General features: G+C 48.7%; 3 protein-coding genes across 5 annotated transcripts in view; 2 read left to right on the top strand and 1 right to left on the bottom strand.

The window, feature by feature from the left end:
* Window positions 1–1621: 1621 nt before the first annotated feature.
* Window positions 1622–27263, bottom strand: LOC144730994 (lysophospholipase D GDPD1-like). 2 transcript variants are annotated; one of them, XM_078611936.1, is made up of 10 exons: window positions 26666–27263; window positions 22533–22575; window positions 20081–20216; window positions 15688–15733; window positions 9979–10100; window positions 8899–8988; window positions 8586–8719; window positions 6237–6296; window positions 5860–5911; window positions 1622–5265 (listed from the first exon to the last, which is right to left on the bottom strand). In XM_078611936.1, the coding sequence occupies exons 1-10, from the start codon at window positions 26799–26801 to the stop codon at window positions 5134–5136; spliced, it is 951 nt and encodes a 316-aa protein (XP_078468062.1). In that variant the 5' UTR covers window positions 26802–27263; the 3' UTR covers window positions 1622–5133. The 2 variants fall into 2 exon arrangements, with proteins under 2 accessions (XP_078468062.1, XP_078468063.1); XM_078611937.1 differs by lacking the exon at window positions 26666–27263 and adding an exon at window positions 22905–23736.
* A 13342-nt stretch (window positions 27264–40605) lies between these two features.
* LOC144730992 (C5a anaphylatoxin chemotactic receptor 1-like) lies at window positions 40606–52098 on the top strand. The gene is made up of 2 exons (XM_078611935.1): window positions 40606–40933; window positions 46824–52098. The coding sequence occupies exon 2, from the start codon at window positions 46833–46835 to the stop codon at window positions 47958–47960; it is 1128 nt and encodes a 375-aa protein (XP_078468061.1). The 5' UTR covers window positions 40606–40933; window positions 46824–46832; the 3' UTR covers window positions 47961–52098.
* Window positions 52099–58955: 6857 nt separating this feature from the next.
* The window catches only part of LOC144730991 (vacuole membrane protein 1-like), a 21728-nt gene continuing 18938 nt past the window's right edge, over window positions 58956–61745 (top strand). Inside the window, exons 1-2 of one of the 2 annotated variants that reach the window (XM_078611933.1) lie at window positions 59059–59142; window positions 60900–60957. The gene's annotated coding sequence lies outside the window, so the exon portion shown is untranslated. Of the gene's footprint in view, window positions 59143–60899; window positions 60958–61745 lie in introns of both variants that reach the window. The other variant, XM_078611932.1, reaches the window with a different exon arrangement.

Genomic DNA, 61745 nt, shown 5'->3' with positions numbered 1-61745 from the left:
GTTTACACACCACACCAGGTACTCATTTGAGGCTGAGTTGACCTAGGGGAGGCCCAAGACCAGTTAAAATAATCGTCACTGGTGTTGGCTGTATAGAACTTGGGTCCTCGGGTTTGTAGCGCAGTGCGCTAACCGCTACACTACCGCTCCCCACACACACACAGACACACACAAAGCACACATTTCAGTGGAGGAATTCTGTGACCATCACCGAATCGATGACTCTTCGTATAACTCCGAATCACGCGTGTGCCCATTTTAAAATCTAGATCTGCCTTGAACTGCCTTGGGTCCAAGTTGGCTGTGCTTCGTCCGCACCTCCGATTAGCGCTGCTGGCTACGTACGGTGCGAAAGAAGTTCAACGTGCCGTCCCGTTTTTTAATTTGTGCGCGATGCCGACAGCTTCGGGGAGCGGCGCGGCGAGTACCGCGCCGTCGAGAACGCATTGGGGTTCCACTGTGTGATTCGGCTGGTCACAGTCTCTGCACGGTGTGGGGCAGGGGGGGTGGTGGGGGTCATCTCTAATGTCCCACGTGTGGACAGAGGTGCGTGCAGCAGCAGCAGCGGCGGCGGCGAATAGTCGCTTTTTCTGTCGCGGTTTATGGAGGAGCCACTACCACCACCGTTTTCTTGGCAGGACAAATCCATGCGGAGCAGTGGGTGGGTGTGCCCTCGATGAGGCTTGAAATTCGGAACGTCGGCACGACTCCACGGTGTGACTTACGCGGCGTGGGGAGGAAACTCCATCGAGTATTGAATTGATTAACAACGCGGCAAATCATTGTCACCGTTTACATATGGACGCTTCCCTGGTGCAGTACTCATTTCTTTAGAAATGCTTTTTGGTGTTGAGTTTGTTGTCCTTACCTGGCACCTCCGATTGGCACGGTTGGCCACGTACGGTGCGAAATAAGTTCGACAGACATACACATACTGTACATACATATAACGGAGTAATAAGACTAATGATGCAGACGTGTGACAAGGCGTTGGAACGAGTCCCTTTATTCTCACGCCAACAGCCTGAGCTGTACAAAAGGACATTCACCAAGTGTAATAAAGGTCGTTGAGGCGACTTCTGGAATCCGTCTTTTATTCAACTTGTATTACAACTTTCCTTCACGCTGCTGACAGGCAGCGTGAGAGGGATAGATAGACGCACCGCCACGTGGCAACCCGGAGCCCCGCTCCCGCGTGGCCCCCTTCCTCTGTTCGTTCCTGTTCTGACCACGTGTCGTTCGTCTCCACCCCTATTTCATACCCGGGTCACGTGGTACGTTTCCACCAGTCCTGGTTAGCCTCCATGGAATATTCTAGGCTCCCTCGTAAGCTCCCGGGACCACGCCCCTGACTCATCTCCCCATTGGCTGTGGCCAAAGCCAGCAGAACCAATCCTTACAGCTGTCACCTTACCATTACATCAGGGCCACGCCCCTAGGCTTCCCCCCATTGGCTATAGACCAGGACCGGCAGAGCCAATCATCATGACGAGTTGTGATACGTCAGTGAGCCGGATATATCCTCACATTACACAAGTATAGAAGCCCCAACGATTGCTTTGTGTTAAACGAGTGGGAAGAAGCCCGTCACATTCTCAACGATGATAATTCAGCGATGGACTCAATTTCACCAAGTATTTATTATCATGAAAAGCGTAAATACAGCTTGTTAAGATTTCCAAACACCAAAACAGACACACATTTACAAGGCATCATTGTTCTACATAAGGGACACGTACTCGTGCTAAAATGTAAATTGACAAACATGTTCTAATAATAATAATTTCCTTTGAGGGCTCTTGCCCTCCGCATTTAGAATCAACGTGCGCTTAGAGTATTTGGCTGCTATAAAATAATGTCCACGTGATAAGCCACTTCGTTAAGCTATTCGTGTGTGGCCAGGTCGCTTCTGAAAAAAACCCAGCTATAGAGCTCAGTGAGCCTTATCTGGTAAAATAAAAATTTTTGTTCAGTTTTATTTGTGGGTATCTTTGCTCCTGCACATATCTGCCTGCTGGAGGATGTTGAAATGCGGATGCCATAAGGCACGATGCTATTTTAATTAGTTGATCAGAAAGAAAAAACACAGCAGCACCGGGTCCAATAAACTCAATAATCGCATCAAAAGGTCACACATTTTTATGGAATTCTGACCCTGTTCACACAAACTACACATCATAAACCTTCAGACGACTCATCGTTGAATTAACACTGGTGGGGGAGGGTCTAAGATTAATTACCTGGACAAACATACGAAAACACATATTAGCCACGTATATATAATAGACAAAGCACACCTTGTAAAACGCACAGCTCTGATATAAGCAACACACATGACACTGGTGGGGGGGGGGGGCAAAGGGAAACTTCTGATACAAGACCATGACGCCAGATATAAGCACACATGGCCTAGCTCAGAAGGGGTGTGCTTATATCCAGGTTCTGCTGTACAGTATTGAGAGGCGATGTAGTTTCCTGTTACACGGTAAATACATTACTGTGGTACTGAGCACGTCACGAAACTTATATATTTTTTAAAGTGAATAGAGTAAAAACTGACGCCACACTCGATTGAGCCATCAAGGAGGTGCTCATCTCTCGTTCACAGCTCCGAGCCAGTGGTGCCAATTCCACATTCCTATGGCGGGGACGAGTATAAATCCATAGGATGATCACTGTTGAACTCCCCCCCCCCACCCACCGCCACAGAGTGGTACGGAATTGTAATCGACCGCGGCGTTACGTTGGGCCGAGTCAACCTGCCAGCACGAACTGGACGTGCGACCTTCTGACTTGAGTCACCTGGCCGGGTTAACGAGTTCGGAGGTCACTGCCGAGACAGAAGCAACTGGGGAAAAGAAGGAATCACGGATGACAATAAGGCGGAGGGGGGGGGAGTTATTTGTCCAGCAGTGGGAAGTTACAGGCATAGAGCAGCAGTAGAGCACATGGCCTCTTGGTTCTGTACAAAATAAATTTTCCAAAATAATAAACACACCACTCTCGTGTACTGACACCACCCTCTCTCGTATACTAATAACACCTCTCGTGTACTTTTTAAAATTAAAGTATTAATATATTAACCCTACAACACGGCGACACATTCCAAAGACAATGAGAGCACTACGTTGTTCATTTTTTAATTAAAGCACAAACGTAAAACACAAACGCGCGTTTGTAAACTATCTTGAAGTTATCATAAGTATGGTTAACAACCGCCCGAACGAAGGTTAAGGGACATGTTGCATCTCCAAAACGTTTACATGTTTGTGCGCAATAAAATACCAACATTTCGTTACTATGCGACCTGTGCAAGCTATGAGTGAGCGCGCGCGCACGCGTATATTCGTAATGACATCTCTATTGTGCAAAATAGTTCACTGAAAGGAATTCCGAGCAAATCTACGCGATGTGAAATGTACTGTTATTTTGTTCTTGTTGTTCAAGCAAACAGGCAAGCGACGTAAATCCTTCAGCTGATTAGAAAAAAAATGTCGCCCAAAATCCTTCCAGGGGTAAATTAAAAAAACATTAAAAACATGTTCTGTAAAAAAAAAGTCAGTTTTCATTTTCGCTCAAAAACCTCGCAGCGGGTAAACGCGTTGCATCAAATCGCGGGCGAGCAGACACTCAACTGCCCCCACTCAAGTATGTCATGAAACACGGCAGATACAATTCGAGACGTCTGTACTTCATCACATCCAAATACATTATTTTTACAAGTGGCATTATACCCGTCCCACACGCACCACACATTTCACGACCGCCATTTCATTCCGTGAAGCAGAATTGCAACATTGGGGCCGTTGAATAGCCCGAATAAAATTCGTTAAAAAATACTTGCGTTGGTTGTTTTTGTGTTGTGTGGTTTTCTCCCCGCCCCCCCCTTCCCGTAACGCGACAGTTTTGATACAAACGAGGAATTATGTCTGCATTAACCACAATGGTTAATGTAGACATGATTCCTTGTAAAAGGTTTCAGTTTGGTGTTTTAACATTTTAAGACCTGTTTTGTTGCCAGAAAATAGGGGAAAACCTCTTCTTATATTTTGGTACTGGCAAAGGAGGTCCTATGACAATACAAACAAGACGGTAAAAACGAGGCAGGAAAGGTCAATCGGAAGCAACAACCGACTCATAACAACTCATCAGGTTTTGATTAAGGACTCGTTAAATGCACAGCGCCACCCACGGTTGCAAAAAAAAGGCGGTTCGGACCCACGGCCGAGACAAACGCAGCGCTACCGAGCTGGATGCACGAATAAATAACGAGCGTGACGCAACACACGGTGCTAACGTCACGACGGACGGCCGTGACGGGAGAGCGGCATGGGCCACCGGAACACCAGCGGTCACGGACGCTCGGGCACCTGGGCTTAGTTTCACCTGGGTCTTGCCGGTCGTGCTCTGCAGGCTCTAAGATGTGTTCTCCGGGTTGTTTCGCGTTTTGTTCGGCGCACCGTGCGCTGTCCAACGTTCCGTTCCGCGTGGACATCGTGCCGAACGACGCGCAGATCGATCCGGAAAACGCATCGGAGGGATATCAGCTGGGTGTGTTTGGGTCGGCGAGCCGGCAGGTATTTCTGCATCCCAGCACGCCACATCCAATAACACCTCTTGCTATGGCTGTGGTTACTATGAGTCACGTTACCACCACCTCCACCGGTCTACCAGCGACACAGAAAATATCGAGCGAGAAATTAAGCCTCTGCGTGAGACTGTGGGCCTCCTCAGGGAGTACATGGGGGGGTCTCTATGTGTGTGTTTATGGGTCTCAATGGGTCTGTGTGTCTCTACGCAAGCCTACAATATCCGGAAAAAATATATTTCTGCACCCGGCACACCACATTGAACATTACGACGACTCACTACGGCCGTGGATCCTGGCAGTCACGTGCCACCCACTCCTATCTTAACCAAGCAACCGAGAACATTGTTCAGTGAACAGGAACAACAACAAGAACATGAATTAAGCCCGACTATGTAAGAACCGCCCCCCACCTCCCTGCCACCTACTCCCTCCCCCTATTGACACCGGTCAACCTGTGGAGCTGGGAGTCCAACCGGGTGTTGCGGGTGGGGGGGGGGGCAGGGAGGGCACGAGGCTGCACACCCCCCCCCGCCCCCACTTAATCACTTGCAGTACTCGGGATGCTGCTCCAGGAAGTGCTTGAGTTTGGTGGGGAAGTCCGTCATGACCCCCGTGGCGCCCAGGCGGAATGCTCGCTCAATGTCCTCGTCGTCGTTGAGGACCCAGAGGTACACCTGGCGGGGCGGTAGCGGGAGTTACGTACGCGCGAAATGTACCTACGTTGAACTTCTTTCGCGCCGTACGTAGCCAACCATGCTAATCGGAGGGGCGGGGGTAAGGACAACACACTAAACTAGCCGGGAGAGCCTCACATAGTCTCATGATTCTTTTTCAGGAGGCTGCTACCAGGCTTTTGCAGCAGGGTTGGGCAACGATGCTGTGTATAATCCCATTCGAGTGATTTCTGGGCGACTTTTGCAACCTGGAACCATGACGCCGGCATGCAACGGCCTACTCTTGCGAATTACGTCACGGGATCTTTAACGCCCACTGCGAAGCAGGCAGCGCACTATTACCCAAGGGAGGCCGCTGGATTCGAACCACGAACCTCTTCAACGACAAGCGGCGAACGGCGTTTGTAATCCAGAGGAGGGGCTGTCAATGATTATTTACCCTTATTTAACTTCGTGCGTATCGTTTGTTGTTGGGTAATACGGGCAACAAACGTGGGAGGAGGGCTTTGCAGCACAGCTGGCAACACCTCCGCAGCAGTGAAAGCGATTTGCCCGTTGGGTTGTGGGCTTCCCGCAAGCGATCGCTGGCCTCACCTGTATGCCCCTGCGCTCCAGGTGTTTGAACAAAATCTTGCTCATCAGTATCCTGCAACGGAAAAGCAAGCACACGAGCGAGCGAGCGGTTAGAGAGGAGTTGCCAACAGGCCTCTCGTGCGCGCCGCCAAACAACCCCTTAATGTCTCCCGCCAACACGATCGCATCTCCCTGTGCGCCTTCCGTGGCCGAGCGAACGCGTAACACGGGAATATTTTCACGTGCCGCCCATCGGTCGGTTGGGCTGGTCGGGACGACGTTGTTTAGCGTTTGTCGGCGATCGCTGGAGACGTGGCGGTTGGTGCCGATGGGCCGGGGGGTGCTGGTCGTGCGGCGTGAAGGTTGCGGGCGAGCGTGTGCCGGGTGACGATACTTACCGGTCCGCGAGCCTCAGCACCCAGCAGTGGAGTTTGGACGTCGACTTTTCGTCGGCAATTCTGCGGCACAGCAACAGGGGGCGGGGGACGGCACGCTCATCGTCATCAAAGCGCGGTCGATAATTACGTGGGCAGATTACATACAGCATACATTTTATCAACAAAACGGTATTGCCCCGTTATTCTCCAGTTTTCTCCTCCACATTTAGAATCAACAACGCGCGTTTAGAGAATTCGGCTGCTGTAAATTTCCACGTGGCAAGCCAACTTCGTTGAGCTATCACTTGCGGCCCAGGTCGCTTCTGAAAAAGAGCTATGAAGGAAGCTCAGTGGGGGCCCTTACCTGGTAAAATAAAAAAAACAGTGGTTTAGGTTAGTTAAACACCAGCTCGAGGAGAGCAGCTCTCTCCAGAGCTCCAGCTGAGTGGAGGCTCGAGGTCAGCCGCGGCGTGGGCACGAGGTCGCGGGGGCGACACCGGCATCACAAAGCTTCAGTTTGAACTCCGTACGTTGCGCCCACCCCGTTCCTCACATCGTTGCCTCCCAGTCCACAGCGCGCCCGCACACTCACCATGCCCCCCCCCTCCCTCCATCCCCCGCGACTATGTAATGCCTCGTCACAGCCATCTCTTAGACACACTTAAGCGTTTGCGCTTTCGCTACGTTGTCCCCACCTGAAGAAGGCATGCTTGTGTTGCGCCCGAAACGTCGTGATTTAATTTAGTTGTTTTCATTTATTTTATTTTTTACCTACGTGACTTTACCGAAAAAAATCAAAGAGTACCTTTGACTTTATTCGCGATATAGTGAATCAAAATTTTAATCTTTTATTTGTCCTGGAAGAATCCGATGAGCTCTGGAGCTCTTTGTCACAGATGTCCAGTAGGGCAATGGGGTCAGCGAGTTGCATTAACAAACAAGACAAAAAGACGATGTGAGTGCCATATAGAGGAGAGGTAAAGAGTGTCGCAATACATAATTATACATTTCTGCCGATTTGTCAACACCAAATGCATGCTTGGGGCAAGGCAGCAAAATAACAACAACAGTCCTAGACCACACCAAGACAACAACAACAACAACAACACAGACCCAGACCACACCAAGGCAACAATAACAAGTCCCAGACCACACCAAAACAATAACAACCACACAGTCCTATACCACACCAAGACAACAACAACAACAACACAGACCATACCAAGACAACAATAACAGCAACAACAACACAGTCCCAGTCCACACCAAGACAACAACAACAACAACTACCACCATTTCCCATGGGAGCGGCAGCTCGTGACGCAACGTCGGGCGAGCTGCAGCGACAGCGACGCTTGCGTAACGCTCCACGACGCCGCGCCACGCACGCGGTGGCAACTTGCGCTTACCGACACAATTATATAAACGCAACGTGGAGTTGCATCACCCCCCGCAAACGTGACCGCATCCCCAGATGCCATTTGCCGTTGGGAGGGTGGCGGCGTAAAGCGGCGATTTGAGGAACGGGGTAATTTACTGGGCATCGGTGAAAAAGAGCTTTGTGGCTCTTAGGATTCCTCCAGTCTAAATAAAGATTCTGAAACTGATCTGTTTCACGGGAGAGAAACAGGCAGTCAATCAGAAAAATAGGAAAATACGGCACAGGCAGATCCCCACGTACTTGCAGAGTAACGTTACCTCGACTCACACGGAGGCAACATGCACAATACAACGCGGATTACGTAACCCCTCCGTAAGGCAGCAATCTGAAGACGCTGCGCAGAAACCGTGGGCGTATTTATTAACAGAGGTATATGGAAGGAGAGGGATCTCTTCGTGAGTCTAAGAGTCTCTGTACGAGCCTGTGGGTGTCTATGCGAGTCCTGTGGCTCAATACAAACTAGATTTACATAGAAAGCGATTGCATTCCAAGACAAATACCAAGGCTTGATTGACAGTGCCAGAGGCTTTGTTTTAAGTCGGTGAATAGAGGGAGGCGTAATGTAGGCGCGGTGTCTGAGACAAATAAACAAACAACACTGGATCACTCTGAGCTCAAAGGGGATTCCATTTGCCTTATTCTCTACGTGACTTTTCATCATCGACATCACCGGGCCATCGTCTATCCCACTGCTGCGATGCTCGTGAGCTGAATGATCTCCCCTTCTCTGTATCCACGGTGGACGAGCTATGTCGCCGATTCGGAAGTCAGATTTTTTAAGTGCGGAACAACATGGCACATTGATCAACCCCCGCTCGAGACCTCGCCGACCCCCGCTCGCGACCTCGCCGACCCCCGCTCGCGACCTCGCCGACCCCCGCTCGCGACCTCGCCGACCCCCGCTCACGACGCGCAATTTCCCGTCGCACCTGAGCACCATGGAGGGCATGGGGATCTCCAGGAAGCCCTCGGACAGCGGCACAAAGGGCAGCAGCCCCGTGTAGAAGAGCAGCAGCAGCACGACCACGCGCTTCATGCTGAAGAGGATGCCCACGTCCGGGTTCTGCGACAGCGACAACCACAACGACACGATAAACTCTCACTGGAGGCGCCCAATCTCGTGGGATCTCGGAAGCTTAGCAGGGCAAGCCTGCTGGGATGAAACCGGCGAACATAACCGCGCACGGGACACAACGGGCAGCACGGCCGCCGGGGGTCGCAGGGTCAGAGGGCAGGGCGCACCGCTTTGTGGCACTTCCTGATGACGACGTCGCTCGCGTTGCCCCACACGGTGAGGGACTCGCGACTATGCGTCCTGATCAGCTCCGACACCTGCCAAGAAATGAAACCGTCGTGTTAAGTTTAAACGTGTATTATTATTATTCTACATTTTGGGGGTTTTTTTTGTCTATGACCATAGTGACAGGTGTTATGGGGGGCTAGAGATGACAGGGCTATGCGGTTGAACAGCAGACAGCAATGAAGAAGAATTCGCCATTGTTTTGTACTTCTACGTTCCCCGAAACTATGCTTCCGCGCATTCAATGAACCGCACTGAGAAATGGTCAAAAAGCCACACTAGGGCCATACATTTTATACGCCCTGCAAAAAGCGTTTGTTGCATATCATTGTACTACCATTCTAATGAATCCATGCCTCCAGTTTCCTGGCTGGACGCTGGCCGAGTTCCTCTCCACCACCCCAACAATAAGGCGCGACCTCGCCGTTGCCACCGAAAATAGCTGGGCAACTGGCTACACGGAATCTTCTGTGTAACAAATACAATAATGTATCCATTTATATTCTTGGTTCTTTCGGTAAAGTCATGTAGAAGGGAAATAATAAAATAATAAAAATATAAAACAACAAAAAATTATCACGACGTTTCGACTGCAACACAAGCAATCATCATCAGGAGGTTGAACTGGCGACCTCTGGATTGCAGGTCCAGTGGACGAACCAAATGCACCTTGGCGCGCATCCTCGCGAAACATAAACCTTTGCTTATGAAGCCATCGACTGTTCATGAGCAAACGGGGCTTCATTTCAGCCGGGTCTGTCTGGGCTGGCGACCGGGAAAATATTCCCACACCTGGAACACTCACAACATCCAGTACACCTCTTGCCATGGCTGTGGCTACGAGTTGCCCGTCTCCTCCTGCCGCCGCAAGATCGAACCGGCGACCTCTGGGTTGCAAGGGCAGTCGGTGTGCTGACCACGAGACAGCCGCGGAAAGCATCCTCCACCCCCTCGCCCCGTCCGTGTGATTGCGAGCGGCTTGAGCGACGGCCGGAGTGGTGGAGGGGGATTTCTCTGCCCACCTTGTCTATGAGTTTGTCGTCATCCACTTTGATGTCCACGTTGATGACGGTGTCGGGGAAGGCCTCGAACACCTCCCGAAGGCGCGGGATGCGCGTGTCTCCTGTCCCCACGCAGCAGCACTCTGTCGGGCACAGAGCGAGAACACACACACGCGCGCACACATGCGTACGCACACACACACACCAGGCGCACACACGCGAGATTAAATTAATGAACCGCAATGAAGATGCCGACCAAGGTAGTCGAGTAAGATTATTGGAGACGATTCAGTGCGCACGACCTGCCACAACAGATAGCTTAGAATCGCGGTCACGGAGAAAAGCGTGGAAAAATGCACACTTGGAATTATACGAATAATAATGTACTTATTTTATGATGATGATGATAAGAGAGAGATGCAATGATTGACGTCATATGATTTGCATTAGAAGGAATTACACTTAGAGACAAAAAGAGGAACGCGTGGATTACGTATGAATGTGGAACTTCTTTCGCGCAGCATGTAGCCAACCGCGCTAATCAGAGGGAAGCTGTTGTGCACCGGGGGCTGGGTGGATCGTTGCATCGCAAGGTCGCGAGAGACCGCGGTGGGTCGGGCTGGCCATGGCTTACAATGATGACGAGAGTCAGGGAGTTGACCAGAGGGTGGGTGAGGGGGGGGAGACATTATCCCTCACCAGCCCTGATGAACCCGAGGTGGAATAGTGAACAAAGCGTTTGGGTAGAGGAGTGACATCGGGTGTGCTGAGCAGAAGGTCGACGGGGGGGGGGGAGGGGGGGGGGAGGAGGGTCGGTGTGAAACGTGGTGATTAGAGGGGGGCGTGTGTACGTGTGTCGAACACCGTACGTAGCCAACCGTGCTCATCAGAGGTACAAAAGTGGACGGGGATGTGACTGGCGTGATGAGTGGGAGGGCGATGGGGGCGATTGGAGAGCTCCGCGAAGGGGTAACGACCGAGCCCTGCAGCGTTTTGACGAATTCCCGCAACACGACCTCCAGGGTTCCCTCGAGATATTAATTTTGTCCTTCGTGTCGTTTGCACGGCGGCTTCATTGGCACCGCGCGTCCCACGAGCACCGGAATCAAACCGCGATCAAACAGGGCAGAGTTAAATCGAAACTGGGGAGATGTTTCAGGTCCCCTAGGTGTCTTCCTTCGGTGGGTAAACAAGGCGGCTAACCAAGGGCAGTTCAATCTGAGGTGCCCCCCCCGAACCGCCTTGAATGCATTGTTTAAAATCCGAGATGGCAAAATTAGGAGGGGGTGAAAAATACTTCACAATGTATAATTATAATTTCCAGTCACTTTATCTACCCACTGCTGGATGAAGGCCTCCTCCTCTCACCACCCCGCAAAGTCATCCGTCCACCCAAGCTCCTGCGCACGAAAACGACTGACCCCCCCCACTCCATCCCCCATCCCCCCATTCCATCCCCCACCCCCCCTCCCCACCAGCACCCCCCATCGCTCCATCTCCTCGGCGGAAAACCTCACGGACGCGTCCCTTCGCTACAAATTCAGCACGTCTTGTGAAAGTCGTCTCGTTGGTTTTCTCCCGATTGCGCTAAAATCATCGGAGCTACTCCTGCCGCTCTCTGCTGAAGCGTCCCCCGCGCATGACAGACGCGCTATTGCGTGTCGGTCAGGGTGAGCACGCCCGCTACAATGACAGCACAACAGCACGACAGCACGACAGCCGACATCTGCAATGCCGGCACTTTACTCGTAATGTCCCTTGACGAGCTCAAGTGCGAGGAGCCAGACGGGTCGTTGCATCATCGCGAGACCATGGTGACGATCTGGTGAAGGACTTCATCCAGCAGTGAATGGATCGTTATTGACGGTGATGAAGGCGGTGATGATGGCGATACACTAAGAAGTAGGTGGGTTGTGGTGATGCATTTGGTTAGCGCAGTGCGCTATGAACCCGGAAACCTGATTTTGATTCCTGGCCACGGCTAAATATCAGTGGCGAATGACACCCGTATCTGAATCAGTCTGGCTGCTCTCCACCGAGTTTCACCATCCCATGGTGATCAGCATGGTGAAGTATTATCAAACAACTACCCCAACATGGCATTGACAATGGGCAGTGCAGAACATGTTTTTTTACGATAGTAATTCAATACAAAACTACTGAAACAGCAGCCGTCAGCATGATTCACACGCGTTGACGGTTCTCCGCCGCTGGCCCCACAGTCTGGAACTCGCTGCCTCCCCCCCAACCCCCAGTGATCCATGCTGTCGACTGCCTGCCCCCTGTTCAAGTCCAGGCCCAAGACCTTTTCCAATTAACCGCTGCCTACAGCTGCCTGCCACACTCTCTCTCTCTCTGTCTATACCAGGGAGTCGGCAACCAAAATAACAAGAGGAGACATTTTTTTTGTGTTCGAATTCAGTAAAAAAAAAAACTCGGTACAGATTCCAGGAGCCGCCAATACACGTGAATACGAGACGGTGGGCCTTAAACACGTTCCTTCGGAGTGGGCAGGTAGGAACTTGGATGGACAGCGCATTCGTGCACGACAGACAAATATGCATGACAGACAGACAAATAATCCCTGGTGGGCAGTGTGGAACCTGTTGTTTCCTACCTGTATAAAGAGCCCTTAAAGAGCAGCATGCGGCTCCGCAGCTGCAGGTTGCCGACCTTCTGGCCTACACCATAAATGAACCCCCACCGTTATCCGTGCACCGTCTCGAGACGCGGTCGCGCGCTATATTTATAAAAGACTATAAATATATGTAAATCCAAACAGCGTTGCACCGTCGCGCGCTAGCGAACAGCGCAGGAGCCGGCCGCGCTCTTTCCAAGGTCGCGCAGTATAAACGGCTGCACGAGCCGAAAATAACCCGGCGGCCTGTGCGTTCTCGCAAGTCCAATAACGACGACGACGATCTCAATCTCCGCGTAGGGTCATCGTGGCTGTGCCGCACCACTGAGCTGTGTGGCTCTTTTTCAGAAGCGACCTGGCCACAAATAAAAGCTCAACGAAGTGGCTCATCATCGTGTGGACATTTAACGCAGCAAGCCAAAAACTCGAAACGCACGCCGATTCTAAACGCGGAGGGGGAAAAAGCGGAGGACCAGGAGAAAAATCCACGCGACTATGGGGAGACACCGCGGGATCAAAGCCTGCGTACCAGGCGAGGGAAATAACATCTCGTCACCGTGGACCATTGGCAGGGGGGTTGCTATCGTGGTGCTGCCCTTCGGTTCGCTTCACGCGGTGGCAGCATCCTCCCGAGCTCACGCGGAGCGAAACGTCGGACGTCACGCAGGGCAACACGAGAGACAACAACGGCGATTCGAACGAATCGCGTGCGTTTAATTTCCTCCGCCGTTAAACTCTGCGTGGCACCGAGAGGCAGTGTCCGTTTCCGGAAAGATTAATGAAACACGCACAAGCGCAAGTGCGTAATTGTGGATTACCGTTTTTAAATAGCTCTGTGCCAATCGACCGCTGAAGGAAGGCATCTCCCTTACTGGTGCCGGTCCTGGGGATTGTTTACCACACTCCGTCCACGGTTATCAGTTTGGGATGGCGGTGAAGGAGGGGAAGTCCAGGACCGGTTTCGATATCACTCTCAACCGATGTTAGCCATGGCTGGGAATCGAACTCAGGTTGTTAGGTTCATAGCACGGTTCGCTAACCATTGCACTTACCCTAGGACCCCCCCCCCATCCCTCACTTAACACACCAATACACAAAAGACAAAGGTGCCCTGTATAGCCAACCCAGACTGTTGGGGGTGAGCACTGTTAGCGAGCACCTATTAACTCAGCTCGCCGGGGTTTGTAGCGTAGAACTCGGGCGGCCGCGTCCAAAGCGTGGTGCGCCAACCGCTGGGCCACCGCTCCACGCCAACGTGAGCGTTGTCACCGTTTAAATGAACCAACTCCCCCACAGCCCCGCCCCCCCATGGTGGCAAGATGTTAACTCCCTTGCCTGGTATACAGGAGGTTATGGCTTCGATCCTGACCCTGACTGCTGTATATTTGGAGTTTGCATGTTCTCCGGGTCTCCCGGTTTTGCCCTCCACATTTAGAATCAACATCGCGCGTTTAGAGTATGTGGCTACCGCAATAAAAATTTCCACGCGATGAGCCACTTCGTCGAGCTATCATTTGCGATGGCCAGGTCGCTTCTGAAAAAGCGCTGTACAGCTCAGTGGGCCTGACCTGGTAAAAACTACTTTTTTTATTCATATTTTACCGTTTAGCTTAATGAGCTCGGCGATTTGACCGCGCCGCTCTCCCACCAGAGTCTGGTTACCGAGCGCGGCCGGCACGCAGCGCTTAAACAGAAAAAGGAGACACTGCGTTTTCAATAATTCATCCTGCGCAGCTAGGATGAGGTGGGCCACAGTTTGCTGCCGCTGTTGTTGTTGTTGTAAGAGTTCACCACTCCCCCCTGCCCCGCCGCCCCAGCCCGAACCTCGCCGACAAACGCCCGGTTTGAGAACATGCCGCTGCCGACCGGAGGGGGGGGGTGGTGGGGTTGGGTGCCGAAATCTCCGCAGTACAGCCACGCGTTTCAGCCAGCGTCTCCTCGGGGAGCGGGGCTGGCTGGGGGTGGGGGGGCGGGGGATGGGGGCGCGCGGGGGGGGGCAGGTGAAACCGCTGGGTAAAAAAAAAGAATTGTTTCTTGGAATTTTGCCTCACTTGATACAGTAAATTTAGCTGTGACGGTCCCACCTGATGACGGAGACTTGTGTTGCCTCCGAAACGTCGTGATTTATAATTTTATTTATATTATTTTAATATTATTTTATTTGTATTATTTATGTTTTACCTACGTGACTTTACCAAAAAAACCTAAGAGCATAAAAAAAAAGATGCCGCTCGCATCCGTTTACGCAACAGGGCGCAAAAACCACGACGGGGTCGGGCAATATGGTGAGTCTCTCCCCCCTCCCGTCACCCCCGCCGCCTTCAACTTATTAAAATCTCATCAAACGAGAGACGACGATGCAAGCGATGTGAAACAAATGCAAAAACGGACAATGGAGTGAGATCGCAAGAATAAGGAGCGATTCATTTCATTGTTTTCACGTTGATTAGTTTCACACTTCAATTAGACTTAGAATGTCTGGGGCGCCCCTTCAGCTGCGTAATGGCCCCTAGGCTTTTGCTTGGAACAAGTAACCGCCACTGAGCCACTGCGCTTCTCGCGAGCGGCTGTGGCTACTAGGCTCGTTTCTTTTTAAATCCTTTATATTAAGTTCGCTTGCTTGCTTAGGACCGTGCAAATCTTTCAGTCGTTTTTTAACCCACTTCCCGTGATCCAATCGAGCTGACATTTTCCACACAGACTCGTTGTGCGTGACAATTAATGTTCGTGAATGTTTTCCAAAATTTTACACTTTTTAGGACAAAAATATTATATTTAGTTACCAATTGCTTAATGGTGCAATGCAATCATCTCACCCATAGGTGGCAGCCATCTCAAGCCAGAGGACGAGAGGACTAGCCGCCACGCATATAAAGGATTTATAGTGAAAAACTTTGTTTTTACGGGTTATACTTGTTTCTGTGTTTATTTTGATGTCCTTCACCCGCATCTCCGATTAGCACGGTTGGCTACGTACAGTGCGAAAGAATTTCAACATACATACACGTGCCTCATTGCTCGAGTCGAGCAGCAACCCCAGAAAAACATTTATGAATTAAGCCCAGTCTGCAGCCAAGATGCCGGCTTCTTACTTGGTTGGAAGGTGACATCAAGGCTGGAGTGGTAGCAAGGCAGGTCCTAAACATACGGAGAGGCGAGAAGAGACACGGGGAGATGAGCGGGGGCAAAACATGCATATGCGAACCAGTGTGAACAACACGCATTCACGCAAACACGCGTGTGCACGCAAACATGCGTGTGCACGCAAACACGCGTGTGCGTACAATCACAGTCATTCGCGACCGCACACAATCCTAAAATAACAATCCTAAAATTGCGCCCCTTTGACGGTCCATTCCAAAAAAGTTGGCTATGCCGTCCAAATTGAGCAATTACACAACGCCGCGCGAGAGACCGTTTATATAAGTGCGTCACGTAAAACGCAGGTCTCAATTTACGGCTTCATTTATTTAGAGTGACTGCAACGTGGGCATGGCCTAATCAACCGCGAGTCCCGTGCAAGAGATCATCACAGCCTCCCCATGGACCTTGCTGCTCCCTAGCATCCTCCCCCGTGCCTAGCACAGTGGGATCAGGGTTCAACCTCAGACTCATCTTCGTTTCACTCCCCTGCGCCTCGGTAATTCTCGCCAAGTCTGGAGCAATAAAGGTTAAGGGCGCAGCCCTGCAATTGCTTGCTCACGTCACTGCTGGCAGAAGGGCCTCCACGACAGACGGAAGTCTACCCCCTCCACGAGAGGGAAAAATCTCCCGAGAGGGTTCTTCCACGCGCGCCAAGTGTCTTGGAAGGGCTGGGAATACCCACACTCTACCCCACTACCTGCGATTGACTAACTGTAGTACATCCATTCATGCCGCTGAGTAGACATGGCAAGGAGGGGGGGGGGGATTTCTCTATCTCACTATTGTCCAGTTTGCCAACCCACGTAGTGCCAATAATAATGAGTTGTAAGAGTGGGCAGCACAGCCACGGACATTGTTGTACTATGCTATGCTCACGTCTATGCTATGCTCACGTCTATGCTCCCCATCTTCACCGACTCGCACTGTCCAGCACGCTGAAGTATGTTCGGATAACCTCCACGACTGGGGCTGGCTCAGTGAGATCCTCGTCAAGCAGTGATGCGATTTGCTTTTCTTTTTTAAATGAGCTGTACACGTATGTATGTGTGTGTAGTGACATAGAATCGGCCACGTAGCAGCACAGCGCTGGCTGCTGGCAGGGAAGGGGATATGCAGCTTACAGCAGCCCTGACTGACAGCAGGTCACGTGATAGACCAGAAGGAGATCTAGAGGGGGAAAGGTCATGGAAGGGGCACATCGAGAACCCGCTGGTAGGTTCCAGAAGGGGGCGTGGCCGGGGGCGGAGCCAGGCCGCGCTGACAGTATAAGAGGGGCTCCGGGAGGGGAGCTCGGGGCTGTCGTGTGGAGTGGGATCAGCGTCGTGCTGCTGCCGGAGTCTTCACCGTCGTCTCCGTCTTCACCATCTCGGCGTCGCCAGTCAGAGGCAGTCTACCAGCTGTCCTGACTGGGAACCGTAGTTACCAAGTGTGAACTGTTAAGGCCGTTTTAATAAACAGAGTGCCTCCTACTCTGAGTGTCTCTGAGCCAGTCACTACATATATATTTTGAACTTCTTTCGTACCGTACGTGGCCAACCGTGCTCATCGGAGACACGGAGAGGGGAAGGACCGCAATCTAAACACAAAAAGCAGTTCTAAAGAAACGAGTTTTCATTCTAGAACGGCGGCGACTTGAGAAAGCTTTCATCCAGCAGCAGATGGACCATGGCTTACGATAATGAACGATTTGTTAAGGTCAGTAATTCGAGTTTTTATAACCATCGAATTGGCGATATAAACCATTTTACGAGATCCACCTCGGCCTCCCACCCGCTCTACCCCCCCTCCCCGCCTCTCCCTCCTCATCACCTCCAAGCGCCCACACAGGTATGCGTCTGAAAAACCACCCAATCTAGATTTTAAAAGTGCATAAAATACATATCAATCCACCGCACGGACGAAGGCCTCCCCCCACGCCTTTCAGTCACGGGAGACTTCTCGGCCATACTTCACCAAGCCGGCCAATCCGGATCGGCTAACGAGTGTTGAGGGGTGGGGCACAGGTTCGGATATCATGCGCCGCCGCTGCTGTCCAGGGTTAGGTACATTTTATTGCGGCCCCGGGTAAAGTTCATTGGGAAACAAATACTCATGTTCGATGGGGGAACTGGTTAAAGAAACCTGGTTACAGCACACACAAAACTAACAAACCATAAATCAAAACAAGTCAAGTTCCGAATGGCAGGGTCCGTGCATCAACAATGTACAACCAGAACAAACTATTTACGAGGCTAAAATAAACCATTGCATATACAACAACCGAACACATGTAGAACACTTAAAGTCTGCAAAACAGAGCGGTCAATGACACGCACATTGGAAAGGAAATCTGAGGTCTGTTAGCCGTGGCTGGATTCGTAGCGCGGTAAGCTAACCGCAGCACCACCGCTCCAGCAACGGATGGGGACTGAGTTTTCACCACCACTAATTTCCCAACTTGTGACACACAGAAAAACCACACGGTGAAGAAAGAAATGTCCATTCCTGTTGACTTGCAACAGATAACGGATCCTTGCTTTTCATCATCATCACGACGCGGAACAAATCCCTCGGAAAATGACCGGACAGAATCACTTCCTACCTCTCTTGAACCGTGCGGCGGAACTTCTGCGTGCCGACACTCGCCCCCAATTCTGTTGCCCCGACAGAACCGCATCCCCCCCTTCGTATCCCCTTGAGCTGCTGTGCTACGCGCCGAATTTCATTATGAGCCAACCACCCCGAATGCACCTGCTCCCATCAGAATTTCGGATGCCAAGCAGCTCCGAGCAGCTCTGCGAGGCAGCTTGTGCGGAAATTCCTCGCGTTGTCATATGACGCGTTTTCGCAACAACACGGTTTCTTCTACCCGGGAACACTTTCCGCGCAACGTGGAACGCGCCGTTCTAACGCGGCTTTCTGAGCGGTCGACGACGAACTACTTTCTTGAGCTGCGTGACTGAGTGGTACAGCTGCAGGCTGATTTTATAGTGCAAATGTGGTTCAATATTTATAAAAAAAGATGTATTTATGCCCTGTAATATATGCATATATACAGTACCGTATTTTCCCGCATATAACCCGCAGACGCAAATACCCCGCAAAAATAGCGTTTTGTGTAAAACAAATTTCAGATAGCCCGCACCTCCATATACCCGCAGGGTCTTGTTTTGTTTGTAAAAAGTGGTATACCCCGCGGGTTATATGCGGGAAAATACGGTAATTCCTCGCTTGACATGGCACATTTCAGGAACGCATCATCTGCCGCGCTGAACGAGGGATTCTTGTACTGTACTCCCGTGCCCCCCATGTCTATGCTCCTTGCCTTCACCAAATGACGATTACCAGCCCCCCCACGACCCCGCATGATGACGATGGGACAGTACACGTTTGGTGGCGTACACGTCGCTGCTGGTGTCGTCGTAGACGCGACCGTGTGTTTGGTTCGAAGTCAAACCTTCACTCGCTTACAAAGCAATGGGTCAGCAATAGGTCAGCAATTCCGTAGCCTCAGCGTTAGGTCACGGGCAGGGCACCAGGACCACGGGCCGACCGTCCGGCCACCCACTTGCTCCGAACAAAGACGGTCACTGTATCGCGTGCTTCCAGATGCGCTTCTGTGGCCGTCTGGAACACTCTTCCTTACAATATTAGGAAGCCACTGGAACTTTGCATTTTATCACCGAAATTGAAACCTAATTTCTTTAGAACTACTTTTGTATTTAGTTTGTTGTCCTTCCCCCGCACCTCCGATTAGCACAATTGGCTACGTACGGTGAGAAAGAAGTTCAACATACACCAACTTTTGGCTGGCCATCGAACAAAGACGATCACCGTATCGCACGCTTTCAGATGCGCTTCTGAGGCCGTCTGGAACGCTCTTCCTTCCGATATTAGGAAATCACTGGAGCTTTGCATTTTTTTATCGAAATTGAAAACGAATTTCCTTAGAACTGCTTTTCGTATTTAAGTTTGTTGTCCTTCCCCCGCACCTCCGATTAGCACGGTTGGCTACGTACGGTGCTAAAGAATCTCAAGATACACAAATACATCTACGCTGCGAACACAGGGTGGCCCTGAATTACGGGACACCCCAAATGTTTGCTTTGTTTCGGAGAGCAAGACCAGATCGGGTACAAAGACAGCAGAACAACAATGTTTGATGTTTTCAAAAGACGTTGCAGAAACAACGAGGTTTGTCAAGTCGCGCTCTGACAGGGGGGGCCCCCCCTTCCCTTTATCTGCCCTGATCCCACCCTCACCCCCTCCCCCCACCTTCACCAAAGAACACGACGAAGCAACGCGCAGATGAAAAACGCAACAAAAATCTTGTAAGGTCTATGAAATGTAGGCGGTGCTCACGGCGTAACGGAGGTCGGAGATTTTGGCGTCCAAACCGCAGAGACGCTTGAGGCGCTGGTCGTGGACGACCACCACCTCGTCGTCCCGGGTCAGGTGGCAGTCGAGCTCCAGCATGTCCGTGCCCAGCGCCACCGCGCTAAAGCACACAGGGCACACGCAAGCAAAGACAAAGATCCCCCGTATAGCATTAACAGACTGTTGGGTCAAGTGCTGTTTGCGAGTAAGCGCCTATGAAGGCCGGCACGGTACGCACAGCCGCACACACGTGGCACACATTCGCGCGCACACAAACAAAACCGTACACGTGTATTACGCACGTGACATGCAGGTGGCACGCAATCGCGTGTCACATGCATGGATTAATTAACACGCACACAATTGCGCACGGACATACACACAAACGCATATGTGGCACGCAATCGCACATTTGCTACCGCAAAAAAGCATACACACGGCGTATACAAAGTTGCATACACAATCGCATACTCAGAAAAGCACACTCACAATTGCACATAAGTGGCATGCGATCACTCACACGGCATGAAATTGCACTCGGGCAGACACGTGGCACGCGTGTGAATTTCTCAATTGGCGCAATTGCACACGCTCGCGCACACACAACATGAACGCACATGCAGCGAGCGCCTATGAAGGCCAGCACAGCACATGAGGGGGTGGGTGGCCAACACCATGCCCGGCCGCCTTTGTCTCCCTAGTGGCAATGTTTACACATTGCACCGGGTACTCATTTGAGGCCGAGTCGACCTAGGGGAGGCCCAAGACCGGTTCAGATAATCGTCACTGGTGTTGGCCGTGAGCGGGAATCGAACTCGGGTGCCAGGTTTGTAGCGCAGCACGCTAAACGCTAAACTACCGCTCCTCACAAGCAGCGCGCAACAACCACACACACACAGGACGCAAGCGCACACACAGTAAGCACACAGCACGCAACATGCACACGGCATGAATGCAGCAGACAGCGCGCGCAAATAACTTGTGCAGCACACGCAGAAAGAAAACAGACGTCACAGATATGTGTGGCACATGAGCACAACTCCAGATGAGAAATCTAAGATGCAATCTCAAGACCCAAAGTCAATTATAGAGCCCAGACAGTTGTGCAGGCTCTGCGTGTATTATTAGGGCAATAGGTTCACAGGAAGCAAGAGTTGGCAGCATGCCACATACATCCACACTACAGCTGTAAGCATATTTGGGTTTTCACCCATCAAACAAAATTAGTCACGTGACCACCACCCCCACGTTAATTGGGGATTTTATGTTTCAATTAAATCTTGAGCAGAGGGCTGGCTTTCTCCGAGAACAGAGACGCTCTGTACGCCAGCTCTCCCCTTTTGCCTAATCTTGTCCTACCCGGTAACCTAACCTCCAATGCAATGACTAACACGGAGGGACCGAGGGTTTCGCCGTAGCGCCCGTGCCTCGTGCAACTGTCGAGATTTCCTGGGATTGAATGAAGAGACTGCCGCTTAATCACCGTGGCCAGATCACACCCATGTCCCACCAGTGTAACCCATGCCCCACCAGAGCCACCCACAGCGCCACCCACGTCCCACCAGTAACACCTACACAAGAGTCGGTCCGGTGCCATGTTGGCATGTCATAAAGATGGAAACTGTTGCTAAGGTGCATAATTAACCTCACTGCAGGCTAAAAAAAACATTTAATGCAAACCAGTTGATATAGAAAGCTGTACACACCCAATTAATTGCCATAAACCAGATTGCATGACACCTCATCAGCAGTAGAGCCAGGTGACGCGCATTCCAAAGTCTAGTACCACCACTAATCTCGCTACAGATGCCCTGTGAGGTCGTACAGACTTAGTTACTGCAATAATAATAATACATCTCGGTGCTTTACCGCTTCGTTCGGTGTGAGTTGGAAGAGGTTTTGGGTGGGTGGGGGAGGTGGGGGAGGGGTATAAGACCATTTCAGACATTACTCGCCACCGGTGTTAGCCGTGGCGTCGCCGGGTTCAGAGGTTGCGAGGCCAGACATTGCGTGGAGGGTAGTGAGATGGGAAGAGATAGAAAGGAGAGTGCATGGAGAGGTAATGGAGTACATAGAGGGGAGTAGAGTGAAATGAGAGGGAAGAGGAGTTGACTTTGGGATTAGTAGCGAAAACATTGTTTTAACGAGAGATTTTGAAGACCAATAAAAGTGTTGTGGCTGCGTGTGTGGGGAGCGGTGGTGGAGCGGTCAGCGCGCAGCACTACGAACCCACCGACCCAAGATCGATTCCCGCTCATGGCCAACACCAGTGACGATCATCTGAATCGGTCCTGGGCCTCCGCTAGGTCGACTTATTCTCAAAGATCTTCGGCATAGCCTGAACAGGCTGTACGGGGGCTCTTTGTCTTCATCTGTGTATAATGACGCTGCGTCTTAGCCTCCCTGAGCAAAATAGTTGAGGAGAAGAAATACTCACTGCTTGAACGCTGTCATGGTGTTTTCTAAATTCTCTCCGGCTCCTAAAGGAGAAGAAAACAAACGTAATTTCAATAACATTTTCCAAATAAACACAGCACACACCAAAATAGCACCGTCACCATTAATAACAAGATTCTGCGCTTTATTTTAAACGTGTAAAAACCGTCATAATGTACAGCAACTTTATCGATCCACTGCTGCTAGACATTGTCCTCCCTGCGTCTTTCCATCATCAGCATCAGCATTGGTCAATCCACTTGTGGATAAGGACCTCCCAAACAAGCAAGGCACCGTCTCTCGCAGTCCTGCGCCGTGCAATCTGCACAGCAGCCGATTTCATGACTCCATCTCTGTAAAGGGACATCCTCACCTGAGGCGCCACTCCCTCCCCTTGGCTGTCACTCTGTTGGCCTCTTCCATCAAGGGGGTTGCTTGACCATACTTCACCAATACTGTACTGGCAAGTGCCAGTTCGAAAAGGGAATTGAGTTCAGGAAAATCCCCATTGTTCACTCTTCTGTATTAAAAGCATTCAAACTATTTTATTTTTATTTTACCAGGTAAGGCCCAGAGTTATATAGCTCTTTTTTTTAATGGATCTGGCCACCAATGATAGCTCAACGAAGTGGCTTATCATGTGGAAAGTGATCGCAGCCAAATACTCTAAACGCATGTTGATTCGAAATAAATGTGGTGGGAAAAACCGGAGGACCCGGAGAAAAATCCACGCGATCACGAGGAGGACATGCAAACTCCAAATATACAGCAGGCATCAGGGATCGAACCCCCAACCTCATGCAAACCAGGCGAAGTAGTTAACGTCTTACCACCACAAAATGTGGACGTAAACGTAAATCTGCGTCAACATTCGGCATAAACCATTCATATTTTTTTTTACAAAAATGTGTTTTTTTACACATCGGCTGTGTCACATGTTTCTGTATCACACGTATTTGATGCATTTCACCATCTCATCCGACCACATTTGGATCTCAAATTCAGAAGCGGATACTCATACCTGTGCGAATTAATATTCCACTTTGGGAAAGAACATTGTTCTTGTTGTTTTTTATAACGAATCGTGCTTTTGTGGAGTTTGCGAGACACACTGTGTGTAGCAAATCCTATTAATCCCATAAATCTCCGCAGGACTGCGAGATACGCCACCAGATTTGGGGAGTCCTATATCCAGCAGTGGATAGACCATGGCCAATTATATACGACCCGTTCATATTGTAGGCCGACGTCAATGATGGTGACGAAGATGATTATACAAAATGTTAATTATCTCTCTCGGGTCGTGTGACGTTTGTCCGACGTTCCATTCCACGTGCCGTGCTGGTGGCGGGAAGAGGGAGTTGGGGGGGGGATAAAAATTTGCATTCTATCAATTCCCGAGGAGGAAGCTCCCAGCAGCACGTGGAGCGAAACTTCGGACATCGTGCTGAACAACAACAACGCGCAGAAGCATGACCCGAAAATACAGCGGAGAGGATACAACAACAAAATAATGATGATGATGGCGGCGGTGCTGAAATCCAACACGAGACTTTCGGCACGAAGGCCAAACTCGCAACGATCTCTCTCCAGCACTCGCGGGGAACATTCACGCAGCGTGTGCACGAAGCTCCGATTTCAACCGACGTTTGCACGTCAGCCGCACGCGGTGATAAGAGGGGGACCGCTGAAAGGTCACGTTGCCCTTCGTGACTCCATTAAGGTGCGAGAGGAATTATCCCAAAAGACAAATATCCCCACGTACAACCGTAACAGACTTCTTGGGGAAAGTGCTGTGAGCGATCGATTACACTCATATCGCTTTACACACACACACACGCGCGCGCGCACACGAAGTGTCGTTTAGCTGGTGCTGTGTCTTCCAGTTACCACAGAGATCAACCCCCTCTCAACTCGATACAACTTTTGGAGGCAAAATTTCCCCACCATCAAAGAAGTCCTGTTCGGAGCAGTGGGAATCAATCTACTCTCGCTCTCGTTAATATTACTCACGGGGAAACACTACAGAACAAGAGGTAAATTAACAGTGTGAAACCATAAGAAACAACACGTTGGTCATAATCCAGATTCCACCAAAGACAAAATAATCCAGCCGTCGGAGCGTGACTTGTTCGGCAACGTATACAAAATTATTTGTCCAGAAAGTCTCGTCAGATCGTGTGTGTTCTGTTAGATCATCTGGGGGTCCACTTCCACCGTAGCAAGATGTTAACTACCTCCCCTGGTATGCAGGAGATCGTGGGTTCGATCTCGACGCCTGTATATTTGGAGTTTGCGTGTTCTTCCCGTGGGCGCGTGGATTTTTCTTCTCCGGGTTCCCCGGGTTTTTCCCTCCACACTCATAAACATGGGCTTAGACTCCTTAGAGTATTTGGCTGCTGTAAACTTTCACGTGATAAGCCACTTCGTTGAGCTATCGTTTGTGGCCAGGTCGGATCTGAAAAATAGCTCTTTAGCTCGGTGGGCCTTACCTGGTGAAATAAAGAATAGTTTCGTTTTAAATTTATTCAAATTCCACAATTTATGAGGCGGATGCAGTGGAACGTATTCCAATAGTGGGAGGAGACACGATTAGGTGGCTTATCATGTGGATATTTATAGCTGCCAAATAATCTAAATGCGCGTTGATTCTAAATGTGGAGGGAAAAACCGAAGGACCCGGAGAAGAAAAATCCACGCGACCACGGGGGGAGAGAATGAGACACCGAAAACTCCAAATATACAGCAGCAGGGGTCAGGGGTTGGGCATTGAACCCACGACCTCCTGCACACCAGGCGATGTAGTTGACATCTCTTAGCCACCGTGGCGCTAGGAGGCGAAGGTGACATTTCAACGATCATGTTCCATCACAGTCTGCGCCGTATAAGTGTATACACTTTGGTTGGAATCGGAGCGTCGCAAGCCGGCAATGTTTGTTCCTCGACAGATATATTCCGAAGCGATTTTCTTCAATGGAAAAAAGAAAAATTAACCCGTAAAATCAAAGTTTTTCACTATAAATCCTTTATATGCGTGGCATCGGGGCGGCTAGAGTCCTCTCGTCCTCTGGCTTGAGATGGCTGCCACCTATGGGTCAGATGATTGTCTGCCACCATTAAGCAATTGGTAATTAAATATTTAAAAAAAAAATCCCTAAACAGTGTAACTTTTGGGAATTTTTTTCACGAAAATTCATTGTCACGCACAACGAGTCTGTGTGCAAAATGTCAGCTCGATTGGATCACGGGAAGTGGGTTAAAAAACGACCGAAAGATTTGCACGGTCGTAAGCAAGCAAGCACGCAAGCACGCAAGCAAGCAAGTGAACTTAATATAAAGGATTTAAAAAGAGACTCCGCAATGATTCTGAAACCGCACGGCAAATCCGCGTCCCGCTGGACACACACAAAACGGCAATTGCAGACAGTATTAGCATCTCACCACTCCCGTGGGAGATGAGAGACGTGAGCGAGAGATAGCGTGAGGAAGCATATCACCGCCTCTGTGGGAGAAGAGTGAGATGATGGGGAGATGGAGTGAGGGAGATAGAGTGACAAGACATCTCACCAACCCTTGAGGCAGACGAGAGAGATGAGAGGGAGATGAGAGGGAGATGGAGCGAGGGAGCATCTCACTCACCGCCCCGGTGCGAGATGAGAGAGAGAGAGATGAGAGGGAGATGGAGCGAGATGGAGTGAGTGAGATGAGATGAGAGTGAGATGAGAGGGAGATGGAGCGGGAGAGATGAGAGTGAGATGGAGCGAGATGGAGTGAGTGAGATGAGATGAGAGTGAGATGAGAGTGAGATGGAGCGAGGGAGCATCTCACTCACCGCCCCGGTGCGAGATGAGAGAGAGATGAGAGGGAGATGGAACGAGATGGAGTGAGTGAGATGAGATGAGAGTGAGATGAGAGTGAGATGGAGCAAGGAGACATCTCACTCACCGCCCCGGTGCGAGATGAGAGAGAGATGAGAGGGAGATGGAGCGAGTGAGATGGAGCGAGGGAGCATCTCACTCACCGCCCCTGTGCGAGATGAGAGAGAGATGAGAGGGAGATGGAACGAGATGGAGTGAGTGAGATGAGATGAGAGTGAGATGAGAGTGAGATGGAGCAAGCAGACATCTCACTCACCGCCCCGGTGCGAGATGTGTCTGCAGGTGAAGCGCGGCCTCTTCCTCTGGTGCAGCAACCCCGGCAGCCGCAGCAGCAACGCGGACGTGAGGACGTAGCCGCCCAGCGCCGACAGCACCACCACCGCGGTGGACATCGCTGCTGATGATGATGCTGATGATGATGTGTTTGGTGGTGTTTGGTGGTGTTTGGTTGGTGGTGGTGTTTGTTTGGTGGTGGTGGGTGGTGTGGCTACGTGAGAAGGATGAGGTGGTTAGCGGTGGCGTTGTTATTGTGGCTATGCGAAGAGGTGGTGGTGTTGTTGTTGTGGCTATGCGAAGAGGTGGTGGTGTTACTGTGGCTATGAGAGAACGTGATGGTGGTGGTGTTGTTGCTGTGGCTATGAGAAGAGGTGATGGAGACGGAGGAGGTGGAGGTGGTGGAGACGGAGGAGGTGGAGGTGGTGGAGACGGAGGAGGTGGAGGTGGTGGAGGCGGAGGAGGTGGAGGTGGTGGAGACGGAGGAGGTGGAGGTGGTGGAGACGGAGGAGGTGGAGGCGGAGGAGCCGGCTCCTCGTGTTTACAGGAGGATGTCACCGCCGGCCGCTTCCGCGTTTGGTGCGCGTCACTGCCTACGTCACGCAGCACTCATTCAGTTGATTTCATTCGTTCGTTCGTTCTCAAGGTCGTTCATTTACCGACGCGCTTAATTATTCGAGCGTTCATTCGGTAATTTAATATTTTTTTGTTTTATTTTGTTAAGCAATTCTACTGGTCGCCGAATCGTTCATCAATGAAGTCATTCATCTTGTTATTATTACATCATTCTTCCAGTCGTTCGCGAGGAAAGCCTTCGCCGCTCATTGCTTTGTCTGATTCATTCATTTAGCACTCGCCCGGGCTCGCCAAATTGGCCGTAGAGTACTCGCTCTGTCCGAATTAATTAATTCATAATAATAATAAAAAAAATTAGAAAAAATATTAATAATTATTATTCATTATATATTTATTATTCATTCAGAATAATAATAATAATTATTATTATTATGAACGAATAGTATTATAAACAAATATTAATAATTACTCATTATATAATTATTATTCATTCAGAATAACCATTAAAAATTATTATTAATAATTATTATGAATGAATAATATTAGAATAATTATTTTAATAATTATTATTATTATTAATTAATTATTATTCATTCGTAACCACAAGCTAATGGAGCAGCAATCCGTGCGGCCTTTGTGTGCCTCGCTAACGCACTGCGCTGTGCAGCTGCTCCAGCCTCATTATTGTTGTGATGGAGGGATGGGGAGAGTTGGGGGGTGGCTATTTTATTGTAAAATTATTCATTCAGCACCAGCATGCGGTAGTGCGGGGAAGGGGGGGTGCAAGGAGGTGTTGGTGCATCTTGTGGTAGTGCAGACATGGAAGTGCATTTTTGTGATAGTGTTGAAATAGTAGTGCATGTTGTGGTAGTGCAGGAATTGTAGTGCATAGTGGGGTAGTGTAGAACTGGTAGTGCATAGTGGGGTAGTGTAGAACTGGTAGTGCATAGAGGGGTAGTGTAGAACTGGTAGTGCATGTTGTGGTAGTATAGGAATGATAGTGGTGCATGTTGTGGTAGTACAGGAATGGCAGTGCATCATGGGGTAATGCAGGAATGGTAGTGCGTGTTGTGTTAGTGCAGGAATGGTAGTGCATCTGTGGTAGTGCATCTTGTGGTAGTTCAAAGGTAAGTGCGGGAAGGACATTGCAGCGTGCGTAATAAATAGTGAATTTTGGGTAGTGCAGTGTTGGTAGTAATACACAGAGGCTGGTGCATGGTAGTTCAGGGCGGGTAGCGCACCGAGGGTAGGGCAGTGTTGGTACTGCAGAGAGGGTAGGGCAGTGTTGATAGTGCAAGGAGGATAGTCCCACGTGGGTAATGGATGGTCAGGTAGTGTACAGTCGTGGGTAGTGCCCAGTGGGGAGTGAGAGTGCAGGGATGGTAGTGCAAGCACGTACCGCAACTGTTCAAGGCACACCAAGCTACACAGTAGTAGTACATCCCAGATTTCAAACAAGCACACACATAGGAGCTAGCAGCCACCCCTCCCAACAGCCCTAACCCAACTTTTGTACCAACATGTTGAAGCAATATCCTGCTCTGGGCTTTTCTGTTGCGACTAATGGGCGTGCACGGATAGACGTGGCGCTTTTCAATGTGGCGTTCATGCCTCTGAAGAATTTTAATTGGTGATAGCCAACGGTACCTTGGGTTCGATGTCATTGGTAGGACCAGTGCCGGATAATCCGAGTAGCAAAAGTAGCTGCACATGCTACTGGCCCCACGCTAAATGCTTTCAAGCTATAAATTCCGGTTCAGTGATTCTGCACTTGCTCTATTACCATAGTACTATACTGCCTTGAACTTTTATGAACGACTGGGTGTTTAAGGTTATCGATTTGTCGTATTATCTGGCTGTATACAAATGAAAAAATACGATTACGGTACTTTACTATGCAAGTAAAACAAATGTGTGTTTTAATATTTACGTGTTGTGTTTTTTTTAATATAGAGCCCCTTTATAATATATGCTACAGGCTCCGCACTATCTTAGTCTGGCCCTGGGTAGGACTCGTGATGTGTGGGCGTAACAAGAGGGTTTCTGTGTACAGATGGATTTAGGCAAGCCTGAATGATTGCGGGAAATTATCAATGTGGTCGCTTTTCTCGAGACAAAGTCCTTACGAGTAAAGCAACTTGACTGTGACAACACTATGTAACACAATTTTGGTTCCTGGATAGTAAGTGTTCTTTCGTAATTGCTTATGCCTAGAAAGTAAATCTCGAAAAACTACTCACTTCTAAATCTTTTGTAGTCATTCTGTATTACTTTAGTATATAAATACATGTGAACGAAAAATACACAAATTCGATCGTTTTCTCATTGAAAATAGGTAAATTTCAAAATATCACGATCCTGGTCACAAAAGCAAAGTTTGTGGGGAATAATATCAATTTTCTGTACTTTTGAGGCATAAGCAATTAGGAAATAACACTACCCAGTAACAAAAAAATAAATAAAAATTTTTGTTACACAGTCAAATAAATGTATCGACCGAGCGGCCTTTCTCCGTGGCTGTACTGGTGGCCATCTGTAATTCTCTCCCACTGCAGCTACGCACCAGCAGCAGCATCCAAGCACCATCATATCTCCATTAAAGCAGCAGCTCAACGGTCACGTGTCCAAGCTCTCACCTGTCTAGGCTCTCACTTGTTCAGAATGTCACCTGTCCAAGCTCTCACCTGTTCAGACTCACACACTGCGTCTTAAAGTATTTTCTCAGGCGGATTGATGCTATAACAGGTGGAGGAACAATTGGGTGAACGCCATAATCACGAATAAGCAGCTCACCGAGGATCTCAAAGACAAAGACACCCCCCGTATCGCCTTTAATAGACTGTTGAGGCAAGTACTACCAATGATCCCACCTGCACCACTACCACCACTACCCAGCCAGCACGACGTTCACTGCCCGCTCCCAATCAGTGGGCTATCTGACATTTAATCCGACCTGGCCACGCCAGGTGCAGTCGCCACGAGTGGGAGGAGGAAAGAAAATCACCAAAATGCAACCGCAACGTTCCATAACTGCCAGTGGAACACATCGTGAGGTCATGACCACTACGAGTCTATGGAGCTTTGCGAGTATGTGGGCCTATGTGAGCCTATGAGTCTACGTGTGATTGTGTGGGTCTTCGTGCGAGTCTATAGGTCTCTGTGTGAGCCTATGGGTCGCTGTGTGACCCAATGGGTCTCTATGTGAGTTTATGGGTCTCTCTGTTAGTCTATAGGTCTGTGTGAGAGCCTAAGAGTTTCTGTGTGAGTCTAAGGGTCTGTGTGAGCCTATGGATGTCTGCGTGAGTTTTGGGATTCTGTGTGTGAGCCTAGGTGTCTCTGTGTGTGAGTCTACGGGTCTCTGTGTGAACCTATGGGTCTCTGCGTGAGTCTACGGGTCTCTGTGTGAAGCTATGGGTCTCTGTGTGATCCTATGGGTCTCTCTGTGAGTCTATATAACTGTATGAGGTCTTAGGAGTCTCTGTGTGAGTCTAAGGGTCTCTCTGTGAGTCTATGGGTCTGTGTGAGAGCCTAATAGTCTCTGTGTGAGTCTAAAGTTTTGTGTGAGCCTATGGGTATCTGCGTAAGTTTTGGGATTCTGTGTGTGAACCTATGGGTCTCTGCGTGAGTATAGGAGTCTGTGAGTCTACGGGTCTCTGTTTGAACCAATGAGTCTCTGTTATAGCTGGTACTCAATTAATATCGGTACGAAAGAAGACAAAGAAAAAAACGCGTTGTACTCGAGCGACTGCCATGGATGAAGAAAGGAAAGGAGTGTCAGAAATGAGTCTCATCAACAACGGCGATGCGACGACCAACGGAGTAGCAGGAGGAGACGCGGAATTGTTTGTGCGGTGCCACGATCGGCCCAAACAAGGCGCGCGGGTAAACGCAGCCCGGGCGTAAATACAGCCCCCGACGCTGCGAGACCTTTAGACTGCGGATGACATGTGTTTGACAACAATCACACAATTTACAATCGTTACCGTCGGAATAACGACGACGCGTGACGCGATGACGCGCGCCGGCGAGCAAGCGCGTTGGAGGTAGGGGTTGGCGGATCACGCGGAGACAGCAGTGTAGCTCATATGGAGTGTGCAGGCGGTGCAACTGCACGGGCAAAAAAAGTGTGTCTGTTTGTTTGTGTTTCTCCCTTGTGATGGGACGTTGTAGGATGAACGTTGAGATTCATAAGGGGCACGGGGTGACCAATAAGGTCTGAATTGGTCTGCAATAAGGTAGGGCACTGATAAGGGGTTTACAGGTATGGAACTCGTATGTGCGGACCTTTTGAACATGATCTCGTATCTGCGGTGAGTTTTCTTCAGCCATTCCAGTTTCCTCCCACAAGAAAATCACTTCTTGGTAAAAAATAAATACTTACCAACGCGGGGACCCCTCCCGACAATCATCATGAGGCTGCAAAGTTATGCTTGCTATCCGACGATTCAAGTATTTGATCTGCTTCACCAATGATCGGTTCGATTACTTCGACTCATTGGATGATTACACGCAATCATGGGTGGGGCAGGAGTAAAGTCTCACGTCTGTTCCCCACGTGTGCCGCTGAACGGGAGGTAATGGGCGGGCTTTGATGACTCAATTGGTATATAGGGCGTGGTTCTGTAGGAGGGAGCGGGGGGGGGTCGCGGGGGGGGGGGGTCGCGGGGAGGGGGCATGCAAAGTACAGGGACTCTTCTACTTGCGAACGAGTTCGCTCCCAGAGGTCTGCTCATAAGTCGATTTGTTCGTAAGTCCAACTTTACTCCTGCCGATTCCAAACACGTTATATATGTTATAATTATCGCCTTGGTGGAACTACAGGGCAACGAATAAAGGGGCGTCTTGAGGCACAGGGCAAGTGTATTTAATCTCCTGCGCCTCTTTGTCAACCCAGCAGTCCGGGCAGTAGATTGACAAGCACGCGCGTGTGTTGGGGTAGATCGTGGGGCACCCTTCAATCCTTGTGTAGTGACAGAGAAAGGTCACTACTGTGTCGGCCCGTACGAAGGCTGGGGGCCCCAAGGGGGTGCCTGGGGGGTCACGTGGTGGAGGGATCCGGACCCTCCCAGAGGTGGGGGAAGTGAGGCGTGTCCTGGGAAGGGAGGCGTGGCCTGAAGAGAGCCAGCCACGCCGGGGCGGAGCCAGCCACGCCAAACCAAATATAAGCGTGGTGTGAACGCAGAGCGAGGCTGCTGTTGTACTGTACTCCAAGGTGAAGACATCTTCGGTCGTCAAGTCCCGAGTCGTCGTCCTGGGCCAGGCAGGCCGTTGCCTGCCTGGTCCAGTCTGTGTCGTGTTCCAGAGTGTTAGTGAGTTGAGGAAGGTGGTCACCACCTCATGTAGAGTGTTATGTTATTTACCGTTTAATAAATAGTGTTGCCTCCAAGTTGCGTGTGTGTGCACCTAATTCGGTACTACTACATTTGGTGTAGAAGTGGTCATCGAACTTTCGCTGATTAATTTGAAGAAGCTGTACCCTTCGCTGCCATGGTGTAAAAGCTGGCAGTGGAGTGCAAGACCCAACCGGAGGTGCGGATGGACGGTGTGGGTTGCACCTGGCCTCTCCCTGCGACGACCACGGAGTCTGGGGCCCCGGTGATGTGCCCCGGGGGATGGGCGACTGCAGCCTGCATGGGAGGAGGCTGCGAGCCCGGGCTGGTCGCCATCGACGGCGAGTTGGAGCGACGTCGCTCGTCAACTCGACCAGCTGCTGGTGGCAAGGGAGTGGCCGGGTGTTGGTGAGTGATGGCGAAATTGCAAGATGACGGAGCTGTGGCGTTCGCGCCATTTCGGCGGTGCCGGCGTTCCTGCCATTTCACTGCGGCGGCGTTCTCGCCATTTGCACCATGCCGGCGGTTCCCGCCATTTCAACGTGTTGGCGTTCCCGCCTTTTGCGCCTTGTGTGCTGCGCCGGCCTGGCGGCGCGCCGCTGCAGCCCTGTGATTACGGGCCTCCCTCCCCACATTGAAGTAAGAAGAGCGGGGGAGGGCATCGGTGGTGAGAGCGAGAGGGGCCCGTGATTGAAGAGAGGGTTTCGACGTTGGAGACACTGCTGGGAGGGACTTTTTCAGTTTGACTCTCCGGTTTTGTGTTCCTCGCGGACGGTTAAATACGGCGTCGAGATCGGTATCTTCTGGGTGTAGTTAATGATTAATTCGTTGTTAGTGTCCCGAGCTCCGTTGATATCCTGTATGTTGCCGTGATAATGACTCGTGTTGTTACATCGTTTTGTTGCGAAATCGCCATTGTTATTGTGTATACTGTATGGAGTTTCGCTCGTGATTGTCACGTGTAACTGTAGGAAACTTTGATCGTCATTGTTGCCAAGGTACAGACCGTATGGAGCTTTGCTTGGAATTGTTAACAGTGTAGGGACTGTTGGGTACTTGCTTGTGATTATTTACTATGTACGGATTGTCTGGAGTATTGATTGTGTGTGTTGCCATGTGGGGACTGGATGGAGCATTGCGCCAAACGATTTACTGTACGAACTTCGTATACTGCATATACTGTATTAATCAATTCGGCGATTCTTGGGGTTTGTGTATAGTTTTTTTGCTCTCAAAATTCGAATGCCCTGAGTCCCATGGTTAATGTTGAAGGGGATTTTGAAATGACAGGTTCGGTTTGTTTCAAACTCACTGGTTGGTTCCTGTCCGTTGTTGCACAGATGATGTCTTTTGTGCGGGAATGCTCCTTGTGTTCTATATGGATCGGGGGTGCGTTTCCGTTAATTGCCGTCAAATTGCGTTGCTCTCTCCACTCGGTTGGTACAGCTGCATGCTGCAATGCGAGTCTCGGAGATGATGTGTACGGATACGGGATGTGAGGTGTATTGTTGTGACCATTGAATATTCGGGATCGTCACAAATTGTGCGTACCTGTTCGGCATTGGATCAGTTCAGTGGGGGATCATAATTCAAATTGTATGTGTTGTGATGGTGTTAAATTGCGATGGTGACATGCTGCCAGGGATTTGTAATTGTGCTGCTGGCTGTCACCTATCTTGGGGCGCAGGTCCTGACCAGGATGGCCCAGTGAGTGTTGCGTGTCTAACATGAACGTTGTGGTCCCGTCATGCAATGGCTGACGGCTTGACCTGACAGCCCGGAGATTGAAACACTCCGTGGCATGTCTAGCCTAGTGGGCTGTGCGCTCACATGGCTCGGAGAGTGTGGTCCCGTCATGCAATGGCTGACGGCTTGACCTGACAGCCCGGAGATTGAAACACTCCGTGGCATGTCTAGCCTAGTGGGCTGTGCGCTCACATGGCTCGGAGAGTGTGGTCCCGTCATGCAATGGCTGATGGCTTGACCTGACAGCCCGGAGATCGAGACACTCCGTGGCTTGTCTAGCCTAGTGGGCTGTGCACTCACATGGCTCAGAGTGTGGTCCCGTCATGCTGTCTGACAGCTTGACCTGACAGCCCGGAGATCGAGACACTCCGTGGCTTGTCTAGCCTAGTGGGCTGTGCGCTCACATGGCTCAGAGTGTGGTCCCGTCATGCTGTCTGACAGCTTGACCTGACGGCCCGGAGAGTGAGACACTCGGAGGCGCGTTGAAACAGTGGGCTGGAGATTCGTAAGGTTCAGGTGGAGTTGTCCTGTTACGTTGGGACTGTATCCCTCAGTTGTTAGGGTGCATGTTGTGCAATGAGTGAACGATGGGTCGTCTCAGCTCGGTCGGTACAGTTATATGCTGCGATGCGAGTCTTCGAGAGAGACCGGCTCGTCTCAGCTCGGTCGGTACAGCTATATGCTGCGATGCGAGTCTTGGAGAGAGACTGGGTCGTCTCAGCTCGGTCGGTACAGCTATATGCTGCGATGCGAGTCTTGGAGAGAGACTGGGTCGTCTCAGCTCAGTCGGTACAGCTATATGCTGCGATGCGAGTCTTGGAGAGAGACTGGGTCTCAGCTCGGTCGGTACAGCTATATGCTGCGATGCGAGTCTTGGAGAGAGACTGGGTTAAAATCCCACCGATATGGCCGACGTGTGCTACTGGTTGTGACGCCGTGTCGGAAAGGCGGTGGGGTGGTAACATGGAAATTCCCCCCCCCGATATGGCCGACGCGTGCTACTGGTTGTGACGCCGCGTCGGAAAGGCGGTGGGGTGGTAACATGGAAATTCCCCCCCCGATATGGCCGACGCGTGCTACTAGTTGTGACGCCACGTTGGAAAGGCGGGGGGGTGCTAACGGGTGACTGTCATTGCATGCGTGATTCTAACGGGGGGGGGGTCTGTGCTGGAGCGTAAGTGGGTTAGCCAGTGTTCATGTATATTTGTTGTTAATTCCCCGTTTTCTATGCGGTTCCCTCTTACCCTCGTCGATTCTGTATATATTACGTGATTGTATTTCTTATCGGTCGCCGGTCATTTATTGATGTTGTTGGTTCGGAGGCACACCTTTTCGATGTTTCACAGTTGTGTTACAGCCGGGGACGGCTGTGTGTTTATACAGGGGGGGGTGATGTAGTGACAGAGAAAGGTCACTACTGTGTCGGCCCGTACGAAGGCTGGGGGCCCCAAGGGGGTGCCTGGGGGGTCACGTGGTGGAGGGATCCGGACCCTCCCAGAGGTGGGGGAAGTGAGGCGTGTCCTGGGAAGGGAGGCGTGGCCTGAAGAGAGCCAGCCACGCCGGGGCGGAGCCAGCCACGCCAAACCAAATATAAGCGTGGTGTGAACGCAGAGCGAGGCTGCTGTTGTACTGTACTCCAAGGTGAAGACATCTTCGGTCGTCAAGTCCCGAGTCGTCGTCCTGGGCCAGGCAGGCCGTTGCCTGCCTGGTCCAGTCTGTGTCGTGTTCCAGAGTGTTAGTGAGTTGAGGAAGGTGGTCACCACCTCATGTAGAGTGTTATGTTATTTACCGTTTAATAAATAGTGTTGCCTCCAAGTTGCGTGTGTGTGCACCTAATTCGGTACTACTACACTTGCAAGACCGTCTGCCCAGCGTGGAAGTGTACTGGAGGCCGAAGTGCCACCTGGCAGTGAGAGATGAGCTCTCGTTTAAGATCTCCTCCCAGTGGAAGCCCTTCCGCCAGCAGGGGCGTAAGCGAACAGTTGCGGGTCTACGCTTTTACCTTTAAAAACATTTCAGGAAGGCGAAGGGAGGCAGGGAGAGAGGAGAAGTCGATACAAACGGATCAAGGCCGCTCGAGCAGTGTTCTTCACTACATTTTAAGAGGGGGGGGGGTAAAACATCACCACTGTTACATTGCTTATGGCTTCATTTTTGGTGATTTCGAAAAGTGTTTGGGTTTGTTTGTTGTAGTACGGAGTTAGAATGATGGCTTTAATCTAAGTTGTCTTGTGGTTGTTGTTGTTGTTTGACTTGCATCCCACTGGGATGTTTGCACGCAGCGTTGGTGGACGGTGCTTTTTCAGGAAGACTTTGCAGTTTTTTCCTGGATTTTTCTGTTTGCGCAACGTCCCTTTAAAATGTTTTCTTGTTCATGTTTTTGTTTTTTGTGTGTTGCGGTTGCACCCGATTCAAGAGCCGAATGGCTCACAGGGCTATACCAAATCAATGAAACTGAAAACTGAAATCAATGTCAGAGCCGCCACGCCACCTGCACGACAAAGCAATGCAATCCTCGATGCAAGGGTGTTGTGGTTGGACCGGCTTTGCAAGCTGTGCAAGCATTCATTTTTTTTGGAAAGTGCAAACCTACTCATTTGAAACCATTGGGGGGTTTGACAGTAGCACGATGATGATGGGGGAGGGGGGGGGGTCACGTGTTGTGTATCGTCGGGGGCCGCACTAAAGGCAACCATCGGCTCTCGAGGCACGTGCTGGAACAAAATGGACACTTCTTTGTTCTTTCGGTAAAGTCACGTAGAAGGGAAGTAATAAAACAATAAAAATAAAACATAATAAAATAGTGAGAATTATTTTATAAAATAGTGAGAATTATTTTATTATGTTTTATTTTTATTATTTTATTACTTCCCTTCTACGTGACTTTACCGAAAGAACCAAGAAGATGAATCCCTGCAGTCATGAAAGCTTTAAATCGAAAAAGGGACACATGTCAAGATACCCGTGCAAAGGAAATGCTTCAGTAATTCGTTTTTTTTTAAACGCGATGTATTTGATTATTTTGGAGCAAGAGGTGTGCGTGGGAGAATACAGTGCACGGAGTTCCTATCACCGCCCCCCCCCCCCCCCCCCGTGTACGCGTGGTGTGTGCACCCTGTATCAGCTTGTCACTCCACTGCTGGATGAGGGCCTCCCTCCGCCTCGTCGCGCGGCTCGTGATGCCGTGCTCAGCATACTTCACCACGCTGGTCAGCGTGGTGTCTTGGGTTGGTGAAGGCTCGAAGGGGGGGGGGGGGGTGTTGAGCAGATTCTGCGAGAAGCGTACAAGTGCGGCACAACAAACGCACGTGTCCAGCCAGGCTCCAGTCTGCTGAGGATCATGTCAGAGATCTAACGGGACCGGCGCCGACACGAGGGGAATAGTGCATTGGCATCACGTCTTATGAGAATGGGAGAAGAGATTTAAAATGAATTCTAGATTTGAAGCTTTCGTGACTGCAAGGATTCATATTCTTAGGTTTTTTCGGTAAAGTCACGTAGGTAAAAAATTAAAATTAATAAAAGTAAAATAAAATAAAAATCACGACGTTTCGGAGGCAACACAAGGTTCCACCTGAAGACGGAAGCTTGTGTTGCCTCCGAAACGTCGTGATTTTTATTTTATTTTACTTTTATTAATTTTAATTTTTTACCTACGTGACTTTGCCGAAAAAACCTAAGAATATTTAAAATGAATTACCCAGTGAATTCTAGATTTGAAGCTTTGACTACGAATATTTGTCCCATCTTATTTGACAGGTACTAGTCTATTTTTCCCAGTGTTGACATCCCCAGCGTTTAACAGTGCTGCTATTTTGGATTTGGCAGCCAACATCCGCCGTAACCTCGTGAGGTTTTCCAATTTTACTCTCCCTTCTAGCCCCGCCCACCTTCCCTTGTAGCCCCGCCCACCTTCCCTTCTAGCCCCGCCCACCCTCCCTTCTAGCCCCGCCCCCCACCGTTCCAGTCCCTGACTACCACATTTAGATAAGCCCCTCCCCCCCTCCCCTTAACTTGTATTTAAGATCTTGTCTCTTGGATTTCTACTCACTTGATACAGTAAATTTAGCTGTGACGGTCCCACCTAAAGACGGAGACTTGTGTTGCCTCCGAAACGTCGTGATTTAATTGATTTATTGTCATTTATTATTATTTGATTTTATTATTTTTCACCTACGTGACTTTACTAAAAAAAACTAAGAGTATTACCCAGTGAATATGGAGCGTTGGACCAACGTTGCAATATTTATTGGATATCAGCCGTGGTCAATCCCCTGCTGGATAGAGGTATTGACCAAGCCACTGCCTCCTCTCACGATCCTGCGGTTTGGCAAACAATCGATCTAGTGGCGCCAGCATGTGAACTGAATTAATCGTTCCATCTCCTCGGCTCGCGTGCTCCCCAGACGCATCCGATTGCTTGGCTGCCACTCCGTTTTCTTGGTTCTTTCGGTAAAGTCACGTAGAATGGAAATAATAAAATAATAAAAGTAAAACATAATAAAATAATTCTCACGACGTTTCGGCCATAACGCAAGCAGCCGTCCTCAGGTGGATAGCAGGTCTGTCGAGAAGACAGAGTCTGAATGACACACCCAGCTTAAATAGTCGCTCCAAGCCTGGAGTGTGTCATTCAGACTGTCTTCCCAACAGACCTGCTCTCCACCTGAGAACGGCTGCTTGCGTTGTGGCCGAAACGTCGTGAGAATTATTTTATTATGTTTTATTTTTATTATTTTATTATTTCCATTCTACGTGACTTTACCGAAAGAACCAAGAAGATGAATCCCTGCAGTCACGAAAGCTTTAAATCGAAATGCCACTCCGTTGTTATTATTATTATTATCGGCCATTCATCCCATCCAACGACTTGTCCTGCCAAAACCAACTTGATTTTCTCGACAGATCGAATGGTGCCATAAAACCTGCGCGTGGTTCTCCGATTTAAAAAAATATAGATATTTCACACCTGTCAACCCCTTATCAGTGCCCTACCTTGTTACAGAGCAATTCAGACCTTACTGGTCACCCCGTGCCCTTATAAATCTCAACGTTCGTCCTACAAAGTCCCATCACAAGGGGGGAGCACAAATAAATATACAAAAATAAATGTTTTGCCCGTATTGAAACGGCTGTACGCCGTATGGGCCTGAAAACAAGATGTCCCTGCACAAGAATGTGGGGTAAACCGTGTGGGTTGACAGCGGTGCCATTTGGTGATGCTGCTGCGTTGGCAGCGAACGGTAACACAAGCACAATGAACAAAAACATTAACTAAATACATTCCTCAATAAGCACTGTGGCATTGGAATAAAACATATATATTATAGGCGACGTTTCGGGCAATGGTCCATCATTATAGCACGTAAAATAATTTTATTTAAAATGTTCTATATTTGCTAAGAAGCCATTGCCTGAAACGGCGCCTATTATAAAATATGTATTTATTTTAAGACCCCAGTGTTTCGGAAGAATGTGTTTCGATATACCGGGTGTTTTAAAAATATGGACCCGATTTGAAATCGCTATATCTCTGCAACCACGAACCGCCCATGAATGAATCTCTTACCACTTGAAAGGGCGGGGCATAGGGAGGGCGGGGCATAGGGAGGGCGGGGCATAGGGAGGGCGGGGCATAGAGAGGGCGGGGCATAGAGTTTCAAATCATTACCGCTCGATGCCTCTCCCAGCGCACCAACAAGTCCCTAGCCTCGTTTTATAAATGACACGCTGCCTCAACGTTGGATGGGTCGCACGGGACCCCAAGACTTGGCGCTACACTCTTGGCCCCCAAGATCCCCCCCAGACATCACCGCACCCTGCGACTTTTGCTTGTGGGGATACGCGTCAAAGACCGTGTTGTTTTTGTGCCACCATTAGCGACTAATCTGGATGACCTCAAAAACAGAATCACGGCGGCGGTGACTTCAGTGAAATAAGACATTTTGAGAGGCGTTTGGGACGAATTCAACTATCGTCTCGGTGTTGTCTGTACAGCAGTTGGAGGGCACATAGAGCATTTAGAAAATGGATAGTAAAACTTGCTAACTCATTAAGCCGTTTGTATCTTTTTGTGTAATTGTGACATGTTGCCATCGTGAAATACACTGCTTTGAAATTGGGTCCATCTGTTTGAAACACCCTGTATAATGAACGTATTCCTCGTTCGCTTGATGTGTAAACCCCCCCCCACACATCACCATGGCAGAAGCCATTGGCGTCAAGTCTAACGTTGGTCCCTCCCTTCTCTCCCTTGCGTCACACAACCCCACCACCAACCACTTACTACTGACCGACCGCTTTATATTAAAAAAACCGCGACTCGCCAACGCAAGGCAAGACTCCCCTGAAGGTCCCATCGCGGCTGTGAAAGCCACCGCTCCTGACTTGCATTCACGTTGCGGAATATTCACAAGAGTTCTTGTGGGTTTTTTTGGGGGGGAGGGAAGGAGAGTGGTGGTGGTGGTGGTGGGGCGGGGGAGGCTTTTTCTTGAGCGCGTGCGTTTAACTCGTGAATTCTTGCACGAGTTCGCGCGAGGACGACGTGGACTAATTCACTCGTGACGAGCACAGCGAAGCGAAGCAAAGCACCCGAGCAGGTAAATGTATGCGTTTGCGTGCAATTCATCATCAGCATCATCAGAATCGACAGCAGTCAGGGTCAATCCACTGCTGGATGAAGGCTTCCCCCCAGCCTATACGCAAACTCTCACGATCATGCGTGTTCATAATTCGCACAACACCCTATCCGGCTACCACCTACTACGCACGAGATGATTGCTTTAATCGCTCCATCTCTTACGATGAACGTTGCTTTGCCTCGGACGCGTGCCTCTACCTTGGCAACACAGTCCGTCAGTATTATTATTATTATTGCCCATCTATCATCATTCCTTCCAAGTGTCGTGTCTTCATACAGTATTATTGCGATGTGTTATTAGTAACACGTACGACAAATCATAATAATAATCATGCACAGCTCATTTATGAATCCAGTGCTGGGTGTCGTGTTCTCACACGCCTTGTCGGTCAAGATGGGGTTGTTTGACCATACTTCACTGCGCTGGTCATAGCCACGGAAATTTGGTTCAAGCTGGAGGACCCGATGAGCCATGGAACTCTCTTTCGCAGGTGTGTCCAGCCTTAAACCTGGGATAAGACATCGTGGAAATTTACAGAGGGAAGTTACATATGTGGACAGATTAAACGCTCGTACGCAAACTCTCGCAGTATGCGTTGGTACGAGGGGAGGGAAGACCAAGGGCCGGTTGATATCAGCACCCCGCCACTGATGTTAGCCGTGGTCGGGAATTCAATTAGGGACACCAGTTTCATAGCGCAGTGTGCTAACCACTGCGCCACCGCTCCCAACGTATTTGATTGCTCTCGAAGAGAGAGAGAGAGGACGACTCAGAGGGTCGAAGAGGAACCACATACGAGTGGAGAAACTAAAAACTAAACAGTTTTATTTTATTTTACGAGGTAAGGCCCACTGAGCTATATAGCTATTTTTTTAGAACGGACCTGGCCACAAATGATAACTCAACGAAGTGGCTTATCGTGTGGAAATGTATCGCAGTGAAATACATGAAACGCGCGTTGATTATAAATGTGGAGGGAAAAATCCGGAGGGCCCGGAGATTAAAAAAAATCCACGCGACCACGGGGAAAGAGAGAGACACGCAAACTCCAAATATACAGCAGCTGGCGTCAGGGTCGGGATCGAACCCACGGCGTCCTGTATACCAGGCGAGGTAGTTAACATCTCGTGGTGGCGAGATGTTGACTCGGCAGTAGTCAGGCGGCAGAGCCGGCGCCACCCACAATTGCCCAAGGGTTGCCAGGCCTCTAAATATCAACGTCTTTCAGCCACTTAATGAGCGTTGACATGAGTAAGAGGTTGACTAAGCTTAATCGACGTTTCAACTGGGTGGCCTATTTCATGAACTTATGTTTACAGCGAGAGGGCCTTCTATTTATTACAGCGGGATGGTGAATGCGAGTGGCACACACTAATAATGACCTTTGTATTTCATATGGCGTCTAAATGCTGCCCATATCCATACGCTGCACCGAACCAGTGGACTTGTACAGGATGCTTCAAAAAATGTTAACACTTATATGGGACTGTCGTTTTTAATCAAAATAGAACGGATAATAATTTAAAATGATGACAAATGTAATGTTAATAGCTTCAAAAAGTCAAAGAGTCTCCACTTATTCGCCATCATTGTCAACACGTGCCTGGAATCTTCTCCACGTGGTCTCCAGAGCTCGGTCGGCACTTTTCTTGTGGTATTGTTGCAAATTCTCAGTAGTGTGAACATTTTTTTTGAAGCACCCTCTATTTTATAGAAAGCGGCAGTCAGCCACGGGCAAAAGAATTCGCGATTGAGCCTGGAACTGGACCTGGATAGGGAGTCGACAGCACGGATGGCGGAGCGGGGGTGGTGCCAGGACTATTAGGGGAGCAGAGGAGAATACGCGACCTACCGAGCACTGAGCCAATGTTGACTGGGGGCTCTGACGGAGCGCCTTGGTTACTGGAACGCAGAGTGCGCGGAGGGGAGCTGAGTGAGATGAGAGGGAGAGCGTGGAGGGGAGTAGAGTGAGATGAGAGGGAAGGGCGCGGAGGGGAGATGAGTGAGATGAGAGGGGTGAGCGTGGAGGGGAGTAGAGTGAGATGAGAGGGGTGAGCGTGGAGTGGAGTAGAGTGAGATGAGAGGAGAGGACGCGGAGGGGAGATGAGTGAGATGAGGGGAGAGCGTGGAGGGGAGTGGAGTGAGATGAGAGGGGTGAGCGTGGAGTGGAGTAGAGTGAGATGAGAGGAGAGGACGCGGAGGGGAGATGAGTGAGATGAGGGGAGAGCGTGGAGGGGAGTAGAGTGAGATGAGAGGGGAGATGTAGTGGAGAGCGTGGAGGGGAGTGAGATGAGAGGGGAGAGCTTGGTGGGGAGTGCAGTGAGATTAGAGGCGAGTGTGTGGAGTAGAGTGAGATGAGAGGGGAGGGCGTGGAGGGGAGCTTAGTGAGATGAGAGGGGAGATGTAGTGTAGAGCGTGGAAGGGAGTAGAGTGAGATGAGAGGGGAGGGTGTGGAGGGGAGTGGAGTGAGATGAGAGGGGAGATGTAGTGGAGAGCGTGGAGGGGAGTGAGATGAAAGTGGAGTGAGATGAGAGGGGAGAGCGTGGAGGGGAGCTTAGTGAGATGAAGGCGGTGAGTTGTGTAATATTAAAATCGGCCCGGGATTGCATTGGCAGCGGGCGAAGGATACCATCTGATTTCAAAATGCGCTCCCAAGTTTATTACAAAGCGGGTGTGTGAGTCACCGCTGGCTTCAGATCGCACGTGGAAGTGCGTGACTCGTTCTGCATTGCGCCTTTGCACCCCCCCCCCAGCAGTGCTGTGGCAGGGATGGGCAACCCAAAAAAAACACCGCATAAGTAAATTTTATTTTTGTTCGAATTCGGTATAAAAAAAAACACGCTTAAAAGATTCTAGATTTGAAGCTATCGTGACTGCAAGGATTCATACTCTTAGGTTTTTTCGATAAAGTCACGTAGGTAAAAAATAATAATAAATAAAATAATAATAAATGAACATTTTGCTGTGACGGTCCCACCTGAAGACGGAGACTTGTGTTGCCTCCGAAACGTCGTGATTTAATTGATTTATTTTCATTTATGATTTTATTATTATTATCATTTTTTTACCTATATAAACCCCATGTTTCAGTTTCCAGTTCAGTTTCATGTATTAGGTGTAGCCCTGTGAGCCATGCGGCTCTTGACCCGGGTGCAACCGCAACAAAACAAAAACATGAACAAGAAAACATCTTAAAGTGACTACACGCAACAGAAAAATCCAGGAAAAAATCAGCAAAGTCTTCCAGAAAAAAAACACCGCATTTCAAAGCTGTGTGCAAAGATCCCAGTGGGATGCAAGTCAAACAATAACAAGCATAAGACAATTTTGATTTAAAGCTTTCGTGACTGCAGGGATTCATATTCTTGGTTCTTTCGGTAAAGTCACGTAGAAGGGAAACAATAAAATAATACAAATATAAATTGTCTTATATAACCATGAGACAATTTAGATTAAAGTTATCAGGCTAACTCTGTACTACAACAAACACACATGGCTAAACCAAAACGTTTTCAAAATCACCAAAATAAAGCTATGAAAACAAAAGCTATAAAAACAATGTTCTGGGGGCTTACTCATCAACAGCCCTGTGAAAAGCGCATGCGGCCTGGGGTTGGTGGGTCACCAGCTGATGATTGTGCTGCAGACAATCATGTGTTTGTGCACTCCATTACTTTGACGTGTACAATATATCTCATGTACTCGATGTGTTCAAGTACTCTGTGTGTTCAAGTACTCTGTGTGTTCAAGTACTTAGTGTGTTCATGTACTCGGTGTGTGCAAGTACTCGGTGTGTGCAAGTACTCGGTGTGTTCATGTGCTCAGAATGTTCAAGTACTCTGTGTGTTCAAGTACTTAGTGTGTTCAAGTACTGGGTGTGTTCAAGTACTCTGTGTGTTCAAGTACTTAGTGTGTTCAAGTACTTAATGTGTTCAAGTACTCGGTGTGTTCAAGTACTCGGTGTGTTCAAGTGCAAAGTGTGTTCATGTACTCGGTGTGTTCAAGTACTCTGTGTGTTCAAGTACATAATGTGTTCAAGTACTCGGTGTGTGCAAGTACTCGGTGTGTCCATGTGCTCAGTATGTTCAAGTACTCTGTGTGTTCAAGTACTCGGTGTGTTCAAGTACTCTGTGTGTTCAAGTACTCGGTGTGTTCAAGTACTTAGCGTGTTCATGTACTCGGTGTGTTCAAGTACTCTGTGTGTTCAAGTACTCTGCGTGTTCAAGTACTCGGTGTGTTCAAGTACTCGGTGTGTTCAAGTACTCTGTGTGTTCAAGTACTTAGTGTGTTCAAGCACTCTGTGTGTTCAAGTACTTAGTGTGTTCAAGTACTCTGTGTGTTCAAGCACTCTGTGTGTTCAAGTACTCGGTGTGTTCAAGTACTCTGTGTGTTCAAGTACTCGGTGTGTTCAAGTACTCTGTGTGTTCAAGTACTCGGTGTGTTCAAGTACTTAGCGTGTTCATGTACTCGGTGTGTTCAAGTACTCTGTGTGTTCAAGTACTCTGCGTGTTCAAGTACTCGGTGTGTTCAAGTACTCGGTGTGTTCAAGTACTCTGTGTGTTCAAGTACTTAGTGTGTTCAAGCACTCTGTGTGTTCAAGTACTTAGTGTGTTCAAGTACTCTGTGTGTTCAAGCACTCTGTGTGTTCAAGTACTCGGTGTGTTCAAGTACTCTGTGTGTTCAAGTACTCGGTGTGTTCAAGCACTCTGTGTGTTCAAGTACTTAGTGTGTTCAAGTACTCTGTGTGTTCAAGTACTCTGTGTGTTCAAGTACTCGGTGTGTTCAAGCACTCTGTGTGTTCAAGTACTCGGTGTGTTCAAGTACTCGGTGTGTTCAAGTACTCTGTGTGTTCAAGTACTCGGTGTGTTCAAGTACTCGGTGTGTTCAAGCACTCTGTGTGTTCAAGTACTTAGTGTGTTCAAGTACTCTGTGTGTTCAAGTACTCGGTGTGTTCAAGTACTCTGTGTGTTCAAGTACTTAGTGTGTTCAAGCACTCTGCGTGTTCAAGTACTCTGTGTGTTCAAGTACTCTGTGTGTTCAAGTACTCTGTGTGTTCAAGTACTCGGTGTGTTCAAGTACTTAGCGTGTTCATGTACTCGGTGTGTTCAAGTACTCTGTGTGTTCAAGTACTCGGTGTGTTCAAGTACTCTGTGTGTTCAAGTACTCGGTGTGTTCAAGTACTCGGTGTGTTCAAGCACTCTGTGTGTTCAAGTACTTAGTGTGTTCAAGTACTTAGTGTGTTCAAGTACTCGGTGTGTTCAAGTACTCGGTGTGTTCAAGTACTCTGTGTGTTCAAGTACTCGGTGTGTTCAAGCACTCTGTGTGTTCAAGTACTCGGTGTGTTCAAGTACTCTGTGTGTTCAAGTACTCGGTGTGTTCTAGTACTCGGTGTGTCCATGTACTCGGTGTGTTCAAGTACTCTGTGTGTTCAAGTACTCGGTGTGTTCAAGTACTTAGCGTGTTCAAGTTCTTAGTGTGTCCATGTACTCTGTGTGTTCAAGTACTTAGTGTGTCCATTGTACTCAGTGTGTTCAAGTACTCGGTGTGTGCAAGTACTCGGTGTGTCCATGTGCTCAGTGTGTTCAAGTACTCTGTATGTTCAAGTACTCGGTGTGTTCAAGTACTTAGTGTGTTCAAGTACTTAGTGTGTTCAAGTTCTTAGTGTGTCCATGTACGGTGTTCAAGTACTCTGTGTGTCCATTGTGCTCGGTGTGTTCTATCATTTGTGGCCAGGTCGCCTCTCAAAAAGAGCTAAATAGCTCAGTGGGCCTTACCTGATTTAAACAAATAAATATTTGTATCGTTTTATAATAATAAGTTTACTTTTTGCCATCCGTTCCCATTCCAGCGTCAGGCAATGGAACCAACCCCAACGACGCTTGCGGGCCCATTCGGCATCCAGGCTGACAACTGCACGGACCCGAGCTTCAACAACTGCACCGTGCTGCGTAATCACACGGACCACGAGGATGACGACCGCATAGGTACGGCCGGCAACAAGGCCATGACGGTGATCAACATCTTGCTGTACAGCGCCGTGTTCGTCTGCGGCACCCTGGGGAACGGGGCCGTCGTGTGGGTCGCGGGGTTCCGCATGAAGCGCTCCCCGGTCACCGTCTACTTTCTGTCGCTCGCCGCCGTGGACTTCACATTCGTGGCCACTCTGCCCCTCTTGATAACGCTGCTCGTCCACCACCACTGGCCCTTTGACCACACCGCCTGCAAGGTCCTGCCCTCCTTCATCATCTTCAACATGTACGCCAGCGTGTACCTGCTCTCTGCCATCAGCCTCGACCGCTATTTCGCGGTGGTGCAGCCAATTTTGGCGCTCCGGATTCGCTCGACCGGCGTGGCGTGGGTGGTGTGCGCCGTCTCGCTCTGCGCCGCCGCGCTCAGCACTCTGCCCAGCTTCCTGTACCGCGAGGTCATCGAAGACGATATCGGCCTGTCGTGGTGCATGGTGAATTACGGCGAAGAAGAAGACGTGATCATGGTAGCCGTGGGGGTCTTCACCCTTCTGGCTGGATTCCTGCTGCCGCTGGTCGCCATCTGCTTCTGCTACATGTGCGTCGTGCACAAGATGCGCTCCATGTCGCGCGTGCACACATCACGGAGAGCCCGCTCCGTGCGCCTCATCGCCGCCGTGGTGGCGGCCTTCTTCGTCTGCTGGTTTCCCTACCACATATTGGTCGTCGTGAAACTTGTGCCGATCGAAAGCGAAGAGGCGTTCCACCACTTAATGGATACCATGAACTTTTTGCAGCCTCTCGCGGTGGGAATAGCCATCACCAACAGCTGCGTCAACCCGTTCCTCTACGTGTTTGTGGGACGCGAATTCCGCAAGACCTTGCTCAGGTCCTCGCCAATCCTGCGACAGCTCGAAGCGGCCCTCGGCGAAGAGGCGTCCGGCGGCTCTGCCTTGTCTCAGCAGGGCACCAAGAGCAGCTCGGATTCAGGGCAGATGTCCCAGGTGCATCAGTTGTGAGGTTCCCCCCCCCCCCCCACCTGCTCTGCCACTCCACGCTAGCCACCATCCCTCCCAATCCTCTCATAACCGTGGTGTCTCCCGCACGCTGCCGTGAATTTCTTGGGCCAGATTCACGTGCTGCCCAATATTGTTTTGAGTAAAAAAAAAAGTTGGTAATTGGATGAATTCGCGGCACACCATCGCAGCGTAATACACCGGTCCTCATAAAACAGTCTGATGATGTCGCCGTTGCCCTTGGGTGACCTGCAGATTCTCCATCAAAAGTTCCCTTAGATTCAGAAGCTGCTTTCCCATTAGAACGTGTGACACGAGTCATAATCTTTTGATGCTACCGTCTGCCAAATAAATAATTTCAGAACTGAATCGAGGAATCGTCCGACCAAATCTAGGGCGCGAGTCAAATCTGGCTTTGGAACACGTCATTAGGCTGGGTGCTATACACATCCATCTTCCAACTGCTTTGACATCACGGGAACTGATTTTGGCGCATCCCGCGAGATTTTCTGCTTATTTTATACCGCGCACCACCGGTTTATCGCCAGTACATTAAACCACAATACCTTGCTGATTTAGTCAAGCAGCATAAACCATCACGCAAACTTCGGTCATCCTCGCAAGCAGCTTTTGGCTAACCATCAAACAAAGACGGCCACTGCATCGCGTGCTTTCAGGCGCGCTTCTGCGGCCGTCTGGAACGCTGTTCCCTTCCGATATTTAGATAGCCACTGCCAGCTATGCACTTTTAAATCTAGATTGAAAACTAATTTCTTTAGAACTGCTTTTTGTGTTTAGCTTGTTGTCCTTCCCCCCCCCCCACCTCCGATTAACCACGGCTGGCTCGAACGGGGAGAAAGAAGTTCAACATAGATACATACGGATGTGCCAATGTAAATGAGTCATTCGTTTTCTTCTCCTGCTCTTAATGCCTCAATGCGATGCTGTCTCCAAGTCTGTATGTTCTGCGCGCCTTCTCCAATCTGTTTCTACTCCTTCTTTGGCACTCTCTGTTACGTTGCTTTACCAGCCGATGCGTGGTCTGCCACATCAGTCTTGAGCATTCGACTCATCTTTCCAGAACCTTCGCCGAAGCCTGTTGCCACAGATTATTTTTACATGTGCATAGTGCATCTTTTGTTTATTTTTTTTACTTCAGATTTCTTGTTTATAAAACTTTACTCCATTTATTCACTGCCAATGTTATGACCAAAAAAAAGAATTAAATCGTTCGTTTTCATATACATTGTACGATGAAGTTTACATTCACATTTTGTTTCAATTAATAATCTATGTCGATTTAGCATCGGTAAAAATTGAGTGGTGAATGAGGAATGCCTTTGGTACTGTACTCATGTGCAATATGTTTTTCCCTTCCTATTTTGCCACAAGGTGGCAGAGGTGTCACGTGGTAAAAGATGGCTGCACTCTTACATAACTTGCACATTAGAAGAGCAGCGAGCCGTCATTTACCGTCCTCCAAGGGTATAGAGACAATTTCAAACATATTTAAGAGTGTGGCTGCAATATGACGACAACTATTTGAATCATGGTATCCTTTACAATCAGGAGATGAGCACGTTAATCAATGATGATCTTAATCAACGACAATTGCAGAAGTGGCATGCCACTTCTAATGCTTCAACTCCAGCCAAAGTTGATCTGATTTAAATGGATCTTTAATTACAGGCGTATTGGAATTAGCACATATCAGTAGTCATGAATTATTGAATTAACTCTTGCCACAATTAACTTTACGACTGATGTGTGCTTACATTGGTACTTATTACTGAGTCGGTGAACAAAATAACTTTTTATTTTTCTCCAATTGGATCTTGATTATGCTATCAGCATCGCATCATACATCTATGCATTTATCCGGATCTTCCGCATCGCAGTTTACCCCTTTGTGTTAGAGAATGGCCCACGGAAGTGAATGTCACAGAGCTACCTTTAAGATATAAAGTGAACTCTAGTCCACACAATGCAGTACAGAGCAGCACTTTCCCACCTGCTTTGTATAAGCCAGAAATGTTCACTGCACGGTAGTCAACCCGACAAGTTAATTATCAGAGCTGGGATTTTGACGAAACGTTTGCAGTACCAAATGTATTGTGCAGTAATTGGTGGCCGAGATGAGACCATGATCTCACAACACATCAGAATCCGGTTTAATCACAGACGGCTGTCTGGATGCGAACCTCGGCTGCCTGTGGTGCCGTCTCAGCTCTCTGACCCCTGAGCCACTTGGCCGTGTCTATCATCACATACAACGAGAGTAACAGCTCCAGTCTTAGTGATTGTGAAGCCTTAGGCAAAATGTATGAAAGAGCTTGTAACAAATTTCACGATTAAAAAACATTTCCTTTAAATGTATTTGTTACCCTCTTATTTCCTACCCAAGGCTTTTCACCCAAATTCACCTCTCCGCTCATTAATGAGGCCATGTGTACTAACCTTATATGTGTATGTATGTTGAACCTCTTTCGTACAATACGTAGCCAACCGTGTTAATCGTACCTTTATGCTCGTTACACTTTTAAGACATTACATTTTCGTGGGTTTCCACAAACAAGGATGGCTAGATTCGCACGATGGCGAACGTGTATAGAGTATATATCCAATTCGATGGGAACTGAGCCCTGAGGATGGATGTGTAAAAAGATATACGAACGTCAAAATATATTTAGCATGACGCCACCGTGTACAAATGCTGCACTGGGTGTTGGGGGAAGTTTATTGGGCAGTGCTGCATATGTGAAAATCAGAACTGGGAAATTGTACTGCACACACGATTTTTGGCCCCATAGTTTGAAAGTTACGATGGTCAATAATTATTGCCGTGCGAAGTGCACATTGCTCGCTCCGTGTAATGTTTGCGGCATGCGGTTCTTAATGATTTCCCAAGAAAGGGCATGTGATAAGTTTAGTGAAACTAGCTCCTTGGAGGAATTAGTCCTCCAAAGAGTGTTTCTCAACTCCAGGAGTCGTAAACCCACACAGTTTGCCTTCTTTGCTTGCCAGCCTCATTGACTGATGTAAAAATGAGGCCACTGCAAACACTGCACGCATTTGATGGTTTGGTAACCACAGAAATCTCTGATGTGGCGGGGGGGTTGCGAGAATTGGCTTTGGGGGAGAAACACCGGTGTAGAGGATTATTATAATACTGTAACGATAACGAGGGTTATACAATTCCCGCAATCTCAATCCGCCAACGGGCGAAGCCGTCTTCATGCCATGTCGGACATGGTTGTTTTTCTTTCACCATTTTTCACCACGCTTCTCAGTGCAGGTTGGTGAAAGTGGTGGGGCATGGGGGGAGGTTAACATCGGTTCTGATTTCACTGGCCACTAATGTTGGCCGTAGCTGGGTATCAAAGCTTGCGTCCGCGGGTTGCAAATCGCGCGGCGCACTTGAGATGGAAAAAATTAATGGTCAAATGGGTGTGGCGTTAAAAAGCCAACGTTGAGAAATACCACCGCATAATGGCCCAATTCGCATGCTGTTGACTAACGTTCCCTTCCAACAGTTTTGTTTACTTTCCAAAAAACGGACCGATGTGTTTACCACCAACAATCAAAAAAATCAACGAGGCGATGGAATGCATTTCAGTTTTATTTTTTTCAAGATGCGACTCTGCACGGCTGATAATGTAAAAAAATGGTAAAGGCACAGCCATGCAATTAGTTTCTCACGCCACTGTTGACAGCAGCTAAGAATGTATGTTATTATATATGTGTGTATACAGTACATATAACTTACAGTCAGACGTTGCAATCGTTTTGTCAATCCACTGATGGATGAATGCCTACCCACGATGGTCGTGGACGTTATTTAACCATACTTTGCAAGGCCGTAGCCATGGAGTCAACATTGGGGGGGGGGAGGGGGGCAAATCTTCCAGGGGGGTCTGGGCCCCCCCCCCCCCAGAAAGAAGTCTAAATTTGAAAACTAATTTCCTGCCTAAAATATTACTAAATTCACTAACACATGGGATGGACTTTTTATTTATGTTTTACAATAATGTCTAATAGTGTATCGTATTACATTGCTCTGTTTTTTTTATTTTACCTTTTCTTGTTTCATTGTATGTAATGGCAGAGATGAGGGATTAATAAAGTACAACCATAACCACAATCATATAAACAGAAATCTATTTTATAGCGATATATTGGGGGGGGACATTGTGAGCATATTTAAATATTATAATTACGGCCATGGTGGGATGGAGGCAAGACCAGTTCAAGCTCAATTAGCCTTGGCCAGGAATCAAAATTCAAGCCACCAGGTTCACAGCGCAGTGCACTGCTGCTCCACGACTCCAACCCCAAAGTCTATACTATCAACTCTTTCACGGTTTTTAAATAAACCGCATGTATTTGTACACGTGGATATTTTTTTAGCGATCATAACAACAAACACAAAGATCCCCCGAATAGCCTTAACAGACTGTTGGGGCAAGTGCTCTTAGTGAGCACCTATGAAGGCCGGCAAAGCACACGAGGAGGTGGGTGGCCAGAACCACGCCCGGCCGCCTTTGTCTCCCCAGTGGCGATGTTTACACATCACACCAGGTACTCAGTTGAGGCTGAGTTGACCTAGGGGAGGCGCAGGACTGGTTCAGATAATCGTCACTGGTGTTGGCCATGAGCGGGAATCGGGAGTGTTTCTGAACTCACCACCGCTACACACACACGCATACACATTCTACAATATATTTCACCATGTAAAAGACAATGTGTTTGAATTTCACAAGTCTGATACAACAGATTCGTTTTCCACCACATCCAGTCATGAGTAAATGCTTGCCCCGAGCTCTCAATACTCTGATAGTGCGCTGTTTTTTAGTTGTACGCCTTTTGGCGTCATCTGGTCCAACACCAATGGAGACTAGGCTCTAAGAAAATCTGTCTCGGGTGTGGACCAATCAACTTCAAGGACAGTGCATATCATTATCATCATCAGAGTTGTTTCTTTTTGTTTGCATTTTGACTGCTTGTGTTGTGGTTATTGCAAACATGATGCCTTGTATAAAGGTGTCAGTTTTTGTACCAGTTGAAAGGGTAAAACCCTATTACAACATAGGCACTGTCCTCTGGGTTGTGCATATGGCTTAAATTCCGGAAATTTCAAGGTTCCCACGAAAGAGAACTTTCAATGTTTTTTTTTTATCAAGAGGAAGCTACATCGCATGAAATGTCTTGCTGGAACAATAATCCGTTTGTCTTCTTCTGCTCCCCCGCGTTGAAACCCAACTACAGCTTGATATGATGCTGCTGTGTAGGAGACAACCAGACATCGATGATGATGATGAGGCTTGCATGGCTCCCAGTGACCCTCAAAGCAATTTGAGATGTAAAACTGAAAAACTTTCACTGGCGAGATGTTAACTCCCTCACCTGGTATACAGGACGTCGTGGGTTCAATCCCAACTCTGACGCCTATTGTATATTTGGAGTGTACATGTTCTTCCCGTGATCGCATGGATTTTTCTCCGGGTCCTCCGGTTTTTCCCTCCACATTTAGAATCAACAACACGCGTTTAGAGTATTGGGCCACTATACATTTCCACGTGATAAACCACTTCGTCGAGATATAATTTGTGGCCAGGTCACGTCTGAAAGAGCTATATAGCTCAGTAGGCATCGCCTGATAAACTAAAAAAAATTGTACAAAAATATAGTTAATTTCTTTAAATTAACAATAGTAATTATTTACAGCACTTTGTCAATCCACTGCTGGATGAAGTTATCTTCAGGGAATGTGGGTGGGGTATGTATGTTGAGCTTTTTTCGCACCATACGTAGCCAACCGTGCTAATCAGAGGTGCGGGCGGTGGGGGAAAACAAGAAACTAAACACAAAAAGCAGTTCTAAAGAAATGTGTTTTACATTTAAGCGGGTGCCGTTAGCTTTAGCCAGGAATCGAACCTTTGTCGTAGGTTCATAATGCGGTGGTCTTGGCAATCCGCTACCACTCCACACCTTCCTAAATCCCCGACTTTTGTTGAACTTACCACCTCGGGGTATTTTTGGTGGCACAGTTTCAGGGCACTGATTATAATTACCAGACTTGGCTGTGAATCCGGCCCCAAGTTTGATTCCTGGCCACGGCTAACATCATCAGAGGCAAGTGGTATCTCAACAGGTCACGGACACGTGCCCCCTTCAAGAATCCGCACTGACCAGCGTGGTGAAGTATGGTAACATTACCCCTCACTATACACGCAGTGACTTGGTGGAGCGAGGTCCTGATTCAGCAGTGGGTTTACAAAGGGTTGCAAACACATTTTAGAAATCACAATTTTTATATATACTAAACGCTTTACACAACACAAAATAAACAATATAGGGAAACGCCTCACGTGTCTATTTAATATGAAGGTTCGATCCTAAGCGATGACACTGAAGCCACCACACCTCGCCATCATCGCTTCCTTCCTTGAATCTGCCAGATCCAACGCGTGTCCACACTCACATCGTACCCAATGTGTCACATAATCAGCCATGATCTATCCACTGCTGAATGAAGGCCTCCCGACGTCGTGGGCCAAGTCCTACTGGATCTATTGCTCTTTGCACATGAGCTGATCTCCTAGCTTCATTCTCCATGTTGGTTGTCACACTCTTTAAGCTATTTCAAGATCGATCATATATGTATACTTTCGGTAAATTTAGACTACAGTACCTGATAATGTACGTGGTTTATTGTTGTTGTAAATTGATATGTTTGCGTTTTGTATGTTTTGTACGCAAATAAATTGTTGATACGACAAACTCCGAAGTGTTTGCTGTGCGTGTTTAATCCACATTTAAATGTTGTGCAATGTTTTTCCTGATTGGAGAACTGATTTGAACCGAAGAGAACATGGGACATCACCAATGGGACAATACACATGGAACAACAGGAGACAGCACAAACAAGACAACACAATTGGAGACCTGACAATACAAATGGGAATACAGCACAGGTAGTAATGTATTCTCATGAGACAGAACGAGACATTACGTGGCACATTAGGAAGGGACCAATCTTTTAATTATTTCCTTGTGCAGCAAGGGAGTAAAGTGTGGTTCTGTGAAAGTCCTGATGTGCACTGCATCAATGCATGTGTGTACACCAGCATGTGATGACTGAGTCGGGCCTGTAGGTGGCTGGCAGGGTTATTGAATAACCGCACGTGTACACCAGCCACACGGTTAATGGCGACTCGGTTCAAGAATTGCTGTGTGTGACACACGTGCTGTTGCATTCTACAGATTAACCACAATAAATGTGTTTGCCCTCGATTTGGAGCACCTGCCCAACGTCCTTCATTTCGAGTGTGCAACAATTACAATATACAGTAATACAATACAAGCGAGACCGGCCAGCCTCTCTCTCTCTAGCGTATGCCAAGTATGTGCAAATCACACGTCCAATCTTGATTTGAAGCTTTCGTAATCCATACTCTTTGGTTCTTTCGGTAAAGTCACGTAGGTAGAAAATAAAATAAATCACAACATGGTTCAGCCGTTCCACTGCCGGATTATATTTTTTGCCGCCTGCGGACGACCGCTTGTGTTGCGATCGAAACGTCGTGATTTATTTTTATTTCATACACACGTCCAAGTTTAAGTCTGTGAGCCACGCGATAGCTTCAGAAGTAGCGCCACTGATACTGATCAGTCCCGCCGGAGAGCGGGCGTAGAAATGCGGTTGTTGGCGACGTGGCTTGCATCGTCTGCTTCGGGTTGCCCCAGTCACACTTTGGGTTGTCTTTAATCCCCCACTTGTGGAGTAGGCTGTTCTGAAGCGGGTCAGTACAACAGTCCAATGTTGCTTCAGTTGACTCTCCATTACACGTGGGAATATTGCCCGAGTTTCAGATTAACTGTGCTAGCGAATTTTTGTTTTGTTTACACGCGCTGGTCAACCACACACATGTCGGTGATGTGCACGTCTTCTTCGAACGCTGGGGAGCCGGAAAAGCCCCTCTCTGTACCAGCGTGGACGGCACCCTCGTGGTGTTCACCTTCTGAAGTGCTCGCTCGTCACCGTGGCGTGCGCGATGACCACCACCACAATCACCACCACCACCACGTGGCTTTTCTTTCGTGTAGTGTGCGGTGCTTTTAGCGCCACAGCGCGTGGATTTGTAGCGTTTATTTTCATTTGTTCGCTGGTGACTGTGTATTTCATATCGAAATCGCCTCCAGTGCTTTTGCTGCTGGCGGCTATAAACGTTTTTGAAAGTAAAAAAAAAGTCTCCTTGCCCATCGAGGGCCAGTGACTCGGTGTCCACTTAACTGCACATCACGTCGGAAAGTAACACGATTGCTGTAAAGAAGCAATCACAATAAGACCTACACCTCTATCTTAGAAGCATTGGTTCAACGCAAGCGCAAACTCTTCAGCAGAGTCCGAATCGCTTGGACCAACAACCCTTTTCGTAAGATATGGGTCCGATTTCGACGTACACACTATATATACAGCAAGGCCATAATTATAATATATATTGGGGGTGACACATCCCCCCCAATATTAAAATATGCTCCAAATGCCCCCCCCCCCCAATATATTGCTATAAAATAGATTTCTGTTCATATGATTGTGTTTATGGTTGTACTTTATTAATCCCTAATCTCTGCCATTACATACAATGAAACAAGAAAAGGTAAAAAAAGAAAAAAACAGCGCAATGTAATACAATACACTATTAGACATTATTGTAAAAAATACGGTAAATAAAAAGTCCATCCCATGTGTTAGGGAATTTTTTTAATATTTTAGGCAGGAAATGAGTTTTCAAATTTAGATTTTTTTTTTTTTCTTGGGAGGGACCCCCAGACCCCCTCTGGAAGATTTGGTCCCCCCCAATGTTGACTCCATGGCTACGGCCTTGATACAGAGAAACACACAACACAACATAATAAGCGTGTGGTGGAGAATGTTGTAACACAGAGCCGCTGTCGTACAGCGCCCTCTAGTGAGTGAGGTCATGTTTAACCGGCAGTCGTAGGGGGCTCTCGTGGGCCACACAATGCAAGGGAGATGCTCACACGTATTCTTGCCACGACGATAACCTAATTACTGCAGCTACATACTATTAACATTCCTTCCCTTTATTAATGCTACCCCTATCCCCTCCCTTTCATGCTGCTAATCCTGCATAATGCACGGGCATAATTACTTTAAACCCCCCGCCAAACCTCCTACGCATTTCACAAGTAGTACTAATCGCATATCTGCATTTCCCATAAATATGCAAAATTCCTCTTGATATGCACATTCTTTTGTCAAGGCGCCCTTCCCCCCTCCATCCCAGCTTAAATAGTTGCTCCAAGCCTGGAGTGTTTCATTCAGACTCTGTCTTCTCGACAGACCTGTTCTTCACCTGAGGACGGCTGCTTGCATTGTGGCCGAAACATCGTGAGAATTATTTTATTATGTTTTATTTTTATTATTGTATTATTTCCATTCTACGTGACTTTACCGAAAGAGCCAAGAAGATGAATCCCTGCAGTCACGAACGCTTTAAATCGAAATTTAACCTTATCCTTTATCAAGCAAGACCTCAACAGGTGACGTTTCGGGCAATGGCCCTTCATTGGGCCCCTCCTCCACCGCACACACATTATAGACTGCCAGTACACTTACCCAGCTTAATAACCAGGCTACAGTCTACATTATAGACTGCCAGTACACTCAGCAAACTTAACAACCAGGCTACAGTCTACATTATAGACTGCCAGTACACTCACCCAGCTTAATAACCAGGCTACAGTCTACATTATAGACTGTCAGTACACTCAGCAAACTTAACAACCAGGCTACAGTCTACATTATAGACTGCCAGTACACTCACTCAGCTTAATAACCAGGCTACAGTCTACATTAGTGTTTTTATTGTTTTTTATTATCTTCATTTAATTTTTATTATTTTCATTTACTTTTTTAAAATTATTATTATGTTTCTATCTACGTGACTTTACCGAAAGAATCAAAGAATATGAATTCCTGGGGTCACGAAAGTTTAAAGTAAAAATTTCTGATAATTGGTTACGTCACGTCCGCTCACACCACCCGCACTCCCCACCAACCCCGCCCCCTCGTCTGCCTCCAGACATTTCCCGCCAGGTCACGTCAGCTCCCCCCACAACCCCTCCCTCCACAACCCCCACTCCTCACAACCCCTCCCCCCACTCCCCCTCCCCCCACTCCCCACAAACCCTCCCCCCACTCCCCACAACCCCTTCCCACTCTCCACAAACCCTCCCACCCCACCGCACCCCTCCCCCCACTCCCCACAACCCCTCCCCCAATCCCCACAAACCCTCCAACCCCACAATCCCACTCCCCACAACCCCTCCCCCCACTCCCCACTCCCCCACTCCCCACAACCCCTTCCCACTCTCCACAAACCCTCCCACTCCACCGCACCCCTCCCCCCACTCCCCACAACCCCTCCCCCAATCCCCACAAACCCTCCAACCCCACAATCCCACTCCCCACAACCCCTCCCCCCACTCCCCACTCCCCCACTCCCCACAAACCCTCCCCCACTCCCCACAACCCCTTCCCACTCTCCACAAACCCTCCCACTCCACCGCACCCCTCCCCCCACTCCCCACAACCCCTCCCTCCCCACAACCCCTCCCCCAATCCCCACAAACCCTCCCACCCCACAATCCCACTCCCCACAACCCCTCCCCCGACTCCCCCTCCCTCCCCCCACTCCCCCTCCCTCCCCCCACTCCCCACAACCCCTCCCTCCCCGCACCCCTCGTCTGCCTCCAGACATTTCCCGCCAGATTCGACGGCTCTCATCGTTACGTCACGTCCGCTAACCCCACAACCCCTCCCCCCACAACCCCCCCACCCCACACACCCCTTCGTCTACACCCCCTCCCCCAAACATTTCCCGCCACGTCCGGCGGCTCACCTCGTCGTCCCTCCTCACGTCACGTCCGGTTAGGTTCCACGCTCGCGCCAGCTTCGTTTCCGGTCACGCCACTTCCGGCAAACCGGCTGGGGGGGGTGGACGCGGAGCCGGGGATACTCCGAGCGGAGTGGTGGCCGTGGAAACCTCCTCACTTCTTCCTCTAAACCTCCCTCCCTCACCTCCTCACCTACCTTGTCTCCTTTGACATCTTCCTCGTACAGCAGACAAGAGCGAGGAGAGAGAGAGAGAGCAACCGAGTGAGTATGAGACGAGTCTGTCAATAACCCCGTCGATGTGGCCGCTGCGGTGGGCACGCGGTGACTTGATGTGATGATGTTACCGTCTCTCTCCGGATTGTACGATGCGCTTGTTCTCACCATGTTTTAAAGTTGTCACGGGGTAAGTCTTATTATTCGGTGGGTGTATGAGCGCGTGTGACTACTCGTGCATTTTGCTCGCCGGAGCGTTTTGTCATTCCAGGGATACGGTCCACGACTGCTCTGTAAATGAATGTATGAGACGGGGAAGACTTATCTCGTGAATTATAAAAAATATATATATCTGTATAAAAAGGTTAAGTTTATTCATTCAAACGTATGAGGAAAGTCGGCTTGAACGGCACAGGCTATGCCTAGGCTATGCCTAATAGCCGGTCGTCAGGAATTGTGGCACCGCGACAGCCAAAGGGGACTGCGCGCGTCCAATTGGACGGTGGATTTGGAGCGGTGACATCCGCGATGATTTTGGGATGTCGATGGCTTGGGAACGACCCATTCAGCAGTGGATTGATCATGACTATTGATGAAATGTTATCTTTTTTTTGTCTCAAACGAAGTGTCAATCCTCTTGTCAGACACCCCCTACTGGACGTTTGTGAAAAGGAGCTTTAAAACTCATCCCGATGACTCCGTTACAAATTAATATTCTGAATTTGCTTAATTGGAATCCCAAGGAATACACCTGTGGGATTTACCTGGTGGGGGATTCTGGGAGCTCATCAAAGCTGTTGTTCTGACAGTTCATTTGGTTTATTCACAAGGGCAAGTGATTGCTCCGAGATAGTGGTTCCCCGAAATCTTTTCAGTAAAATTATCAGGAGAGCCCCAATTGAGTTTGAATACTTGTTTTCAGGAGGGTCTTCCACTCGCATGTTTAACCGGTTCAACTTAATGAGTGTGAAAAAGAAACACATACGAGGAGATAACGCTCTAGGATCTGCACAAATAGATTCAACAATCCATTGATCTACTGCCAGCTTCTGGTCACTTGACAGCCCAAATCTACACCTGGTCTTCCCAGTTAGTCTCCCATCCTAAGCAATAGCCAGGCTCAACCCTCTTTATTTTCTGACATTTAACAAGGTCAGACATATTCAGGCGATTTACCTGCAGCTTGTAGGGCCCTAGGCTCTTGAGTTAATCTACAATCAAGAGTTCAACCATCTTAGTTGGTCCCTCTGGGCTAGTGGAGCCCCAGATAGACTGATGCTGACATTCACTGGTGGTGTCTCCAAGCTTTTTCTTCACGCTTGTGTCAGACTTGGGTTAATTTTCGTAATTGCAAACGCAACAGCTTTGTGAGATGAAATACAAATTAGACCGTGATTGCAATTCATTATGAATAACACCTTCTTGGTTCTATCGGTAAAGTCACGTAGAAGGGAAGTAATAAAATAATAAAAACAAAACATAATAAAATAATATAATTCTCACGACGTTTCGGCTACAACGCAAGCAGCCGTCCTCAGGTGGTGTTTCATTCTTCACCTGAGGACGGCTGCTTGCGTTGTAGCCGAAACGTCGTGAGAATTATATTATTTTATTATGTTTTGTTTTTATTATTTTATTACTTCCCTTCTACGTGACTTTACCGAAAGAACCAAGAAGATGAATCCCTGCAGTCACGAAAGCTATAAATCGAAATATGAATAACACAATTACCATTGTAATTGACCCCAGGTCTGGTCGAAGGACCCTGGGAGCTGCTGTTTTCTGTTTTCAATTCCATCCCACAGTTGACTCCAATCAAGGAGGAGACCAGTTTCCTGGGGTGAACCAGACTTGGTTGCTGCGGTGAGATGAGACGGGAAGGCTTGAATCGGCGAAGTTATAATGCGGATGTGGTTGTGGTAGAGCTCTTGTCTAGAGTGCCAAGGAGGCTGAGTAATACGGCTGGAGGGGTCACATCTGCGCTTTTTAAGTGTTGATGCCGCTTCGATGACATCTCCTTGTCATCATTGCTGTACCGACTATTGATCTGGGAAAATTGAAACATGTTCGCTAGAATCATTACTTTTCGAACAAGTAGGACCTCTGTAACCGTGGTTATATAGTTACAATTATTACGGGGTTTTTTTTATTTGTGATATTTGGGCTGTGGTATAGAAAAGGGATGTCGCAGGATCTTCTAACATCGTCTTCACAACAGAACGCGCACTTTTGTAACTTGCTGTAGGTGGTTATTGGCTGGCACAACGATTTGAACCCATGTCAACTCACTCAAGAAACAAGCACTGTTCCGTTGACAGGAAGACAAAGTGATTGAAAGTAAACCCATTCTAATACTTTCTGTAAATGGTGACAAACTCCTCAAACAAAAAAGTGCATCATGGTCAGGCGTTTTGGGAGAAACAATCAATTGATTGTCTTTTGCTGTCTATAAATCACCTTCCGCGTATTATTATACTCAAAATTATTTTAAAAGGTCATGCAAATTTTGGGCAGATTAGATCTCCCAAACATAGGGAACTGTGCTATAGCACCACTGTACAAAGAAAGTTTCAATACGGGCATTGTACCGTAATTATACGAGTGGGAGCGTTAGGGAGCCCCCACTTTGGGATGTTGTGAAACTTTTGGGT

This window comes from Lampetra planeri, chromosome 37, assembly GCF_965212315.1.
Source record: "Lampetra planeri chromosome 37, kcLamPlan1.2.h2, whole genome shotgun sequence".
Lineage (NCBI taxonomy): Eukaryota > Metazoa > Chordata > Hyperoartia > Petromyzontiformes > Petromyzontidae > Lampetra > Lampetra planeri.
This window is presented reverse-complemented; position numbering and strand designations above follow the sequence as displayed.

Excerpts from the sequence above, each read along its gene's own strand:
- LOC144730992 (XM_078611935.1), top strand. The coding sequence starts at position 46,833 with ATGGAACCAACCCCAACGACGCTTGCGGGCCCATTCGGCATCCAGGCT.
- LOC144730994 (XM_078611936.1), bottom strand. The coding sequence starts at position 26,801 with ATGTCCACCGCGGTGGTGGTGCTGTCGGCGCTGGGCGGCTACGTCCTC. Across the intron at positions 22,576-26,665 it reads ACACATCTCGCACCGGGGCG|GAGCCGGAGAGAATTTAGAA; the intron begins GTGAGTGAGATG and ends CTTCTCCTTTAG. Across the intron at positions 8,720-8,898 it reads TCAGGAAGTGCCACAAAGCG|AACCCGGACGTGGGCATCCT; the intron begins GTGCGCCCTGCC and ends TCGCTGTCGCAG.